This window comes from Chelonoidis abingdonii, chromosome 7, assembly GCF_003597395.2.
Source record: "Chelonoidis abingdonii isolate Lonesome George chromosome 7, CheloAbing_2.0, whole genome shotgun sequence".
In the NCBI taxonomy this organism is placed as follows: Eukaryota; Metazoa; Chordata; order Testudines; family Testudinidae; genus Chelonoidis; species Chelonoidis abingdonii.
In genome coordinates, this window is record NC_133775.1 from 6,240,140 (window position 1) to 6,312,228 (window position 72,089).

The 72,089-nt window shown below is 43.1% G+C and overlaps 2 protein-coding genes across 8 annotated transcripts in view; both read right to left on the reverse strand.

The window, feature by feature from the left end:
* Positions 1–4,566: 4,566 nt before the first annotated feature.
* On the reverse strand, positions 4,567–39,401 carry MKNK1 (MAPK interacting serine/threonine kinase 1). Of its 3 annotated transcripts, XM_032805012.2 has the most exons (14): positions 39,249–39,401; positions 36,485–36,547; positions 29,830–29,935; positions 24,939–25,040; positions 23,959–24,056; positions 21,933–22,012; positions 20,632–20,705; positions 16,906–17,010; positions 12,311–12,366; positions 12,073–12,168; positions 9,432–9,626; positions 8,790–8,954; positions 8,012–8,055; positions 4,567–6,666 (listed from the first exon to the last, which is right to left on the reverse strand). In XM_032805012.2, the coding sequence occupies exons 1-14, from the start codon at positions 39,252–39,254 to the stop codon at positions 6,435–6,437; spliced, it is 1,422 nt and encodes a 473-aa protein (XP_032660903.1). In that variant the 5' UTR covers positions 39,255–39,401; the 3' UTR covers positions 4,567–6,434. The 3 variants fall into 3 exon arrangements, with proteins under 3 accessions (XP_032660903.1, XP_032660906.1, XP_032660905.1); XM_032805015.2 differs by lacking the exon at positions 8,012–8,055; XM_032805014.2 differs by lacking the exons at positions 36,485–36,547; positions 39,249–39,401 and having other exon boundaries at positions 24,939–25,078; positions 29,830–29,901.
* Positions 39,402–69,691: 30,290 nt separating this feature from the next.
* The window catches only part of MOB3C (MOB kinase activator 3C), a 58,408-nt gene continuing 56,010 nt past the window's right edge, over positions 69,692–72,089 (reverse strand). For all 5 annotated transcript variants that reach the window (XM_032805026.2, XM_032805025.2, XM_032805020.2 and 2 more), the window contains one exon: positions 69,692–72,089. This exon is cut by the window's right edge and continues 838 nt beyond it. The gene's annotated coding sequence lies outside the window, so the exon portion shown is untranslated.

Consider the following 72,089-nt stretch of genomic DNA (forward strand, 5'->3'; position numbering starts at 1 on the left):
AGAAGAGAATACAGTAGAGGACACCCCTGGCTTCAAGGGTAATACAAATAAATAATGGAGACATGAGTTGACAAAGGGGAATAGGAAACAAACATTTTCCCCAGCAAGCAGCCTGTAGCTGGGAGTCTGAGACTTCACCATGGACTTTGCTTTTGGTATTTGAACTGGTTGACAAATTTTTGATGAAAGACTTCTGTCAAAACATTTTGCCAGCTCAAAATTTTAGGTCAAAAATGAGAGGGACAAACAGCCACTCACCAGAACAGCCAAAAGCCTGGTGGTGAAGGCACTCACCTGGGCCGTGGAAGACCCAAATCCAGATTCAGAACAGAGTTGGACATTGGGTCTCCCACATCCCAGTTGAGTACTCCAACCACCAGGTTATGCTCGGGTGTGTTTTCATGACAAATTTTCAAAGTCTTGTTTTCATTCCATATAAATAAATAATATATAAATATATGGAAATATACCTCATAAAACTGGAAGGGACCCTGAAAGGTTATTGGAGTCCAGCCCCCTGCCTTCACTAGCAGGACTGAATAATAGATTTTGCCCCAGATCCTTAAGTGGCCCCCTCAAGGGCTGAACTGACAACCCTAGATTTAGCAGGCCAGTGCTCAAACCACTGAGCTATCCCTCCCCCCAGACTTTAATTAAATGCTGTCTATGGGAATGCCTTGCTTGTGACTAAATATCAGAAGGGAGCAAAAATTTTGAAGGCTTAAATGGGTTTTTTTGCTAAATAGAATTTGTTTTCCAGCCCAAACTGCTATTAATCTTATGTGGAAGTTGTTCAGGTATTATGACGATGGTCAGTAGTATAAAATTCAGATACATAAACCAGAAGGGACCAGTCATAGTGCTGGTATTCTGTGCTTCTCTGCTGTGTCTACACTTACAAGTGGTGAGTGAAACACATATACTGCACATATCTCCAGCATGGTATGAAGAGCACTGTAAACGGTGAGGCACTTATTAGCTGAATAGACTAAAAACATGCCAGAACCTTAGGATACATACTTTATATATCCAAGCAGTGACTCCCCCGAGTACACTGCTGTTTTTAGCAGGGGAGCGTCCCACTGCCAGAGCCTTTCACTGCCGCACGTAGCTATGCACTGCATTGTGGACGCAGTCTGCGCCACCACCAGTGTACACAAGCCCTTAGATGACAAACCGGCTCTTACTCTCAGACTTCATTACCACTAATTTACAGCAATTTGCACAAAATCTGATTAATAAAGCAGCCCATTATTACTACTCCCATTAAGCCCACTGGCAAATTGTATAGATGAAGAGTTCATTTTATGAAGTAGTCTCCTCCTATTGTCAGAAGAGAGATGTGCCTACTGAGAACATCTCCCCTCTTAACTTGCAATAGTTTTTCACAAAACCAAAACAGAATACTGCTGCTTTCAAAACTACTTCTTCCAAGGCAAGTGCACTTCTCTACTACACCCATCACTGTAGTTTAAGCAAGTCAACATTTTGTGGCAAATGAAATCAAGCAGCAAGGGAAACAGGAGCCATGAGTATGTCTTGGTACAATTATGCATTTCCTCAGCATTGTCAGGTCTTTTGGTTGCCATGGCAGTGTGTTTCCATGGAAGTCAAACTTGAAGCCTGTTTCTGCCACTGGAACCGTCCAAGGGAAATTATCAGCCTTGGAAATTAACCAAGCTGCTCTTACATTGAAAACCAGCCCTCCCACAGCTCCTGAAAAAATAAACATGTCTTTCCATTTCTGACATAGGAGTAAGAGGGAAAAACATACACCTAGGAACATTAGCACCCTTTTGTGCAACGCACAATATGGAAAGTAAACCCTTCTAAAATGCTTTGCCAAGATTGAGCATGAATATATGTATTAAGGTCACTTGAAGATATATCATGTGTAGACTTGCAAAATGTTCTGTTCTGCAAGATTTAAAAGAATGTAATTCGGTACTTTGAGATTAATGCAGGTTAATTACTGTTCTTTTATCAATAAGGGGTTAATTAAATGCTATCAGGATGCCTTGCTTATGACTAAATACCAGTTTACTAAAGGAAACAGTAGGTTAGTGAGTGTCCCTAGCCTCTGTTTGCCTGAAACCAGGAGTGGATATCACATCACTTGAGGATTGCCTGTTTGCTTCATTCCCTCTGAAGCACCTGGTTTTGGCCACTGTCAGAAGACAGGATCCTGGGATTGATGGACCATGAACCTGACCTGGTGTGGCTGATCTTAGGTTCTAGTTAGATCTTTGATGCTTGCTAACAGCCTCACTGCTTATCCTGACGGTCAGATTTCACCTGCCAAGGCCCACACGTGGGAAACAACATACGACAGAAACCCAAAATGAGGGACTAAGTTAATGCAGGAAAGTTTAAATGATATCCGATTCCTCCTTGTAGAGAAATGACTTTCTATAATCTCACCTTCATAATCATGTGAGGTGAAGGGACACAAAGATCTGTGCAGAATGTGCGACTAAAGTAAGACATTCCTTGAAAGAAGGGACAACTGTGTTACAAGAAAAATGGTTATGCTGCTCACTGGCTCAGCTAAAAGTCATGGGGATGATTCATCAGGTCCTGAAGATGAGTGGGGCCTGTCACTCTTACCAATCTGTAGAAACACAAATCCTCTTTAGATGGCACCTTGATGTGTTGCAACAGGTCAAGGGAGTTCTCTCAATTGCTAACCTGAGTGATTCAGTGGTGATTCAGCCTCTTTTATATTGTCCCACTGGCTCTGATGTGATTGAGCAAAGAAATGGAGACACTTTCCAGTAGGCCACCTTAAAGGCACGGCTTGTGAAGACAAGGACAAAACCACTGATACTCCAAGGACGCAGCTCAGCCAGTACCTAAACTTGTGTTTCATTATTCTTCAGGAAGCAAGAAAACTGAAGAATTTAAGCTGCTGGCAAAGGGGTGAATTTTCCGCTTGTATAGAAAAAGTGGCAAAGACATACCAAATATACCAAACTCCTTAGAAAACACTAGGACCTAACATATTTGAAATCATTAATTCTAATATGAAGACACAGGAGGTAAGAGGGGTAAAAGCATTTAGTGGTAACAGATCTAAAAAGCACTATTACCCCCTTTATGGATATTGTAGTACTCGGAGCATAACTCCTCTTATTTATGAGGACAAAAAAACCTGAATCTCCCTCTCCCTTTTGCTGTATTTACTGCTGGATGCAAAAAACAGATGCATCTAACATACATTTTAATAAAGTATCTGGAACAGGATATGACCAGAGGGCTGACTTTAAAATGAAGGTGATCACCAAGGAGGGACTCAACAAGGTTGATCAATCAGAGATGCTGGCTGTCTGGCTTTGAATTCTGGCCATGTTCAGAGCTCCTTGAGAAGATTTACTGAACACTACAGTATCTTTCATCTGCTTCCTCCAGTTTTAAGATCAAACACTACACCCCTCAGTGTTGCAAGCTGTACTCTGCCTAGTGAATTGCTGTTCATTTAAAGACAAGACAGCAAATTTGTGATCATCTATCCCTGTAGGATCTGAACTAGGTTTGTTCATTCATTTTTAAAACCACATTCAAGATGAAGATTTTGGGACAACATTCAAAACTTTAGAAGTTCTTAATGGAGTAAAGAAGGTTCCTTAAAGGCTGGTCAAGTTCAGGAGGTTCACTTAGCTTCTAACTTTATATGGGGGGGAATCTACAACCAGTTTCACAAGGTAATGTTTTTTCCACTGAACACCTAAAAAAAAGAACCAGCTAAAGTTAGCTCAGATGGCTGCATCCCTCCTCTTAAAATTCATCTCCAAATCTTAATATTTGCCAACTAGAACTTGAGACTACAGGACATCAGGTAATGTTCAGAATCTTTTCATAAGCTTTGATTTGACACCAAATATATATTGTTCACCTGCATTTAAGGGCATGGTCTCAAATTTAAAGGGACGGTTGAGAAATGTCTTCTGGATTCTATGTATCCGAAGGCTAAAATTCTCTTCTATATGCATAGTAGTCTTTACTCATTTACAGTGTACAAATAGCCATAATGGTCTGCATCAATTGTAAGGGTGCAAGCCTTTACATCAAACAATGTGACCACATTTTAAAATCAAAATAACAGTATGACTTACATTACAAGAGCCAGATGCTACCTTAAGAGATACCGAAGCATCTCTCCTCCAGCCCTCCCAGCAGGACCTACGGGCAGCAGCAGCTCTGATTTTCAAATAGGCAATTCCTCATTGTATGTTTGTGTGTAAATATGTGCATGGTATGCTTCATTTCCTAGTGTTCCCTACAGAATGAGCAGGGAGAATGGGCCAGTAAGCCAGCAGATCTTCCAAGATCCATGGAGATGCCATGGCCTCTGCTCAACTGGCCTTCCCTCACCTTGACAATGTGGCTCCTTCTACCTCCACTGGATAGTAGCATCTGCAGAGGTATTGGGCTTGACACAGGAGATCACTAGGTGAAATTTATTACCCGAGTTACTCAGGAGGTCAGACTGGCCATAAAAATCTAGAGATTAGTTTTACCATGAGAGATTATTACAACACCAGAGATGGATAAAGAAATAAGACAATATAGAAGGTAAATTAAGTTTAATTTTCAGTACACAAGTTAACAAGAGTGTCACAGGGAGGGGTAAGCAAATAGTTTCCTGAGTTTTCAGTCTCCAAAATCAGACCAGAAATACATAGTAAATGATGGAATGTATTAAATCTATAACTTAACATATTTTAAAAAAACAAGGCTAAGCACAATTCACAATCTTTACCACTGACAATATATAAAATAGTTTAAATAAAGTATAACATTTTCTTATTAGTCACCAATACAGCATGTTGTATAAAAATATTTTTATATATAAAAATACACACACACACACACACACTTCTCAAAGGCAAATGTGAAACTCTCTGACAGACTGGGTGATGAAATCTGCTATAGTTCAGAATTCTCCATTTCCACTGGTTTGCTGGATTGGTTTCCTGTGTTCATTCTCTAGCTGTTTGGGATGATTAATCCTGAAATTTGAAGGCATATTTTTCACCTGCCACGACACATTAGTGTAAATTTTCAAAAATGACTAGCACTTTTGGGTGCCCAGGCTGAGAAACTTAAAGGGGCCAACTTTTGCAGCGTGGGTGCTGAGCGCTTTCTGAAAACTAAGCGTGGTTAAGGTACCTCAAGTTGAAAACTTGAAATTGCTAGTGACTTTTGAAAATTTGGGCCAATGCACTTCCACGATAGCTCTTGAACTACCTTGGCTCAGTCTGCATAATGTAACGATGCAGTAACAAAATCATTCTGATCTAACCTCACCCACCTGGTTTGACTGCTGCAAGTGCCTGACCATGCCCCCTCCCCCCTCATACACTGTATCTTCCCACTGGCTGGAACAGCTCAGATTTCTCACCAAAATAATACTTGATTGGAACCTGTGCATTCACCCTCGTACATCAACAAATACAGTCAGGATAACACAGGAAAAAGTAATTAGGGACATGCTCCTCATGAGGCAAAGATTCCCTACATCATTATCCTTAGTGTAACATACATTTGTTTAAAGTTTCTCTGCAAAGACTATTGTATCAGATTCAGATTTAAGAATGTAACTGGCAAGAAAATTTAATGTATTAAAACAGAGGTAAGTCTGAGTACATTCTAGTTATGAGAATATAAAGAGGTGTCTGGTATAGAAATAAAACAGTGTTCTGGGTCCACAGGCTTGCCTAAACCACCTCCTCAAAAGATGAAAATCTACTTCCAGGCATTTGGTTCATTTCCAAGGCCCTGAGCCAGTTACATGCTTGAGCATTCTCAGCATCTTGCAGGATGTGCTTAACTCCAACTGAAGCCAATGGGAGTGGAGAGTGCTCATCAAATTGCAGGATCCAGCCTTAAGAATCCTCTGCACTTCCTGAGTCAGTAGGTGTGAAGGACAAGGGGCACTCACGGCCTTTTGGTGGGTTGAAAGAAGTGTACGGAGTAGGTCATTAGCAGCAGCTCCAGTTGATGAAAGGAGCAGCACCAAGAGGCCCCAAAGGAGCAGCACCATGGCTTCCTACACAAGGGTGGTTGAGTTGGGGTTAGAAAGTCTTTGTGCTCTGACATGCAAAGCAAGAGAAGAACTTTTCCAAATGTTCTCAAGTCTACATTTTAAAGTGGGCTCTTTTAAGAGAAAACAAGGAAAGCTTAGTGGTTTATAATCTCTGGTAACAAAGCAGCAACCCTGCTTTCTTTAGTTTAAAAAGAATTTCGATTAAATTGTCCTAATCAACCAAATCCGTCAAGCAAAAACATTCCTACAAAATGTATCCATTTAAAGGTACAAGTCCCTTTATAAATGAGCTTCCTACTAAGTCATTAAACCTTGATGTCTATTAGACTTTAAAATACATGAAGTAAAGCTGACCAATCCCATTAGAACTTACAGCAGGGTCAGCATGTCAAAGGCCTGCATGGGTGACTGGTTGGAAGTCACCATTTTTGGTAGCTTGGGTCATTGCTCTGCGTTTGGCTAAGCGGGATTTGGATGGGGGAGAAAGCTTCATGGAACACATGGCCTGAGCGATGTTCTCTTGCTCTTTGCCCAGCTCATTCTCGTGCTGTGACAGCTGACGGTTAAGGGCAATGGCCTCTGCTGCAAAAAGTGTCAGGTCTTTCGTGCTACTGTTCCTTCTGCAGGAAAAGGAAAATCAGGTTACACAATGTGCGCACAGAAACCACAGGACCCAACTATGCACCTGTCAAGACTTCTTAAGAAAATATTTGTTTAGCAAGCAAGACACTTTCAGGTTTTGTTTTCATACTTGTACTTGTTAGTATGACTAGTGATTCACATTATAATGTGGATCAGGATCCATGGTTTGGGCACAAGTCTGGGACTCCAGAAACCTGGGTTCAAGTCCCTTTTCTCTCACTGACTTTGTGATACCTTGGGCGAGTCACAGTCTCTCTGTACCTCGTATCTCTTCTGTAAAATGTGGATAAGAGTTTCCCCTCTGACAGGGGTATTGTGCAGAGAAATACATTAGAAGATTGTGAAGTGTACTGATACTAAAATAATGGGGGCCATAGAAGTAAGACAGACTTAGAAAGCAATTCAGAAATAAGTTAATCCTGCTGCTATTATGACTCCAGACTCTCTATAACTAGAGACTGTACATAAACCTCAGTGAGGTAAGTACAATGCTCTTGTTACAGAGGGGAATGAGCCCCAAGAAGTTAAGTGACTCACCCAAAGACACACAGTGATTCAGTGGAAGAGCTAGGAATAGGACCTGGGTGTTCAGACTTGCAAAACCCTTGTCACAGGGCCCGTCGCTCAGCATTTTTCATCAAAACTCTGTCTCTGAGGCCTGATCTTACTCCCTCTTGAATTAATGGCATAATTCCCACTGACTTCAATGGGAGAAGGATCAGACCGTGTGTGTGCAGCAATCGTTCACCCATCACTGAAACACAGCTTCCTTAGACAAGGTGCGCCTACACATCTTTCCTCCTGTGCCCCACACGTACCATCTCGCCCTTCAAATCCCTCCAAGCATCTCAACACAGAGGAATGCTCTTTATTGCCTCTCTCACAACTAATCAAGATTAGATTAAAACAATCCCAAGCATTACCACAACAAAAAAATTATAGCAACTATATGTGCAAAATAAGTGTGCTTTCCCTAAAGCAGTGCTCCCAAGTTGTTACCCTAACGCTCTCCCCCATAATCCAGGTGGTGAGATGACTTTAGTCAGTAAGCGTCATCTCAACTAAATGTCTCTTGCTCTCATGCCTTTTTATTCCATGTGGAACACAGGGCCTTCACCACTGCCTTCTATTTTTGGTGGTCTCCTGCTGCACTCTGGGCTTCTTCCCATGGCGTTTGGACAGCTTTCAGTTCTGCTTCTACTGTGCAGGTCCATGTTAGCTTTGTTCTACTTTGTTGCCTCTTGCCCTGAGGGTTCCAGTCCAGTGCCTGTCTTGTTATGTTATTCTCAACTAAAGCAACAGATTCTTAACAAGGACGGTTACCTTTGAAGAACTTGTGGCGTGGGTAATCCCCTTTCAGGAGCCTGCTATAAAATTTTAATTACAAAGTTAGGTAAATTTCCTTACTGTACTTGCATTTGTGCTGCCCAAGATTTTCCAACTGAAATCTAGTCTCTGCCCACCCTCCATTGTTAGAACCAAAACACTTCATATTTAATGATAGATTTTCTGTTTTCCAAAGACATTAACAGGACTCAACACATCTCAACTCCAGTCTTTAAAAGAGATCCCATAGGGAATTCAATAATTGCGCAACTTTAAGGCAGTTTAATAACTGAGAAGCTCTAAATATAGTATGACTACAAGAGCAAAACAAGCTATATTTGTATCGAGTACAAATATGATGTACATGCTCTGAACTGGAAACTAACATACAAGATCATGCAAAATATTAAGGGTCCTCAAAGCCCTCACCTAGAATTTACCAGGATTCTTAATCACTGTATTAGAGATCGTATGTCCCCAAAATAATTTCTCCAGTCCAGTGCCTGGCAGCCACAGGGAAAGCAATTTCAATGCACAGGCCAGTAATGCTGGGGAGCAAAAAGAGTGCCTTACATTAGCACCTAGATAGATTCCTATTAATATCACACATCCATGGTGCATACAGCAGCTGGAGGAATAAAACCATTGGATTTTATTTACCTGATTAAATGAGGCACACACCAATACAGATATGGGCAGTGGCCACGCCTGAAGAAGATGGCTTGCTGTCTGACTCAGGAGAAGCCAATCTGCAATGCTTTAAAAGGATACTTACCCCTTGCAGCCATACATGCTGAAGAACCTGAGCAGCACCAAGTCTTGCTTTGGCATCACGAACTAGCAACTTTGAGATGAGATCTTTGGCATCATTGGATATATGAGACCAGTCCTTGTCTGGAAACTCATACTTGCCTTCCTGGATACTCTCAAAGAGCTTATTCTGCCAAAAGAATATTCATTTACACTAAATATTAACTACAAGAGAAAAGGTTTTGTTCCCGCCCTTTACAATGTTCCAAACCCAAAAAACACTATACCCTTCAAAACCGCAGGTCCCAACTTCTCACTCTTAGCTGGAGGGCTTTGGTAGTTTATGTTAAACCCAGCTAGTGACAACGTAACCAGAGGCCCAAACTCCAAGATACAAGTCTCCTAGCCCATGATAGGAAGAGGGGTTGCCAACTCTCAGACTGCAAATTTAAGAGGGTCACTCAGCATATTAGCATCCATAACTCACATTTCTACCTCACCCTCCCTACTTATGAATTAAAGTTTATTATCTCAGAGGATTACTAGTTGGGTTATAGGAAAAACCCAGAGCAGCTTGCTTTGCAGCCCAATCTCATGTGCCAGCCAGCTCTGTAAAGTTCACATGGTTATACAAATCTTTCCCAAACATCTCAGATTATGCAGTCACCTGACAGACTCTGCAGACTTCTCCCCTGTCCCAGCCACAGTCTGTGCCACAGTTCCCCACAAAAGGGGGATAGCCACTGAGCATGATATACAAAATCACACCCAGACTCCACAGATCACAGCGCTTGTCGTAGAATGTGGCCTCCTCTGTGAAGACTTCAACCACCTCTGGTGCCATGTATTCCGCGGAACCACACTAGTAAACAGAATTCAAATTCATTTTCAATGGGAGTGGTGATGAACGATCAATGCAACCAATACAACATGCAAAAAGGGGGACCATGAAACTGGATAAGATTGTCATCTTTGATGAACTACTTAAGAGTAATGCCAGGTGATTGTAAGAAGTGGTCTAAAGATGGGACTGGGAGTCAAGGAGTACTGAATTTTAATCATGGCTCCGACAGGGGCAATGTAGCTTTGTTAAGTCAGAACTATTTGGCTTTTGCATCCCTCAAGAATGAAATGGGGCTGCGGAGAGGCTTAATGTTTAGAAAGTTCTCTGACCATGCAAAATGCTAAGCGAGATATCCAGCTCTAGGTTTTTCTAGATGTGCAGGGGTAAGAGGAACACAGAGCACTTGAAAATTTTTGAAAAAAGCTTGTTTAGTGTTTATGGTTTTTCAAAATGTAATGCATATCTAACTAATTGCCTTTGTGACAAAAAAAATCTAGCAATACAAGGGGACTGTCTTCTATAAAAAATTTAAAAAATTAACTCCTGCTCCACTGTTAAATTATCCTTTCATTGGACTCCCAAAAATAAATTGTCTGGGTTTATGTAGCAATTTGTGTTTCAACTACGCAGACAGCGGAAAAGCAGTAATGTAGCTTGAAATTCAGTCTTCTGCACACAATTTAATTGCTCAGTCCTCCGCGGCTCAGCTACGAATTCCAAATATTGGGAAACATACTGAATAATATTGTATAAATATGTACTGAAAATCCATTCTAAAGCCAATCTATACCCATAAAAATAAAAGCTACTCAAAAGCCTCCTTATTCAAAAAACAAATGAGGAAGGGGAATTTTAGTAATGACAGATTTCACACCACTTAGTGACCAGCAAAAAAGCAGACAAATAGCTAAATAATCAGCTACTATACCAGTTGCCGGGCAACAGTCAGAACTACCAGAGAAATAAATACACAAAACTGTAAAAGTTCTGAGATTGATCTCTGTCAAGCTAGAGTGTTTAATACACACAACAAATATTTTAGAATATACAATGCAAAAGAAGCTGGTTGGCTTAAGAGGATCACTAGCTTTTAGTCAGATGTTTTGGAGAATCCTCAAAATTATGATTCAAGTTGTCTTCCTGGCTGTGAATCACAAAGTCTCATAGACTGCACACAAGCACCAACTTATGCACACAGTATGTTACTGCTATCATTGGCTAACGACACTGCTAGCTTTTGGATGGCGCAGCAAGATTCGTGATGGCATCTGAGAAGGATAAATCATGTGAAAACGCTGCTTGCAGAAACATGTGCAATCAAACAGAATCAAAAGCTGAAACAATTCCTTCACAATCAGTAGCAGACGGACCACCAGGGCACTTTTCCCATCCTTTTATTTTTGTATTGCATCCCCTCAGGACTGAGGAAACAAACCTTTTGTGGACCGAAAACCACCTAAACTGTTTTTGCAGCTGCCCAAGAAATATCCTTTGCATATGCTAACTATATTTCATCTGTTAAACAATGAAAGACACAGAATGTTCATAGCATGTTCATCCAGGCTGGGTAAGGAATGGTGTCCCCAGCCTCTGTTTGTTAGAGAGTAGAGATGGATGGCAGGAGAGAGATCACTTGATCATTACCTGTTAGGTTCACTCCCTCTGGGGCACCTGGCATTGGCCACTGTCGGTAGACAAGCTCTTGGACTGGATGGACCTTTGGTCTGACCCAGTATAGCCGTTCTTATGTAATGGGTGTGACTATTGTCCTTTCCCTCCTCAGATGGAAAATCCGAGGTAGTGTATAAGAGATGGACAGTCCTAGCTATTAGACCTGTGCTCAAAGGGTGCATCTTCTACTGTGATGTGTTTCTTTATTCCTTTCCTATTTAAAGAAGGATTATTTTTTTAAAAAGAGAAGCAACAGAGCTAAGTTATGGTGATTTGATTTTCTCCCCAAACACAGCTTCTCTCCAGTTGGAAGTTCATTATAATTGGAATTGCAATGGGCACATTTTAGTGTTTTGAACACTGATTTTTGTTCTATTTACTATTTATTATTTGTATGGGGACAGTGCCCAGAGACTTCAGTCAAAAATCAGACATCCGTCATGCAAACTGCCGTACAAACACAAACATGGCTCCTCACCCCCAAACGTTTACAATTTAATTTCAGACAAGAGACAACTTGCAAATGTAACAAATATCTCTTGTTTGCAAAAGGCTAGTAGCTGTGCACATAACTGGATGGTTCTCAATCATTTACATGGAGTTCCCTCCCCTACCCCTTAAATAGAGAAAACCTGCAATCCACAGTCTCTGCGCCACTAGACAAGGAATTCGTTTAGTATGATCTCTCCATATTTAGAGTAGTTCCAGTAAGCCCTTTATAACCTTTCCTTTAGTGGTCTCAGTGATTGCTTTACAGTATAAGTAATGGAGCAGAAAATAGTGGTTTACATACTGGAGTAGTTAATTCAGGAGTAGTTATTGGAGTACATGCACTGTTGAGTTTCACTCCACTACCAAGGTCAAAGTCACATATTTTCACTGGTGACACCTGAAAATGGGAAGAAGGGGGAAGAAAAAAAAAAGTTAAGAGGTTATGGAACCCAGAAACTAACAAAATAATTACACAGGTGTCAGTCCCCATGGCATGAAAATTTTAACTTTAAAAAGGTATTAAGAAAATAAAAGAGCACCTTTTCTGGAGATTCACACAATATGTTTTCAGGCTTCAGATCCCTATGTGCAATGCCTAAAACATATGAGAAGACACTGATAAAATGTGCGTTAGATTCCCTCAATTTTTTCATCTCATTCTACCTTTCTTCACTGCAAGGCGGCCTCTTCCGGCTATTCTGAGTCTAGGTCTGATAAAAAAAAAGCTACCTAGCCTAAGGTTCTTTAATGACAGTAAATAGATGATGAACAGCGTATATTTGGATGGCACTGTACATGTCCCGCTGTGAAACACTTTGGAATTACTCAGTGCACACCAAAATAACGCACTAAGTGGCTTACTAAAAGCAATGAGCTCCAAAAAATATTTACACATACGTGCATGCATGATAGTTTAGCAGCCAATCAGAGGGGCTGAGGGAATGACCAACTGGGGGACGAGAAGGGCCCTGTATAAGACTAGAAGCAGAGCAGAGAAGTTCAGTTGCTGAGTGGAGCTCAAGAAGTGAAGACTGGCACCCCGTCTAGACTACGCGCCGTATCGGCGCGTTAAAATCGATTGCTTGGGGATCGATATATCGCGTCTGATCTGGACGGGATATATCGATCCCAGAGCGCGCTTAGATCGATTCTGGAACTCCACCAAAACAAACGGAGTTCCGGAATCGACATGGCGAGCCGCGCACATCGATCCCGTGTGGTGAAGACGAGTAAGTAAATCGATTTTAGATATTCGATTTCAGCTACGCTATTCTCGTAGCTGAAATTGCGTATCTAAAAATCGATTTTCGCGCGTAGTGTACACGTGGCCTGGGTGACTGGTTGGCTGAAAGGGCAGCAGCAGTACCATGGACAGCTCAGTGAAGAAGGACTGAAGCCAAGGGAAGCTTGCTGAAGCCCAGGGTGCCTGGCTGGCATGAGGAGCAGCAGGATCAGTGGAAAGTAAGTGAGGGTGGGCTGAAGCCCAGGGGGACTGAGCACAGAACCTGGCCAGGCTGAGGTACCCAGATGGGCCCTGCTGGTCTGGTTGAAGACTGAGCCCAGGGAGGCCTGCTGAAACACCACCAGCTGCAGATACCGACTGGGTGGCTGAAGAAGGCAGTGCCTCTGGGAAGAAGCCTAAGAGCTACGGCCCCATACCAGGGCCGAAACAAGAACTTGGGACTGTATACCCTGGAAGGGGGGACAGCATATGCAGCTCGGCCGGAGGGCTAAGTTGCTGAAGACCTGCCAAGAGAAACATCAGCCGGGGGAGTGCTTGTGAGAGGCAGGTACTGCCCTGATGTAAGACCAAAAAAGAAAACCAGGCTCATACCTAACTGAGAGGAAAAAGGGGCCATCCACCAGAGGTGGGTGCCTACCCACTGTCACCGTGAAAAGAACTGTGTTTGCAGGCCAGAGAAAAGGGGGCATCCACAAGAGGTAGGTCCTGACCCCGTTATACCAAAACCCAGCTATTGGAGACATCCAGAAACCCAGAAAAGGGAATAATTTGGAAGTTTATTTGATTGTTAACTGATTTCTTGAGGGCACCACAGAACAACTGAGTCTTAAGGCGGCACCTGAAACACCCATCCATACAAAAAACATATGAAGGTGGTTTTACAGCACTGAAGCACTTCATGCACCTGATCAGCCAGTTACCAAAAATTAAATCCAACATTAAACTTAAGAAGGGTAGTTATAGCAAATGAACTGCCAGAAGTACATCACTGAACTGCACAACTAACCTGTCTGCAGTTTAATGACCGTCTCAGCAATATAATTTTTCAAAAGTTGCTAAGCTTTGACACACATGCTATTTACTATTTTGGAGTATGAGAAAGTAAGGGCGCTTTATAAATAACCACGTAGGAGAAGAGTCAAAGCCTATTAGTTTAGGACATTAAGCCATTTCCTGCAGTTTACCAACAAAAATAGTTACATTTCTAACCAAAAGGATTCTTCAAAGTGTTCATAATGGTGCAACCCGCCTTTCTGAGTGGAACAGTGTTGTGATCAAGATTGTCTTAAGATAACATGTCTGGGATTTCTAGCTAGTCTCCCAATATTTGTCCCTCTATTTGTCCCCACCTCCTACAACGTATTTCCCTGCTGTGTATTAAGGTTTTGTGGGTTGCAGATTCTCATTTGCATATTTGGGTGTATTATGTAACAAATTCACTTTGTAATTACTCCACAGTGCCTTGGAAGGAAAGCAGCCGCCTTTTAAATATTTATACAATGGTTTGTTAGCTAGCCATGGGGTTTCTTCCCAAGTGTGCCATGTGAGTGTTCCGGGAAACTATCATTCCCTTAAGTTTTAGAATATCACTAACTGGAAGATTAGTTGTCTTGTTGATAAGGAACATTTGAGTTAAGAAGTCACTAGCAGCATTAGCACCATGACAAAACGATGTGTGATAACACTGCTTTAATTTCCTGTTTACTTTAATATTGTGTGAGCCACTTACTAATTATTTTAATGCCACACAGTAGAACCATAAACTAAATGGGAAATCAAAGGAGATATTACTGCAGTTGATTCTGCAACAATGCTCATGCTGTACTGTTCTTCACCAAATGACAAAATCCAAACCAGGACAAACAAGAAGTTGAGTCACTGTTTATGAAGCCATTTTGCAAAAGCTTCCCTTGTCTCCCCTTTCCAAAGGAAAGCTAATGATTGACAGTAATTACCAGAGCAAGAAATGAGCTGAGTGGGGAACTAAGCCATCCTGGATTTTACTAGTGACATTTCCCAACACTAAGTGCCTCAATATTAAATGCAAACCATTTTTTTTTTAAATAAATTCATCTACTTTTTCTAGACACGCTCACCTCTCCACGTCTGGGCAAATGTGAGGAAAGCTCAACATGCTGACATCTGTGGTATGTCTTGAACAGTCACTACCATGGACAAGACCGTAACCCATATATAGGTTAACATATGCTTTTACTATAACCTTAACAATTTCTGTACTTTCCCTAGATACTCTGCCTGAACTTCCTGTGGCTCAATTTACCCATCACTCTAAGCCATAACTCTCAAAGCACGCAACACAAGGGGCAGATCTTCAGCTGCTGTAAACTGTCATCACTTCATTAGAATCTCTCCCGCAGCATTTACACTTGTAGATCGTTGCCTCACCTTAGTCATCATATAGCCAAGCTATTAAGATTAGCAAAACATCTTTCTCCATAAATCAGTTCCATCAGCTGGTTACCTAGCTAAAGATCTTCTCTGTATTCCACCCCCCAATTTGACTTCTGTATTAAAGTGCATAGAGCTATACAATATTCTGTATACCTTAAGTCTGCCATTTTATTTGTTCCTCAATTGCTTAACATTACATTAGTAGCCGAAAGCCCATGCTGTTGTCCAAGTACAATTTCTAAAGTCATGTGTATAGACAGCTAAAAATGGCTAAGAACTTATTAACTGGACATCACACCACAAATTTCACTGACGATTGAACATGATGAAATTCTGAACAAAAACTTTCAACCATGCGTGTAGCTGCTTCAAACCCTTCATGCGGACTCAGATGTGTATTTTAGGCTTCAGAGTAACAATCTTGGAATTTCATTATATAGATTCTTTACCTTTTATGGGCTTAATCCAGCAAGGTGCTGAGCACTATGGCCCCACTCCAACAAAAGACTTAAGCACATGAATACCTCTGGGACTTAAAGATAAGCACATGCTTAAGTGCTTTGCTGAACTGGGACCAGACTGCTCAATATCTTGACGGACAGAATCCTAAACCTATAGAACATTTGCAATCCTGATTTGTTGGGTGGAACAAGGGCAAGGAGTAAATACCTTTATACTGTCCATTGCAGACAGAGATTTAATGTCTGGTTACATGCAATCTAATTCAGACACTCTGACAGTGCAGTGATGAGACCAGGTGTCAATAAACTAAGTAACTTAATTCAGATAAGACCACCAAACAGCCAAATGGTAACTGTTTTAATTGTGCCCATGGAGTTCTGCGTCAATATATTAAAGCTGTGCAAAACACATACAACATATTTAGACTTAGAGCTTAAGAATCCACCCACAATTGTAAAAAGGACAGGGAACAAATTCTGCAGTGAGATTATTTTCCACAAAAAGACGTGCACATATTTTTGCTCTTGCACAAAGTTCTATTGAAATCAGTTCATCTTCAGCCAGGCATGAGGATTCGCTTGCCTGCAGCTACTAGCATGGTTGGAGCCTTTAGGCTGGAGAAAAGATCTTAAAGTAGAATAAGCTGCTGTAACTGAACAGAGCTATTCTCAATAAATACTGTGAAAAGAATCCAGGTAAGACTGAAAGGAGACTGCAAAAAGTAAAAATAGTTCTGTTCCAATAGCCATCACATGCTGGTTTAAGCACCAAACAAAAACAGACCTAACTTTCAATATTAACTCTCCCTGCCTGGTGATTTAAATCTTGCAACAGGAGATATCCACTTAAACACAACTCTTACTAGAAAATATTTGGGAAGATAAAGGAAATTTGACACGACTGGAAGGTTAGCAAAATTAATGCTTAGTTCTGAATATTTATGGATTAAATTTTGTAATTTGTCTGGCATGTAGAACCTCAATTAGGAGCACATAGAAGGATTCTGGGTTTTTTTACCTTTTGTATGCAGAAAATCCAGAGCAGACGCAATGTCTCTTACCACCCTGCTGGCTTCCCGTTCATTAAAGTGCTTTCGCTTTTGTATGTGGGCTAGGATCGAACCTGTGAAAGTGACAGACCAACAGAAGAAGAGAAGACTATTTGAAGCAGAACTACTGAATGCAAATACTGCCAGTATCAAACACCAAAGGCCCTGCATATATTGGGATTGGAGTTGTGTTAGCTGCAACCTCTTTGTAACTAGCACAGGTCTGATCCCAGTGTGAACAATGCTAAAATTTAGAAGACTATTCATAATTAGAATAGGATTTCACGCTTGCTCAATTAACATGTTACATGGGTTTTGTTTCATTCGGTATTAGTTTATATTTTTATGGAAAACATGTCAATGTAACCAGGAATAGAAACTTTAGAATCCTTTATGTCTTTTTATTCTTCGGATTAGCTTGCTGGTAACTTGCACATTTGGACAAAAACACAGAATGACAGAAAAAGGATACAAGAAGGCATACCTGATACACAGTCAGGGCTGGCTCCAGCGTTTTTCCTGCCGCAAGTGGCAAAAAACAAACACACAAACAAACAAACAAACAAAAACACCGCGATCGACTGCAGCTCTACAGCCACCACTTCATTCTTTGGCAGCAATTCGGCAGCACATCCTTCCCTCCAAGAGGGACTGAGGGACCTGCTGCTGAATTGCCACCAAAGAGTCAGACATGCAGCCCCTTTCCTTTGGCTGCCCCAAGCACCTGCTTGCTGTGCTGGTGCCTGGAGCCAGCCCTGTACAGTTTTGCAAGAGTGAAAATCTAGCATGTTATAATGAACTGAAAGTGCACAAAAGACCCTGATTTGGTAGAAGGTGGGTATTACTGCAGATATGCAAATATTCTGTGTGTGTAAAATAGCACTGGCCTGGTAGGGAATTTCAAAAATGGAGCTAACCACGGCCTAGCATCTGGGTTGCTGCTGAATGTTTGCTACAGCACAGTGGGACTATATCTGCTGTGGCACAGAATGACCTGGATGTCATCTAATTTTGTGTAACCTTTGCTTGACTGATGAATAAATTGCTGTAGAATCTAAAGACACTTTTGTCCCTCCGTGCCAAAAACAAAACCCCAACCTCTTCTTTTAGATGTGCTTTAAAACTTCCACTAAAGTCAAGGCGAGATGCTGACATATTTGGGCAGAATGTCCCGCTCTGTGCTAGGTCTTGTTCAGGATTCCATTCAGACACAACACTAGTGAACGTAGATCAACTTTCAGACATATCAGTGTCCCTTTAATACAGGATAAAGACTTTTCTGCAAATAGGTGCAGATTTTCCTCCAACATAAAATCTTTCAAAGCTTACAGTTAATGTTGCCCACTAGACTCCTACCACTCTAAATGGCACTAAACTCCTTTTCTTTTCCCCCCCCACGCACTCAGCACGATTGTTATATTTACCAGAAAGGTCAGGTAGTGAAGACCAAGGACGAATTGCTGCCTGTTGATATGAAATCCTTAAGGTAGTGGATGTTTATACACTGAGCTACTTCAGTCCTATTATTTTAAATTGGTAGATGCCCAGGAAGGAAATCTCACATGCTGTACTACGTGGAGGGTGATGTTCCCCCATATGTATCCATTAGGCAGCTGTTGCCACTTTTGCATAGTATTAGTTTATACTAAAACCCACACTAGTGCCAAAAACAGACATAAAAATAACCTTTCTACTCCTTTGCGAGATTCCCATTTAGTCTTCCTAGGATTGCATTAGCTGTTTTGGCCACTGAGTCACACTAGGAGTTCATGCGCAGCTGATTAGTGACCCTGAAAAAGATTTGGGGGTTGTGGTGGATAGAGTCCCCCACCCGTAAGTATGGCCTCCATATTTTGTTCTTACATGTATACATTTACACTTAGACATACTAAAACGCATATCTGTTTGCTTGCGCGCAGTTTACCAAGAGATCTAGGTTATTCCGTATCAGTGACCTGTCCTCTTCATTTTTACAATTTCCCCATTTTTGTGTCATCAGTATCATCACTGATAAAATTTGTTATGTATACTGTATCATTTGTTCAAAAGGGACTTTGGGGAATGGAGAGAGAAGACCTTTAGGATGCTCTGGAATGAACGAAAGAATGAATATATGCTCTAAATTCAATCTTGTTCCACATTCAAGTGGGTTTATTATGTAAATTAGGCAAAAACACACCTAGATTTAAACATAAGCAATTTAGACATTTTGTTTAAAAGCTCTCGGGCAAAGAGCTTAGTGATAGTTGAGGGTCTGTTTAACCAACTACCCGGTCATAGTAAGGCATGACTGCAATGGGAAAGTGCAAGTTATGCAACCCTCTAGCTAACTGCACAGACACATAGCTCAGGCAATGGAGTCCCATACAAATATATTTGCAAAGTGATGCGAGAGCTGAATACAACCTTGCACGTAAACCAGATTATAGTCAGAAGTGCCAGACACACTGCTGAGGACAAAACCAGTATCTGATGGAGTATATGTAGTGTTGCATGTCAGGCATAGGGAATTAGAGCTTCACCCCTAATTCACCCTATTTCAGGTGTGTTTCAATGGTACTAGTTTCAATACACAGAGATAAAACTTACACATAGACACCGACATCAGCTGGGGAGGTGGGCTGAAGGAGAGAGACCCTCTTATAACTTGTAAGTACACCCCCATAAACCCAACTGATACAGACCTATACACATAGCCTCTTTATTACACTCTGATAAAATGGGTTACAAGTTATTTGGGAAAAGCATGGAAGGAGGGAGGCAGACAGAAAGGGGACTCATACTTTCAAACCATGAACTTAATGTAAGACTGTTCCCAGCTTCTATTTGAGATAAGCCTTATTTAACTAAACTCATATGGGAAGACTGCAATTCCTGCAAAAGACACAATTCAACATCAAAGAGTTTGGGGATGGTTAACAGCCAGCATTTTAAAAAGACAAGAGAAGCAAGTTACTTTTTGAAATATGCCGTTACTACTGATGTTTCAAAAGAAAATTTGTACCTAGTGTTTTGCTAAAGAAAAACCATGGATGAACACCGATACTCCTAGCACTGTCTCCTGTCAAGCACCACTTTTGCCTGACTAGCAATGGCAAAAAGCCCACTCCCTTGCGAGGTGGTTAGGACACCTTCCTTACTAACCCATCAGTTTCCATGTTGCTGAAAACCAGTGGCCAAGCACGCTTAATGGACGAGCCCTCAAAAGACTCATAAGGAAGCTGTTACAACTGAGTATCATAAGCCAGAAGCAAGGTATTATTTGCAACAGCTCCCCATAGCTTTCCAGAAATAAGTGATTGAACATCTACATCATATAATTAGGAGGTAAAATGCTGCCACAGAGAGTGCTGTGATAATGTGACAGCGTGACAATGTGACATCCGGAGGTGTCTGTATCTGCTAAGATCATGCAAAACATTTCTGAAGTTTCATCCCATTTTCCCCCTTTCTCTATTGATACTATTTGACTTGATAATTATACTCCAAATCTTCCAGCCTAACAAAGTTGAACATTTCATTATTTAACTATAAAGAAGATTTGTAAATGTATGATCAGCTACATCAATATGCACCTTATCATGCATTTAAAATAAATCCTTCATCCTGTTTTAAAAAGAGATCTCTTTAAACACTGAAACAATGACAGATAAAGCTAACTCTTAATAAAAATTCACAAATATGATGTACAGTACCTCCTCGCAATTTCTCAAAGACAAGGTAATACCTTGTGTCATCTTCAAAAAATTCTATTAACTCCAAAATGTTCCTTAAAGAGAAAATAAAACAAGCAAACAATTGAAAAAGTGTGTTAAATATTTCTTTATATGCTAAAAGTATGAAGTGCTAGAAGTAACCAAAAAATGACAATACTAACTGGGAAATCGGTTATTTTTGTAGTCTGTGGGATTAAAAAAAATTGTAGGTTCGCCTTACACAGGTCAGATTCCACTACTTAAATTTCACATAACTGAAAAAATAAAGCAGTCTACTAGGCAGGGTTCTAAAAAGAGAACAGCTGAATGGTAACAGAGAAAAATGAGCTGTTATAGTTGGCAGTTAACAATTTGGAATAGCATGTCTGTCCTGAAGGCAAGAACAAAAATAATTACTCGCCATTCTTCTTCCCTATAAGTCAGAGCGGAACTTAACACTGTTTGAAGGAGACAGCAACATCTGTCCGGTAGACTTTGGGCTCAGTGTGATAACCAACAGGTCACAACTAAGCGTTGCTTAGCTAGGCTGTGTTCATTGCGGCAGAAAGTATAAACATCGCTTGTTGCCTTAAGAATTACAACATACAAGGTCAATCTGCATTTAAGTAAATATGAAATTCATACTTTGCACGTTGTCATTAAAGTTTCATTTTTTAATCACTTACATACTGGATGCCCATGAATTGTTAGGTGCGTACCAGAAATGGAGATAAAACGATACATCCCTCAAAGAATCTAGTAAGTTCTACCAGTTGTTTTAGAAATGGCCTTACAAAAGCAGTTGTAACACCAGGCAGTATGAAAATGAAGCGTAATGAGGTGGTCATTCTTTCAATTGCCTTTGATAACTCAACATTATTTCCATCCCTACAGTATTTCCATGGTTAAATGTGTTTGTACAAAGCCTGCCACAGTGGAGCTGTAATCCTGCTGCAGAACAAATAAATAATAAGGAACGCTGCAATACTGAGATAATGGTATCTAAGGTCTTTTCAGACAAATATGGGACTTTTAAAAAAAATTATTGAAATGAAATCCATTTAACATTCAAGCATATTACCTCCATGCTGATCTGGCTGCCAATAAGTTTTAAAATTTCATTTTTTTCCCCCAATATTTTCTTAAACTTTCAAATAAAATATAGTAGGTATGTGAGTTACACACCCAAAACATTAAGGCTAAATTAAAATTGATTTGAAGGAGAAAAATGCACTTCTGTCTCTTCCTGCACCACCAGTTCTGAGAGACACCTTCTAAAGACGAAAATAAGCAATACTTACTTGTTACCCTGACACTGATACAATGTTTCTACTTCTCGAAAAACACGACTTCGACTGTGTCCGGTGTTTTTCTCAATTATCTGTTAAAAGAATTGGAATTTATATTTAAAAATGGCTCTGTGGCCCACATGTACAGTTGTGGCTTTGGGTTCAGAGGTCCTGGGTTCAAATTCCAGTCATGCCTTGTCCCAGAGAAACATCCACGGCTTGTCTAGTTTCACATGTGAAGGCGTTAGTCACAGCACTTAATGCAGCACTGGAAGGCATGCAGATACTATAGTAATGATGGCAATCTAAGAACTGGAAAAGAGGAGAAAAAGGGACATTCAAAACCCAATTACCACATTTTAAATTTACGTGGCCACAAAAGGAAATCCTTTAGAGTTTTTACAAGAAAAATTTTATGGCATGACTCAAATCTAGCAATCAAAAAAGAAGGACTGGTTATTACAGGCATCTAATGACACAGTTTTGACTGCACTGCAAGATGAGAGTTGGTTAGTTAATTCAATAACTTCGCCAACTGTGATGCGTTCACAGGTTGAGCAAATCTTTGTCAATACCAGGAAGCTGCAATACAATTCTGCACTTCAGGCACTGCTCAGGGGAAAAAACAAAAGGGTGAGGACTGGAAACGCAAGGGTGTTACAAAAAAGTTGCAATTAAATGATAGATGTGTGGGCTGGAAGCCTGTGAAGCAGCTACAGGTTCTATCACGGGCTATATATCCAATATTATAGTTTCTCACTTTCACAAGCACAAAATTCACCCATAACAAAGGAAAGCTCAGAAGCCAATATTACCGGAGAGGTATGTACCTTAATGTAGTTTATTTATAAAATTGTTAATGCTCTAGTCTCAGTTTTTAACCTCAACAAATCAAATGATAAAAGGCTTTCAGTATCTATAGGGCCAGATTTTTAAAGAGGCTTCAAAACAGCTTCCATTTTTGTCTCTCCAGTATTGTGTCACAAGTGATATAGTGTTTAGACAATCAGGTAGTGAGATAGATGTCTAGATATTATTATTTACACTTGCAATTAATCGTTGCCTCAAAACTACAGGCACAAAATGTTTCTTTTTAAAAGCTGGTCACAAATACTCTATAATTCCAAAATTGGTGCCATTAAAGAGTTTGCTGCATCACTGTGTTTACCTTTACCAAGGTACTTCCTACACTTTGAATGGGAAACAGCAGTAAACGTAACTATAATGCAAGGGTAGGCAACCTATGGCACGAGTGCCGAAGGCAGCACGCAAGCTGATTTTCAGTTGCACTCACACTGCCTGGGTCCTGGCCACCGGTCCGGGGAGCTCTGCATTTTAATTTAATTTTAAATGAAGCATTTTCAAAACCTTATTTACTTTCCATACAACAATAGTTTAGTTCTATATTATAGACTTATAGAAAGAGACCACCTAAAAATGTTAAAATGTATTACTGGCAAATGAAACCTTAAATTAGAGTGAATAAATGAAGACTTGGCACAGCACTTCTGAAAGGCTGCCGACCCCTGCTATAGTGGTTAGTGGGTGCAACTACCTGAGCTGCTCTGTCAAAAGCTCATAGCTATTTAATAGGCCACCTTGGACTACTCGCCAATCAGAAAGATAGGAGCAACGTGGCAGAAGGCAAGCTATTCAAACAAGTTGAAGAAAAATGCTTCTGATGGACTTTTTGCCTCCGCTTTTATAAATTAAAACACCAGCTGTTAGAATTCCATTGAAAATAGGATAGAAAAGTAAAGACAGGGAAGTCTAACCATTATATGGTATATTATTTTGTGTGAACTCTGTCCACTGCTAAAATATTTCAGTTCATTCCAGAGGGCATGGTACAGAATGTCTCTCAATGCTACTTATCACCAAAAAGGACCGTTTTGGGTTTTGTTTTGTTTTTTTTCAAAATAAGGAGCCCTCCATATTCCTTACTCAATTATTGCAGGTACTCTAACACTGAGTCAGTATGAGGAATAAGACATGCAGACACAAATGAAAACACTCCTTCCTTGGATCCTATACTTACTTTTACTGCATATTCTTGCCCATTTTGCAGACTAACAGCACCTTGAACCTTGGCATATGCTCCCTCACCAAGGAGCTCAGCAGTCAGCTTGTACAAGTCTGCCAGAAAAATCAGCACAAAGCAAACATTAGCAGAAGTATTTTGGTGAATTGTAAAGACACGCTACTGTTCTGATGAACAGCCTTAATACGACGGCAACTATGAGAACTCCCTTGGTAATAAACTGGGGAAGTTGCATTTATGCAGCATTTTCACTGAGATGCATCAGCTTTACTTACACTTCAATTTTTATCTGTTCTGATCGCCAAACAATACAGGAATGGATTTCCTTGTAGGAGTGAAACTGCAATCCTATTAATATTAGAAAGTGTTTCTAACTCAATGAATGCTGGAATCTCAATTAATTACTTTTCCTGTTCTCAATATCTTACCTAATTAGGGATTCAAAGATTAGAAAATCATCCCTCAGTTTTCAAAGAGGAAAATGTTTCATCATTTTTTAATCAGAAAATGCTCTAGGTTTAGAAATCTATAGAATAAATACCTCCTGAAGTTTAAATATTAAAGCTAAAGTGATATTTAGAGTAACTACCTCGAGTTTTTGGTTTTCACTCAGTGCTATTTTCCGCAGGGTTATTTTTTTTTTTTATTGATCAGTTCAGTTACATTGAGCTGTTCTAAAATGGTTTACGTTTGCAGGTACATGCAGTTTGTATGCAAATATTCTAAAAAACCAAACATTTGTTTAGATGTTCTGCACCTTGCCTATTCTAAAAACAAATTTACAATGGAAATACAAAGACAAAGAGCTCACTATAAGGAATAAAGGCACTGAAGAAAACAAGTGTTGAAGAAATAAAAGATGAAGCAGTGTTAATTTTCACTGCACTGCTGAACAGCAATTATTTTGCTTCAAAAATTGAAAGGGGCCAAGAAGACACAGACATTATAGATCAGAGATACTGCAAATTGACACCAACCTTCAAACTTCCCTGGGAGATGGTCTGTGGCTCTGGTCCTCCTTTTTTTCTTTTTCTTTTTGCCGTTATCTACTATGGTGAGAGGCTGACTGCTCACCATCTCTGTGTGGCAGAACAAAGGCAGCTTAAACAAACCTACCCTATGTTAGGAGGAAATCAACATGGATTACATGTGTGCTCTTAAACTATCCTAAATGTTCACTGCTTTTCTTCATCATTATAGGCGGAACTCTCTCCACCAAAATCAGAAGAAAGCAAAAAAGAATTTGGATGCTAATTAAACACACACACAAAGTAGTGCTAGTTTGATAAGCAGGAGAGAAATACAAGGCAGAAATACAAGCAATTATCATGCATCTACTGTGAAAGTAGCTCCTATTCCTGCTACCACGGTGTATACAAAGTCAGCCCTGCGAGCAGCACTGCTCAGACTGCTACAAGAGCCACCTGCATGCTACCATCACCTAACAAAGATCCTGGGGATTAGCAGGATTCAGTGCAAGTACACAGGTGATCGCAGAGAGCTACAACATTTTTTATACTTTTTCCAAGTCCTTCTATTCAAAAATAAAAGGGGTTCCCATAGCAGCAATTGGGAGAGTCAAGGAACAGGAAGGCACAGATTCTCAGATTGCTGGGGAAAATGGAGGAACGTAGACTAAATGTGTAAACAAGACAATTAGCATACCAAATCAGCCTACTGTTCCATTTCAGCTCATTCACCAGCTCTGAGAGTGGACATGCTTCCCAGAAATGGCAAGCCATAACCAACCATTACACAATAACCTGTCCATAGGAGATGTTTCTTTCTAAACACAGATCAATGGTTTGCTTATGCCCTGAAACACACGTGTTCATACCCTTTATATATTTTGTTCTCATGTTACGTAACTGTGGATTTTATCCCTATCAGTGTCTAGTCCTCGTTACCTTCTTATTGTGCCCTTGTTTGGATTCAATAACCTCACTCACTCTCTGTCATGAATTTGCATTGTGTACAAAACAAAACATCATCTTGTTCTTGTACTATGAGAATGGGTAACTAGGAGCATGAGATTTCCCTTTTGTATCATGTCCCCTTTTATTAGTCTCCTCTCTAAACAGGCCTAATCTTCTCAATATCTCTGCATGTGTAAGCTTTTCCATGCCTCTAATGACGACTATGCATGCTGACAGATACCATGCTAGCTAAAATCAGGGTTCAAACGGATAAGCACTGTTTTGCCATAAACTTGTCAACTATTTTCCAGAATTCTTGTAGACAGGATTCCTAAAGAATGAAATGCAAGTAATTCACTGTTTTACTTTTTTTTTTTTTTTTTTTAATAAACATAACATACTGCTGTGTTGTGCCACAGAAAACAGAAATCCCTGTAGAAGATAACATTCAGAGCATACTGGCAAAATGAAGCAAACTAAATGTTAAGGGGATATTGTCAACTTAAATCTTTTTTTCTTAATTAACCAATTTTTAAAAAAAGACTCCAGTTTCTAATGAAGCACCCACTAAATAACATATCTTTTGAATTATTACTGATTTTTAAATAAAGGTTTTTCTGCTCTCCAGTGATGTTTGTAAAGGTCTTTTCAGAATAAGAAGCTATGCAAGTTAAGAGTAAGACAGACTACACAAAGTGCTGTCAAAGGCACAAAATAAGATGAACTACAGAGAAAAGCATTTTTCCTGCCAACACCTTTCAGTGATAGCAATTATGGGAGTCACTTATAACTGCCATATGTTGTGTACAAAATTTTCAGACTAGAGTGATTTGGAAATTGGTGAAAAATCTGTGTCCCTTTAATGCCACTCATTGAAATACCTAATGCATCACTCAAAGCCACAATCATCTTTCAGTCTCCCATCTTCTGATCAATGTTACTTTAGATACACCGCAATGCGACTAAAACGTAAGCTTCAAAGAGACGGTTCCTCACACCAGAAAGTAAACTAGTCATTTAAATATAAGTTGAATTAGAAAGTTGACATTTCCAACTTGCGTTCTGTACTAAATTTGTGCACAAACAGGGACGCAAGATGTGTTAATTAGCTTTTTGTTCTGCCTGTGATCTGATAAGGTTACCTCTCTATGACGACACCTAGTTTTCTTTTCTGTTGAAACTTTAAGAAAGGAGGAAGCTCAGTGCAGTTTTGTTCTCATTAGTCACCCTGTTTCAATTAACCAAGTCTATGCTTAGGCCTCAGAAGCAACTTGAATGACATGAGAAAACTCCTTTGTCCCAGCAACTTGTTTTGGGGCCTCATCTCCTTAATGGAGTGTTCTTTGGAGTAAGTGTTAACAAGAACAAGCCTTTACACTTGAAATCTGGACAGTTTAATGGGAACAGTCAACTCTGTCACCCAATTAATGGTAATTTTATATTATGGTTTCAGAGCTTTAACCTTCTCCCACAGACCTGACTCCCCCATCTCCCAGCAGTTGATCCTGGGCCTGGTACTGGAGGGTCTAGAACAGTGGTTCTCAAACAGTGGGTTGCAACCCCATTTTAATGGGGTCACCAAGGCTGGTGTTGGCTCTGGGCCCTAGCAAGTCTGAAGCCCAAGCCCCACTGCCCAGGGCTAAGGTTACATGCCCCCTATCCAGTGCAGAAGCCCTGGGACTTCAGCTTTGGCCCCTCTCCCGCCCAGGGTGGTGGGGATCAGTCTTCGGTCCCCCCCTCTTGGGGGGGGGTGTAGTAATTTTTGTTGTCAGAAGGGGGTCGTGGTGCAAGGAAGTTTGAGAACCGCTGGTGTAGAACACGAATGCTAAGTTAATACACTGAGTGTATTCATTCACTCGTTTTTTTTAACTGTCATTTTTAGCAGAATATTTGACCTCTTGATAGAGTAATGGGAGAGTAAAAATAACCAGCCATTTTCCAGTCAGGTACATAAAGAATTGTCTATTGGGAATTTGAATGAGTTTCCCTAGATTATTTATATACTATTTAAGAAATGAAAAACAGATGAAATTAGTTTTCATCGCAGCAAGAAGTAAACCTCAGGGTGCCAAAAAAAAGTTCTATGCTAGGCCTGTTGTTCACTATATAGCTTACTAATGATTTGGCAACTGTGAATTTTGTCACTTCAGTGCTTCACCACTAACAAAACCCAGACTAGTCAACATCAGATGAATGAGGAACTTCAGAGGGACCTAACCAAGCCAGATGAGAGGACAACATAATGGGAGATGCAATTCACTGTTGATAAATGCAAAGTTATATGCCTTAGAGGGAATAATTTACACTGAGTTAGTAGTTAATAATTCCTGAGTTGTCAGTTAATTTAGAAAGAACTCTCGGAATCACTGCAGATAGCTCAATAAAGACCTCTGCTCAATGTGCAGCAGTAGTCAAAAAACAAATAAACCCAAAAAGTTAGGACGCAAATTGAATGGGATAGAAAATAATAGGCCGAAGGTATGCCCTCCTCCATATTACGGTGTTCTCTTCTTGCAGACTCATCTCAAAAAGGATACAGCAGAACTAGAGAGGGTTCACAGATTGTTGACGAGAATGATAAGGAACATGGACAAATGTATACGAAGAGAGATTGAAAAGAGTGGGATTGTTTACCTTAGAAAGTAGACAAATAATAATATACAAAAAATAGCAGAATAGATAGGGTGAACACAAGTTCCGGATTTACTTTCTCTCATAATATGAGGCGACTTTCAGACACATGCTTCAGAGTATATGTCAGCCTCTATCAAGGTTAAAAGGAAACTTCTGGGGACAGGATATCCCACAGCTGCCTACTGGAGGGTCCAATGAAGTAGCTGATATTGGCCACAGTCAATGACAGGATGCTGAAATAGCTGGACCACTGGTATGACATACTGGGCCACTCCTACATACAGGCTAGACTTGAAATACCTACACAACTCTTAGTCACAAAGACTAGAATTTATTTAGTTTCAGCAGAAGCTAACAACATTAAACCACAAAAATTTCTTACTCATCAGTAAGAGGACTTTTTAAAACCCCGTCTACAGTATAGACTAGCTCCTGCTTCCACTGAAATCAATGGGAATTCTTCCACTGACTTCAGCTGGAGCACTCTCAGGCCTTCTGTCAACAGTGAAAACAAAGACATACTATGCCCACTGACAAGAGATGAGAGAATCTGAGAGAAATTGTGGTTCAAATTCTCATTTTCCCTTCTGTTGGGTCTAGGCATTGCAGCTCTCATTGGAGCCAAAGAGGTGAAGCTCTCCTCCTTGTATTACCAAGGGACAATGGAGCAAGCTAAGGGCAGAATACATTTTGTAGCAGCAATTCTGCCTGAGCCTCAAGTACTGCTGCTCTAGTAAGTGCTAGGGATGGCAGGCCGGCTAGCAGGCCCGGGGTTAACGGTTAAGGTGTGTTAACTAATAAGACGGATGCTTACCGGTTAACCTTTTACATCCCAGGTAAACTTAACTTAGTATTAGAGCCAATGTTAAATACATACAATATTTAAAGTTCTCCATGGGATAGGTCCTGGATACATGAGAAGAGCCTTCTCCTTCCACAACTATGGCCTCCTACAACACCTCCATTCCACTGGATCAATGAATCCGTTGACAAGAAAAATGGCACTCATGGGTGCCGAAGGCAGAATTTCAGAGAGGCGGGAACAAGAACACAGAATACACTACCAGAAAAGATTAAAATGACCATAGTTGTGCATTAAGTTCTGGATGCAGTGAAACCTAACTGTTGACATAGCTTCCCCACAAGTAAGTAGACTCCTCTCTCACACATGCAAAAAACCCAAACAAAAAAAAGCCTTAATTCTAATTAGCTGGGTTGGAAAGACAGGGATATATAATTATCTCTGACTCCTGGGGGGAAGTTGGGTACTACAGCGATGGACACCAGTATAAGAACTTGAGAGATAAAAAGTGGATACCTGGTCTGTGCTGGACTGACTTCACTGGAAGAAGGGAGTTTGGGTAGACAGGCTGATTACCATTTGCTTCAAAAACAGGACTTGCTGCAGTAGGATTATTTTGTAACTAAAAAGAAACGAAAGCATATTCAGAGTCACAAATCATTTACCTTTGTTATTTATATTACAGTAGCGCCTAAAAGCTCCAGAGATCGGGGTTCTGTTGCTCTAGATTCTGTACAGACACACGGCAGGCAGAAACCTTGCAATCCAAAAATAAGCAAGGCAGAAAGAGGCTGTATTCCCAGTTTACAGATGGGGAGCTAATGCACAGTGAGCTTAAATGAATTGTACACAGATCTCCCAAGTCTTGGGCCAGTCCTCAAGCACAAAGCCAAATTCCCCCAAGGAAATTTACTATCCTGTTTAGATTAGGAGTACAACTTCTCACTTTCCATAGACATGTACAAATTAGAAAGTAGCAGAGGGGTAGCCATGTTAGCCTGGATCTGTAAAAGCAGCAAAGAATCCTGTGGCACCTTATAGACTAAGAGACGTTTTGGAGCATGAGCTTTCGTGGGTGCATACCCACTTCGTCAGATGCATGTCATTCACCCACGAAAGCTCATGCTCCAAAACGTCTCTTAGTCTATAAGGTGCCACAGGATTCTTTGCTGCTTTTACAAATTAGAAAAAGAGTCAGAAAGACAACCTTTGCATACTCTGGGGCAGAGCCTCAGCTGAAACAAAACTTCCATAGCTCTACTATCTTCACTGGAGCTACAACAATTTACACCAGTTGAGGATCAGTCCTGCACTCTCAGCATATTCCTTACATTACTGATAAAACAATTAAGTGGAGTCCTAAAATTATATTCCAATTGCCACAGCATCAAGGGATATTTATTAAGGAGAATCACACACTCCACCTTCCCATTTGAAAATGCCCCGGTAACAGGCACAAGAGCCTCCAAAATGACTATGTAAAGACAAACCTTGCAACCAATCTTGAAGGCTCTGACAGACCATGACAGTGAGCAAGCAATTTCCACAGCGAGGGATCTTCTATTGAAAAGTAGGGCCACCAATGCGCAACAATTTTATCCCTAGCAACCAACAGTAAAATAGCCCCAGATAACAACTGTCACAGCAAGGCATTGAGAGAAATAGAGGAACATGAATAGTAATCTGGAGCCAGACTCTTTGGAGTTTCATAGATTATAACCAATGTTCTGAATTTCACCTGGAAATAAATCAAAAGCTAATGCAGAGAACAAATACCTGGCACAACACGCCTTAGCCTACTGAGGTAACTAGTTAAATAAGCACAACAATACATTGGACAATAGAATTTCACTATAGTCACAAGTAACTGGTGGAAACAAGCAAGAAGATTCTCTTCCAGAACTGCAACTCACTAAGATCCTTCTCAAGACTTTTTCTAGCCAGGGCTTAAAAATTCATATCCTGTTTCTGCTGGCTAATAAGCACCAAGCAGGTGGCCCTCTCTAGTAGAGTAGTCCAGGCATTCTAAATACAATAAAAACTTCTCTTCTTGGGATTTTGGTTTGTTTACAGAGGCCAAACATTTTCAAGCCAGCCCGCATACAGCTAAACTAAAATCCAAAACTAGGCACCTGAAGAGAAGTGGCCTGATTTTCAACAAGATGCTGAACAACTTGCAATTCTCACAGAATTCCACTGCTGTTGTTTGGGCTCAGCACTTCTGTAAGTCAAGCCATATGTTGACATTGAGGAGCCTAACTTTGGACATCCAGAATTAAATCTCTCAGAAATTTTCAGCCAAGACCCTCACTTCCCAGAAAGTTACCCACATAAGCCACAATTGCAAGTGTCAGCCAAATAGGACTCGCTTAGCAGGTGTTGATCTTGCTGGAACACGCTAACTAGGTGAAGTCACAGAAGAACAATGCTACTTTATTACAAACACTTATGAAAACGCTTAAGCACAGTGCATTACAGGCTGCCAAATGTAGAGAGGTGAACTGGTTCAGAGTGAAAGAAATCTTTTAGAAATCACATTATTCATTACAGTACTGTGTTAAATCATGTCTCTTGCTCCAATTCAAAGACACACAGAAGGAGGGAAGATACATGTTTCAAATTCTGTCAAAGAAAATGCATTTCTACTGCTCGCTTATCTATATTAATAATTTGGTAAATCACTCTAGTAATTAAAATTGCCCGTGAGTGGTATAGGGAATGCCTCCACTATCATAGCTACTGTTGGACTTTGGTGATCCAAACAGCACGATGAAAAACGAGCCAGAAAAATATCCCATACCACATACATTCCTGACTAAATGTAAGACTAATATATTTTGGGATGAAATTCTGAAAATCTACATGAAGTCTAAGCAATCTGGCTCTGTGAAAAGTCTACCATGGCCAGCTGCAATCCAGCCCAGCCATAGCCATTAATGAAGTCTAGTGACCCTGACTGCAGGGGCTTTTGAACTACAGCAAATCCTCACTTAAAGTAGTCCTGGTTAACCTCATTCCTTGTTATGTTGCTGATCAATTAGGGAACATGTTCATTTAAAGTTATGCAATGCTCCCTGATAATATTGTTTGGCAGCTGCCTCCTTTGTCCAGTGCTTGAAGGAAGAGCAGCCCGTTGCAGCTAGCTGGTGGGGGCTTGTACCAGGGTGGACCGGCAACCCCCCACCCCCATCAGCTCCCCGCTCCCCTAAGTTCTCTGTGCATCAGCTGCCCAGTAGGCGATCAATTGCTGGCAGTTCAGCTGTCCCTCCCCGCACTGCCGTGTGCTGCTCCTGCCTTGGAGCTGCTCGGGGGAGCCTCCTACTTGCTGTGCAGGGGAGGAGAAAAGAAGATGGCTAATGTCAGGGTGTCCCCCACCCCCCACCCACACACTTATCCCTTCTCCATATAGAGCAGGGGGGAGACACAACAGGACAGGAGAGAGCTGGACACAGCTGCTGTCTCAACTTCCTGAACTTTTTAAAGGCAATTTACTTAGAGTGTGGTGTTAGCATACTTAAAGGGACAATGCACATCTCTCTCTCCCTCTACACAAACAGGGTGAGTCTCTCTGTCTGCCATGCTGTCTCCCCTCCCTCCCTCCATTCCTGCTGTCTTGTAGAGTGTGAGGCTACATTAACAACAGTGTGTTAACCCTTGAGGGCTCAGCTGAGTGCTAGTTCATCATTTATCAAAAAGGCATTCCCTGGGAAATATCCCACCCTCTTCCACCCTATGACTTCACCATCTCAACCAAGCTTCACAATCATCACTGCTGTGTACAGTATTTTTGTTTAAAACTTATATTGTGTATACATATATAATATAGTTTTTTGCCTGGTGAAAAAAATTTCCATGGAACCTACCCTCCCCCCCCCCGACCACCACTCCATTTACATTAATTCTTACAGGGAAACTGGATTCACTTAACATCGATTCTCTTAAAGTCGCATTTTTCAGGAACATAACTACAACATTAAGCGAGGAGTTACTGTACTTAATTAGCATAAGAACGAGTCCAGTGGCCTGCCTTCTGCACTTCCTCTGCAATGGCCTCCACACTGCCTTTGATCGCCCATCTTCCAAGTGTACACTGAATGGAGAGGCCAACCCTATCGCTGCTCAGCTACTCACCTCTCTTGCAAGGTAACGATGGGGTTTCTGTGACATGGAGAGTCAAGTCTCTCACAATGGGTCAATCTCACACTTTTCAGGCTAACACAGATTGATTTTTAAAATGGATTTCTCCCATCTCAAATCTATTATTACTTCTCCATGATAACTATTGGAACGCTATTAGAGAACACAGTGGAATATAGGACAAAATATTTGTTGCTTTTAAAGTTTAAATTTCCTCTTGGGAGAAGGTCATATACTTTTACAACAAAATTTATTGTCACTGATTTTTCTGTAATGGAAATATATCTATTTTGACATAGGCATTTATACAGCTTTTTAAAAAAGTGTTCTCAGAATATCAGTCAGGTAGGCAAGTGTAATTATTCCTATTGGCCAGGTGAAGAGGCAAACAAAGTAAGATTAAGTGACTTGCACAAGATAATACAGTAAGTCAGTCAGCAAGGGCAAGAAGCAAGACTTGAGGCAACTTAAAAATAAGACTGAAAACTATTAAGTTTATTTATTTGGGGGAGGGGGAGGAATGGGAAAACCAGTAACCTGGCTGTACTCAACTGCAAATCAATATTAGGGATGAGAAGGCATAACAGCAACCAGTGTTTCATTCAGCAGAAAATGAATATGAGAGGGTCAGTCTCATGCAAGGGTTCCCTGGCATATCAATTGCTCAATACATTGAGGATCATCTCCTTTCCAGTTTCCTTCAGAGAAGTAAATACATTGGACTAACAGGAAAGGCTACTTAATGCTATTGATCAAGGGAAATAAGTACTCTTCATCATGTTTCTGCACGAATTAAGTTGCAAAGTTATGCTGGAACTCAAGAGGAGTTATTTCAAAAAGACAAGATAACAGTAATAGTACTTAATTTGACTTAAGCAAGTCAATTTCTCTGATTCTCAAATCAGAAAGTTGTTGAACTATTTTAAATTACAGAAAAAAATATACAGGATAAGTCAGTTTTGATAGCCACTTATGAAAGACTAGAATTATGATTTTTTTCTCCATTTGATTGCTTAGGGAACGCTCTTCATGATCTCAGAATGAATCATCAAACTCCTATTTCGTCAGCTAATTTCCTGTTACTCAAATATAACCAGAGATGGAAGCTTTCTAGGAAGCGGACTTTGGATTTTTGGTTGCTTTTTAAAATTTCATGCACCTATTAGTAGTTTATTTCCTGCTCTTAAGAGACTCCCTCAAATCAGATATGATATTTCTTACTAGAAGTTAAGCTATACAACATATCTCCTTCCTTAGGCCATGTCTATACTAGCAATCTTACAGCGGCACAGCTGTGAGATCGCACGTGTAGCTTATCTATGCCAACAGGAGAGAGCTCTCCCATTGACATAATAAGACCACCTCCACTATGGGAGAAGCTCTCCTGCCTACATGGCATTGTCCACGCTGGCGGCGTTTGTCGGTGTAACTCGTGATGCACAGAGGGGTGTTTTTTTCACAACACAGAGTGACATAAATTACATCGACAAAAGTGGTAATGTAGGCAGCCCTACCTACAGTTAGTAATTTACAACCAATAAATCTTTTAAGTGCTAGAAAGTGATTTTTTCTTGTATTACCTTCCTGTACTTTTAATTCTGATTATTTAGAAAGAATGAACCATGTTAAACTCCATCTTGAATGCTTTAGGGTATGCTGCCTCGATCAAGCAGTAATGATCTTTTCTATGGCGTAAAGGAATTCTCCCTTACCATAATTAGACCCCTCTTCTAAAAATAAATGCTATCATCTGTATATTCCAATACTTTCACATTAGGAAAGTTCAGTATTCTTTACAAAAACAAAGAGGTTTAGTTTAGCAGTAAGTAGTGACTAAAATATTCACTGACAGAGTTTAGACTTGCTGTAGATGGAACAATTTCAGTTTAGCATAGTGACAAGAAATTACACAGGTTCCTGAAAGTAACACAATAATAGAATTACCATTATTTTCAGCAGAGTAATTCTGAAACAATATGTAATGTCCCTCTCTGACAATCTTGGATTTTAAAATAGTGTAGTTTTCAAAATACAGTACTGGATATTTTAGGTAAAAACCACTACTAGCTTTGTTTTGCTTGTATATAATCTAGTAAAGATAGATCGTAATACTTGTATTGAAATGAAATGCCAATACCAAATAGCCATTTACATCTGACAATTTGTAACCAAGCTAACACCACTTTACCTTTGTCATAACTAATTTTCGGCTATGGAGTCATAACGACTAATCAATAATCTAGTTAATATTTAAAACTGAGTATTAATTTAGTATCTGAGCTGAAAATTTTCAGTTTAAGGCCAACCAGCAAGATTTCATAAATTTTGTTCCAATCATTTGCAGTTTAGTCACCATTTTTTTTTAAAAAAAGGTCCCCAAGGGATCTGGAACTGGGAGAAAGTCAAAATGGTACTGAAATGTAATTTTTAAAAATTAAGTCTAAATTTACTAGCGAGCCAACTCAAACTTTGCAATACTGATACTAATGATGCCTTTTCTGTAATTTGTATTTTTCCAAGTCTTTACTCAGTTAAAATTAGAGTTAATTTGAGCTGTAGCCCACATCACGTATACAAAACACACTTGCTACCTTTGAGACAGTTCTCATATTACAACTTGTTTTCATTTACAAAATTGTTTCCACAGACAATCAGAATCACAGCAATGCTCAAAATATTTTTCCAGTAAGGCACAGGCTCTGGCTAGGTCTACATTTAAATCATTACAGTGGCACTGCTGTAGCATTTTGGAATAGCCACTCACTACATTGACAAGACGGCCTCACCGTAGCTAATCCATCTCCCCCAGAGGCGGTAGCCAGATTGACAGAAGAATTCTTAAGACTGCTTTTAAAGTTAGCTAAAATATTGCTTTTAAAATTAAGAGTTCTTAAACTGCCTGCATACTGGAACAAGTTTTTCCCCAAAACTAAGAATATAAAACTTCAGAATGCGTGCAAGTGTGAAGACGCACGGATCAAACATAATGGGAAACTTAGCAGTAAGAGTGATGTTAATATTCTATATGCTTTACCTTAGAAGAACAGAGGAAGTTCTTCAGTTCCGCAATTTTATTTTGCCTCACAATATCCGGCATCTAGAAGGGATAAAGAAGAACTTATTTTTGAAGAATGTCAAAGTGCACTCTTTACTTCCTCAGTCATCAGAACATACACTGAAAAACTCAGATGAGTTTCTACATGTAGTTTCTTTATTTGAAAAAAAGCTTTTAAGGCCATTTAATTGAGCAGAAATATAAAAATATTTTAATCACTATTGTTTTAAATTACATGTACAAAAGCTCCTAGCATCAGAGTGGATAGAGCTAAGTTTTGGCTACTGAACAGCCTTTTGAGATAGTAGCATACTTCCATGCAGGAGTTGTTAACAGTATACTGTTTCTGTCATGCATTTGCTGTGAATCGTCTTATAGTGCTTTAAAAGAACAAATTATCTGGTAAAAATTCTAAGAGATACCTGCATTGAAACTAAACAGCCTTTCAACATGTTTCAGAGGGTTTGCAATTCTTAATTTTAAGATAGAAGAAAAATATAGTAAATACTGAATTCCAAGTACCAAAGATTAAAATTAGGGCTCTTGATTAATCGCAGTTAACTTGTACAATTAACTCAAAAAAATGAATTGAAATTAATTGCAGTTTTAATCACATTGTTAAACAATAACAGAATACCAACTGAAATTTATTATATATATTTTGGATGTTTTTCTATGTTTTCAAATATATTAATTTCAATCATAGCATACATATATACACACACACACACACACCCCTAAATAAAACAATTATAACAATATAAAGCATACAGGGTTCACTTTATATTATTTTTTATTACAAATATTTGCACTGTAAAAACAACAAAACAGTATTTTTCAATTCACCTCATACAAGTACTGTAGTGCAATCTCTATTGTGAAAGCGCAATTCACAAATGTAATTTTTTTGTTACGTAACTGCACTCAAAAACAAAACAATGTAAAACTTTAGCACCCGCAAGTCCACTCAGTCCTCCTCCTTGTTCAGCCAATCGCTAAGACAAAATAGTTTGCTTGCATATATGGGAGACAAGGATGCCCACTTCTTATTTAGAATATCATCTTAAAGCGAGAACAGGCATTCACTTTTGTAACCGGCGTTGCAAGGTAATTATCGGCCAGATGTCCTCTGGAATGGTGGCTGATGCATAAGCGGACATATGAATCTTTAGACTATCTGGCACATAAATATCTTGTGCCACCAGCTATAACAATGCTATGTGAATGCCTGTTCCCACTTTCAGGTTACATTCTAAACAAGAAAACGGGCAGCATTAGCTCCTACAAATGGAAACAAACTTGTTTGTCTAAGGGACTGGCTGAACAAGAAGTAGGACTGAGTGGACTTGTAGACTCTAAAGTTTTACATTGTTTTGTTTTGAATGCGGTTATTTTTTGTACATAATTCTACATTTGTATGCTCAACTTTCATGATAAACAGATTGCACTACAGTACTGTATTGGGTGAACTGAAAAAATACTGTTTCTTAGCGTGCAAATATTTATAATAAAAATATATATAAAGTGAGCACTGTATACTTTGTAATCTGTGTTGTAATTGAATTCAACATATCTGAAAATGTAGAAAACATCCAAAAATATTTAAATAAATGGTATTCTACTATTGTTTAATGGAACAATTAATCATGCAATTAATCATGATTAATATTTTTAATGGCTAGACAGCCCCAATTAAAATATCTAAAAAACACAGTAAATATTTATTTTAAGAGTGAAACATAGGGACAGGTATATTTCCCCATCTCCCTCCACCTCCCCCAAATATATTCTTAATAGGAAATATCAATTTGATCACAGCATGTCTCTCGCTATATAAAGTACAGAATTCCCTGAGTTTGATGCTCTTATGGAGTAATTATATACACTAAGCAATATGAATCTTCCATGTTGTTCTATCTTGCAAAGGTGAGGCTCCAAGACTTTAAGCTCTTTCGCATAGTACTCAGCTCCCAAACGTTCAGTTATATTGCTGAACAGCATAACTACCATTTTATTGTATTGTTTCTGAAGCGATAATACTGGGATGTAGGTTTATAACAGTGGATGCAAAACACGCCTTCAAAAGTTGCTATAGTTCTGAATACGCTTGAGGGGGGAAAAAAGGGAGTGCACAATGTACTTTAAGTGAAGCCCTGGATGTTTATCTTAGAACAAAAGCTGAAATTCTCCAAGATGAGAAGAAAAGCCCAAACCTTAACTTGGCTAGAAGAACCCAATATCCCCAAGAAGAGTTGTTAGCTCTGTTCCTCACCCAGGACACTACTGGCCAAGCCCAACAGCCAGTGGTCAGGCTGTTGTAACCTCTGCTGCGGCAGTGAAAGCCAAACCCAGTCCCTCCTTACTCCCATTCCAGTTCCATGTATTGTCCCAGCCCCCAAACTGGGGCGCCCCGGTTCGGGGGGGATAAGGGGGGGAGGGGACCCCAGGGGCCATGAGGGATAAGGGGTGGGGGAGAGCACCCCAGCTCCCACACTAGGGCACCCCAGTCTAGGGGGGATAAGGGATGGAGGGGGGGCCCATGGGGGACAAGGGGTGCGGGAGGGGACCCCAGCCCCCACACTAAGGTGCCCCAGGGATAAGGGGTGGGGGAGAGGACCCAGTCCCGAACACTAGGGCGCCCCAGTTTGGGGGACAAAGGGTGGGGGAGGGGACCCCAGCCCCCACACTAGGGCGCCCCGGGGCCCATGGGGGACAAGGGGTGGGGGACGCCCCCCCCCCTTACCTCCATCGCTGCCGGAGCACGTCCCTCTCAGTCACCTCACCGGGGGGAGGGGCGCGCTGGCGACTTGCCCTGAAGTCAGGACACCGCCGCAGAGGAAAGGGGGGAGGAGCGTAGCGCAGGCGCACGGCGGACCGGAGACCGCTGGCGGAAGTCACGGGGGGGGGGAGGTGTGCGCAAGCGCACCGCAGACAGGCAGGGAATCGTGCGCAGGCGCAATCGCTGGCGGCGGCGCGGGGGAGAGAATTGCCCAAGTCAAGGCGCTCTGAGGGCGAGGAGGCTGCGCGCAAGCGCAGTGCTTCCGGGAGGGAAAAGAGGCTGGGGGAGGAGCCAATCGAAGCCACAGGCCACGCCTTCCCCCAGGCTGTGAGGCCTAGTGGGCAGTGAGTTGGCAGAGCTCTGGGCACAGTTCGGGCCCCACCGCCCTGCCCTGGCTGGCCAATGAGGAACAGTGGGGGCCTGTCCCAGCACAGAGCCATGGGGGCCCCAAGGCTGCACGACGGCTCTGCCCTGTGTGGGTCGTGTCCCTTGACCCATCACTGGGCAGCTTCGCAGGGGCTTGTCGCCTCACCCGAAGCCACTGGCGAGCGCGCCCTGCCCTGCGTGGCCGTGGGCTCAGGCGGTGGTTGTGGCTGGAGGTGGGGGCTCAGGGGTAGCTGGGTGAGGCTGGGGATAGTTGCAGGGAGGCAGTTCTGCTAGGGAGTACGTAGCAGTCACATGGGGTCAGGCCAACGGCCCATCCGGCCCTGCATCCTGTCTGCCAACAGGGGCCAATGCCAGGTGCCCCAGAGGGAATGAACAGAACCGGGCCGTTATCGAGTGATCCATCCTCTGTCGTTCAGTCCCAGGTTCTGGCACTCAGAGGTTTAGAGACACCTACAGCATGGACTTGCAGCCAGGGCCGCCCCTAGGTATTCTGGCCCCTACGCAGTCCACCTAGGGGGTGGGACATGCCTCCGTGGGGGAGGGTGTAGCCCCAGGCCTCCGGGGGTGGGGGGACCACCCCCCTAGCACTCACCAGTAGTGCAGCTGCGGCCAGGTCCTGGAAGAGGCAGGGCTGGGGCAGGAAGAGGCGGAGCAGGGCAGGGGCTTTGGGGAAGGGGTGGAGTGGAGTGGAGGAAGGGCTGGGGCAGAGCAGGGGTGGGAAGGGGCAGGGGCAGGGAGCCTGGGGAAGAGGTGGGGCAGGGGCTGCAGCAGTACCAAGCTGTGCAGGGCACCAGGAAATTTGGTGCCCCAAGTTTCCTGGTGCGCTGCATGGCTGTATACTTTGTGTATGGGTAGGGACAACCCTGCTTGCAGCTCTGACCATCTTGACTAATAGCCATTGAGGGGCCTATTCTCCATGACCTCATCTAGTTCTTTTTTGAATCCAGTTAAACTTTTGGCCTTCACAGCATCCCCTGGCACCAATAGGCAGGAAGTGCTGAAGCTCTCTTTTGTGGGCAGGGAAGAATTTCTGGGGCATCTAGCAACAGGTAGCTCCTGGAGGAGTCTGTAGTGGATGCTGGGGGCAAGGGGCTCTTATCCTATCATTTTGATTATGTCCCCACCCCTCTTTGCGCCCCACCATTGGCTCCCTTTTCTGTATCACATCAAACATAAGCTACTTGTCTTCACTCCCCACCTTACGTATGCTTTCCTACTTAGTATCCAGAGGTCAGTTTGGCCAATGATGCAAGCCTCCATGGCCCGCTTGTTACATTTTGAAAGAAGCACCTTTGTGCTTTCTCCCGTACTGCCCTTCATGCTTGTCAAGAGTGCCTGGTAAGCATCCACAAAACCAACTCCTTCAAAACCCTACTTAAAACTCTTCTTTGTTGTGAAGCCTACAAAAAATGGTGAGGCTGCTGCCATGCAGAGATCCCTGCCTGTCATCTAGACCATATAGTTTCTTTGTATTCCCTTGTCAGTGTTTGTATCCACCCATTGTCTCTTGTCTTAGACTTAGATTGTAAAATCCTAAGGGCAGGAATTGTCTTTTGGTTCTATGTTTGTACAGAACCTAGCACAATGGGATGCTGGACTGTGACTGGGGCTTCCAGGTGCTAGGACAGTACAAATAAATAATGAGACAGCCTGTTGCAGGTCAGAAGTGAGGAAACCTGAGACCAGTATTGAACCTGATACCTTGACCCAGATCCTCAAAGGTATTTAGGCTCCTAAATTCCAGCAGTGGTGCTACTATCCCCAGATCCTTCTCCAGCCACCTTCACTGACTCCAGGGCTCTAGTTCCAGCTCTGGGGAGGGAGATGAGGGCTCTAGTCATTTGCGTGGCAGGCACTAGTGTGGCTTCTAGTGGCCAAAAGGCTCATCTGCAGACAAATGCCTGCAACCTTCAAGAAACAAGAAAACAAAATTCAGGATATGCTGCCTAAAGTGTCAGAAAATGTCCAGTCAGGTTGTGAAAATGCAAGCATCAATTTAACTTTTCATACTATAGTGAGTGTTTATTCTCGTTACACAATAGAGCATAACAAGGACATTTATCTCATGGAAATTTTTTATTCAAGAACATCTATTTGGCTCAAGTACCTTCACAGAAAGTACTGTGTTATATTTATGCCTGTGGCATCCCCTAGACATCACACAGCTGATATTTTGAAATGTATCTCCTTTATCTGTTTTCTCTCATTTCACATACTCCCAGCTGGTGTGCTACGTAAACCACAGTTTTTTTAGCAATTTCCATTTTAGCTTCAGGATCCAGGAAGGTGCTTGCCTATGTCAGCAGTCTGTCCGATAACACAAAGCACAAGTCTTCCACATCTTTGCCTTTGCAGCTGTAAGGCTAAAGTCAGTGGGAGTTGTGTTATGTCTCCAGAAATCATGTAGACCAAATATCCCTCCAAGTAAATCAGATTAAGAACAAGAAAAAAAATAAAGTAACATTAAAAATAAAATTAGCACAGTGTATCCTCATTTGAAAGCTACATCTGTCCTTGTGTTCAGTCTAAAACTCAGGCCAGCTGCAATTGTGTCCAACTGACAAATCTTTTGTGTTTTGTCACAAACTCTCCATCTTTTGTGTTCTGCATCTAATCACTACCATTGTTAAATCTCCATATGCTACAAGGTGCATATATGAGTCTGAAGGCAGAGTAACTTCTCTGAAGAGAACAAGACCACTCTAGTCTCCCAGTTTCTTGGTGCAATGCCATCTCCACCAATGGTGATGAGAATGCTTTTGTTCTAGATTTACTGCTAGTGGAGCAAATTCAATCCCTTCCTTTGCCTCCTGTCCCTTCCTATGGCATGTAGGACCTTGACTGCAATGCAACCAGAGCAGCAATGCTGCATGGGAATGGGGGCAAGATGTCAACATCTGCACCCCTTGCATACCATAGAGGTGCACTTTTCTAGGCCTCTCATCTCAGCATGAAGAGGGGGATTGAGCAGGGGTAGATCAAGGGGAACCGAGACACACAGTGATGAGTGAAATCTCATTCTGGGCCAGAATCTCAGAAGAACACCATGACATTTCAGTGCTGTAGGTTACAAATTGAAAACCTGCACCTTCAGCTGCCTCATGGGCAGGAATGGTGTCCCTGGCCTCTGTTTGCCAGAAGCTGGGAATGGGCAACAGGAGATGATTCTCTGTTCTGTTCATTCCCTCTGGGGCACCTGGCACCTGGCCACTGTCGGAAGACAGGATACTGGGCTAGATGGACCCTTGGTCTGACCCAGTAGGGCCATTCTTATGTTCTCAACCCTGAACAGTAGCCAGTGACTAATCAGCGACCAAACCTCACTTCCTTAACCCGTTGCTAATATAATCACAGACATTTTATTAGACAAAGTTTTCCTATTTTACACTCTTTGCCAAACTTCTTAATTTCCCGAAGATCCCTCCTCATCTCCCCAGAATGGCTTCGGTCCCCACGCCTGGGGTCCTTTTTGCCATTCACAGATCAAGATGAACTCTATGCTTCTGATCATTGCAGCCACAGGACATAAGAATCACAACAGCAGTGAGCCAAGGCAGAAGAAATTAAGCAAACTGCTTTTGAATTTATTGTATAAATACTGTGGGATAAGGACTTTGTTGTGATGACGTTACATTTTAAAATAATAAAACAAGGATCAAGGCCATATTGTGTTAGCTGATCTACAAATGAATATAGTTTACATTTCTCCTTCTACCTGCCTGATGGGGATCTTCTGCATTACAGGGTGAGTTCCATTGAACAACAGGGAATTCCTGACAAATGAAAAAGATCTTCTTTTCCTGCAGAACAGATGGAATATGAAGGCTCCAGATCTGCACACAGGAGCATCATTAAATGATAAAAACCAGTATCAAATATCGGGTGGTAGCCGTGTTAGTCTGTATCCACAAAAACAACAAGGAGTCCGGTGGCACCTTAAAGACTAACAGATATAAGTATCAAATATATATCACAAAAATCAGAAGAGGACATACTGTGTTTATGCAGCCAGTAAGCAAGTCCTGTTTCAATGCAGTTGAGCTCTGCAGTGACCCAGTTCTAAATTAAGAAGCTCCAGTCCACCTCTCTGCAGTTAAAAAGGCCTGAGGGAAGACGGTTATCCATGGTGAGTAGTTCCCGATATAGGAATGATCAGGGGAGTTGGATGACTTGTAGACAAATAGCACTGGAGCTAAAGAGCTCTGCTACTGTTCACTCAGGTTGACATTTACAAAGGTCATCTGTTTCAGCGACATTACAAAATCTGTCGTTTGGAGGGGTTAAAGCAACTAAACGCAAACTTTGTAGAGCTAACGTCCATATGAAATGAAAAGAAACATAAAAGTAGATTAAAGTAAGGGGCAGAAAGAAGCAACTGCCAAGTACCACGGCTGCCTTAAAACACCCACCATCCAATGATCTCAGGAACATTAATACATTAAGCTCTCAACACTCTTGTAAATAGGCGCCAACTTCCCCGCTTTCCCCTGGGTGCTCAACCCCCACGCTGCTCCTGGCCCCGCCCCCACTCCACCCCTTCCATGCGGCGCTGCCCCAAAGACCCTGCTCCTATTCCAACTCCTTCCCCAAATCCCCACCCTGGCCCTGCCTCTTCCCCACATCCTCCCCTGAGCACGTCACGTTCCTGCTTCTCCCCTCCGGAATATGCAAAGAGCTGTTTGGCGGTGGCCAGGGGAAGCGCTGGGAGGTAGGCGGAGGAGTGGGTACATGGCGCACTCAGGGGTGGGGAGGAGGCGGGCTGGAGGGGTGAGGGGAGCTTGGTTGCCAGTTGGTGCAAAGCACCCACTAATTTCTCCCTGTGGGTGCTCCAGCTTATGCTCTTGTAAGGAGGAAAACATTCCCATTTAACAGAGGTTAAGTGACTTTCTCACAGTCACACAGGAAAACTGTGGTTAAGCGTTCCACATAGCATTCCACAGACATTACACAGGTTTCAGAGTGGTAGCCATGGTAGTCTGTATCAGCAAAAGGAACAAGGAGTACATGTGTCACCTTAGAGACTAACACATTTATTTGAGCATAAGCTTTCGTGGGCCAAAACCCACTTCATCGGATGCATGGAGTGGAAAATACAGTAGGAAAATATATATACACAGAGGACATGAAAAAAATGAGTGTTGCCATACCAACTGTAACTAGGGTAATTAATTAAGGTGAACTATTATCAGCAGAATTAAAAAAAACTCTTTTAGTGATAATCAGGATGGCCCATTTCCAACCATTGACAAGAAGGTGTGAGTAACAGTATGGGGGAAAAATAGCATGATAACTCTCATGTTAGTATGGCAACACCCATTTTTTCATGTCCTCTGTGTATATACCTATCTTCCTACTGTATTTTCCACTCCATGCATCTACGAAAGCTTATGCTCAAATAAATGTGTTAGTCTCTAAGGTGACACAAGTACTCTCGTTCTTTTTGCAGACATTATACAGTCACCACTCCAGATATCCTGTCACCTGAACGGGAATCAGAATGAAATTCACCCCTGTGCTACAGGTTCAACCGTTGAAGCTTAAACAATGCATAGACTTTTTGGTGCCCTTTGCACAGGAATCAGTTAGGACTTAAATGGCTCTTTAGGGGTGCATAGGGTTTGTGCTGGTCCCTCTTTTTGGGTGGATTGTGCCCCATTATTTTGAAGGATTAGAAGGAGACAATAGTACATTGCTTCCAGGTATATACAGTAAATTTCTTGCTTATTTACCCCGCTCCTTTAAATACTTTGTGCCAGGTTGTTACAAAACCTAATGGGGCCATACAAGAGAGCAAGACCCCATACCACTGTCCTGCATAGCTACCCTGGCACTTACCCCATTGCAGCTCAGACACAAAGGAGAGGGTGTGAGCAGGGGCTGCACACCAGTTATTCCTCTGGCTCCCCTAGGTATGTGGATGGGGGAGTGGGCAGAGACATTTAATCCCCCCCATGCCCAATGAGCATCATGGAGCTGGCACAAGGGGGAAGTAAGCTACACCCTGGTCATAGAGATAAAGGGCAGAAGGGACCATTAGATCATCTAATCTGAGCTGCTGTGTAGATAGCCCAGGCCAGAGAATTTCAGCTGGTTACTATGGCACTGAGCCCCAAAATGTGGCTCAAGCATAGTGTTAAATAGCAGTGCCTTATTTCTCTTTGAATTTGTCTGGCTTTAACTCCCAGCCATGGGTTCTAGTTCTGCCTTTCTCCATTAGATTAAAGAGCCTGTTAGCGGCCAGTATTTTCTCCCTGTGAAGGTACTTATACACTGCAATCAATATAAAGGGACCCCAGTAAGTTACTTCAGCCCAGATCTTCAATGGTAGTTTGGCTCCTAGCTTCAACTGAAGTCAGTAGGACTTAGGAACCAAAATCCATTTGAGGAGGTGAGCCTTTCTTTTCCAGAAGCAAGGAGGGAATTGTCACTCAGGCACAATTCCTTCCCAGAGCGCCTTCTGGCATGACCCAGCTGCACATCTGCCCCTTACACAAGGCAAAACTAGTCTCAGGCCTGGTCTACACTTAAAATTTAGATCGACCTAGCCATGTTGCTCAGGGGTGTAAGAAATTCAGTGTAGAGGCAGATAGGTCAATGGTAGAATTTGGACCTAGCTACCGCCATTCGTGGAGGTGAATTACCTGCATCAAAAGGGAAAATCCCATCCATCGCTGTAGGACGTGTCTACCCTCCGGCACTTCAGCAGCATAGCTACAACGCTGCAGCACCTGCGGTGTAGACATGGCATCAGTCTAACCCAGCAGTTCTCAAACTGTGGGTCGGGACCCCAAAGTGGGCTGGACTCTGTTTTAATGGGATCGCCAGGGCTGGCTTAGACTTGTTGGGGCCCAGGGCCAAAGCCCAAGCCCAAGCCCGAGGGCTGCAGCCCTGGGCGTCAGAGCTCAGGTTACAGGGGAAAGTGGGGCGTTGGCTTTCATCTTCCACACCCGGGATGGCAGGGCATGGGCAGGCTCAGACCCTCATGGGGTCCTGCAGTAATTTTTGTTGTCAGAAGTTGGTCATGGTGCTATGAAGTTTGAAAACCCATGGTCTAACCCTTTCTAACAACTAAAAGAAAGGAACTATTCTTTGGTGTCTTCTTTGGGCTTTATTTTTTGCTTTCAGTAGCTTTTCAAAGCACACTCCCTCCTAAAAAGGGGATTCTGCTTCCAGGAAATCACTATGCTAATATTCCAGGAATTAATCTTATAAAATGGCCGCAGAACGAACAATTATGGTCATTTGCAAAGGTGCCATCTACCAAGCACACTAAAATAACTAATTTTTCACAGAGCCATTTCTTTTTATTTACTCTGTTAATAGCTTTGCAGGTAGCTGTTGGCTTTTAAACCATGCCGTGGGCAGCAGCAAGAAGAAACAGACTCTCCATGTGAGGAACCATTGGCTTCTAAACAAAGAGGAAAACATTAGTAAACTTAGATTTGGATTTTACTAGCATTTCAGCAGTCTGATTGGATCACAGCACATTGGCCAATCTATTATGATTAGAATGAATACAAAAAAAATTATGGCTAGAATTTTCAAAACTCTGATGCCTAAAACCAGGCACTTACATCCACAATAAGGCACCCAGACAGGTTTGGCCTGGTTTTCAAGAACAGTGACTCTATGGAGCTCAAAAAATTAGGCCATTTGTTTAGAAGACTAAATATGGATTTAAGTGTAAACAGTTTGAGTTCTTTAGTTCTGGAGGCAATGAGGACCATGCTCATTCTTCTCTCATGGGAGAGTTTCACCATCTAGATACATCTGTGAAAGTTTGGTTTCCTGCTTTCTAAAGCCTTACGCTATGGGTCTACAGTTTCATTTTCCCAGTGGGCTACAATTGGACTACAGGCTCTGTATGCACCCACTTGTGAAGCTGGTATTGAAGCCTGCACAGTGGCATCCTCACTTATATTTTTAACAAGCTAGCTAGAGTACAGCTCTCAGAGGTATGTCTATATGAGTTGCCATTCACAAACCAGGCTACAGTATAATCATCTCCTCAGCTAGTCAAAGCCCTCCATGGGAAGGGCCTGTCATAAACAGATAGCTAAGGGTTAATGTTTCTTTTACCTGTAAAGGGTTAACAAAGGGAACCAAACACCTGACCAGAGGACCAATCAGGAAACCGGATTTTTCAAAGCTCAGGGAGGGAATTTTGGGGTGTGTGTCTTTTGTCTGTGTCTCTGTTCTGTGCTCTCTCGGCTATGAGAGTGATTTCTATCTCCAGGCTTTTCTAATCTTCTGTTTCCAAGTGTAAGTACAAAAGGTAGAAGACAATAGGTTTTTATATTGTTTTTGTATTTACATGTGTGTAGTTTGCTGGAATGTTTTAAATTGTATATCTTTTTGGATAAGGCTGTTTATTCATTTTTCTTTTAAGCAATTGACCCTGTATATTGTCAACCTTGATACAGAGACCAGTTTTATGTCTTTTTCTTTCTTTTTATATAAAGCTTTCTTTTTAAAACTTGTTGGATTTTCTTTTCTAGTTGAGGCTCAGGGGGATAGGAATCTCTGTGCCAGGGTTACGGTCTCTCTCAGGGAAAGACTGGGAGGGGGAAATCTCTTTGTGTCAGAGTTGCAAAGCTTACCTTTGCAGGGACTCTGACTGAGGGTGAAAGAAACTGGATCTCTCTGTTTTGCATTTCAAGGAATTGAAATAGGGTGATCGTCCAGGGCCATCCAGGGAGGGGAAGCCGGGGAGGAAATAAAGAGGAGACAAGGGGAGGGGGTTATTTCCCTTTGTTGTAGACTCAGGGCATCTGAGTCTTGGGGTCCCCCAGGGAAGGTTTTGGGGAGACCAGAGTGAGGCAGGCACTGTACTTCCTGTCTGGTGGCAGCACTATAAGATGCAAGCTGGTAATTAAGCTTGGAGGTTCATGCAGGCACCCACTTTTGGACGCTAAGGTTCAGAATTGGGAATTATGCTTTATGACAGGGCCATCGGCACAGAGACCTTGAATTGGGCTCTATGTTCAATGGAGAGATGGTGCAGAGTGTGGTGGAGAACTGGGCAATGTACTCTCAGGGACCTGTGCTATTATGGAGGTTACCATCATCAAGGCTGCTGTGAAAAGTTGAGTTTCTGTGGCCCATTCAACTTGGCCTTTCTGCTAAGACTCTCAAAAGAAGTATTAATTAGTGCTAACCATGCTGGTTACCGTGATGGGAATTCCTATCTAGTACAGCCTGGACTGAGATCATGAACTCATTTCACATTGTCCTACGGTGGCTTAAGAGCCTGAGCACCAACCTCAGGTCAGACTGTTAAGAAGCAGGGCACAAACCCCAAACTGGTTGTGCATTTCACACTCAGAGTTCCCCCAACCGATCATCAGGTGTGAACTCCTCAAGTTCTGTAACAGACTTAACATGGAGTCCCAGGCAGCCCCCTTTGGTACTCCAGTCTACCTTGCCACCTAAATCACAACAATGTTCAGGTTGCTCCCAATCCCCAAAGACCAATCATTTACCCCAGATCAATTGCACTTCAGATCTTACACCAAAAAAAAACAAAAAAACAAAAAAAAACAACCACTTGTAGCCAATCCTAAATTAATAAACCTTTAGGTAATTTATTAAAGGAAAAGAAATAAGAGTTATTTACAAGATTATAGCAAAAAAACCCACACACACAAATGAGTTACAGTCCTAAGTTTCAAAATGTAGTAGAGACTTCTATAATAAGTGTAACCCTTCTGCCCCTCTGAGTTGGCAGCAACAAGGACCGGGTTCAGTATCCAGGGGTTCCGTTTCAATAACACAAGGCATAACCGGCTCGAGCCCCCACCCAGTGACCTGGGACACTTACATACCAACCTCCTGGGCGCCTCTAGGAGGCAATACTTCCCTCTCGCAAACACGGAGTCTGAGTGTAGCGAAATCTTTTTAATAAAGGAAGGAATCAATGTGGCATCTCCATTGGAGAAACACCACAACAGAGTTATAACACAAACCATAACCACCACCCCCAAGTACATTTGGCAATGCCTTCCCCCCTTAGGTCTTAAGTCCAATCACTCCAAAGTCCAACAACCCAAAAGTCTCTGGTCAATGCACCCAGAATTCAAGAGTCTATCTGTAGAGGTCCTCCCCCAGCCTGGGTGAAAGGGGCACCTTACGTGGTCCAGGGCCAACTGCCCTGCCTCTCCGTGGGTTCTGCTTCGCCTTCTCCACGAACTGCTCCGCCTTACCAGCCGCTCCTCATTGGCTCCTCCGGCCGTCCTCACAAACTGCTCCACTCCACAGCTGCCTTGTGAGCTGCTCCAGTTGTCCCAGCAAACTGCTCAGCTCCGCTCGCTCTGTGGGCTGCTCCACACGCCCCACAGCTACTCCGCTCTGCCAGCCGCTCCACTCACACAGCTGTCCTGTGGTCTGCTCCAGCCATCCCCATAAACTGCTCCACTCCACCAGCTGCTCTGTTCCACAGTATAGCTTCAGGCCCCCCACTAGTTAGCACAGTGCTCAGTGCTCCCCTCAGTAATTTCAGCTCTTTTGTGATTTGCAGCACTAGTAGGGGAGCCCAGTGCTAGTGACCACATTAGCCCAAAGTGAGTTCAGCTCGAGGTAACCTGTATCTAGAGTCTTAAGGGAATAAAAAATCAACTCTGACATTCCACAGTGGAGAGAGGAGGGGGTGCAACTGGTGCTTCTAGCTCCACAAAGGAGCCTGCAACCACCAGGCACAAATACCTGTCCCCAACCTCTTCTCTATTCACAGGGTTTTGGAACCCATGTCCCTTGTCTAGCAAGTACCACCCACTGGAGGTTGAGTCATTTCTGTCACAAAGCAGTCCCACAGCTCGGCAGTCTGGATGGGGTAGGCGTGCTATGCAAATATTTGAGATTTCGCATTCCAGACATTCTTTCCACACTTCCATACTTCACCACCAGATGTCAGGTAGAGCTCATCCTGACTCTGCTTACATAAGCAAGCTCTATAGTCCGACAGGGCGAGCCAGGCAAGAACTGAGGATCATTACTTATGGTTAGTAATTTTGCCCCTCAGGCCAGGTCTACACTACAGACCTATGATCAGTATAACAATGTCATTCGGGGTGTGGACATAGAGCATCTTCACGTTAGCACACAGGGCACAGCTGCGCTGATGCAGCATTTTAAGTGTAGATCTGCCCTCAGACTCCAAGCAGCATAAAAGATAGAGTTGCTTCTTGTTCGGATTTTTATTCCTTCCCCAGTGTTCATGGGGTAAATCCATGTGAAAAATCTTCTCTTCATGGATCTTGAGGGGCAGCAATCAAGTTTTTTTGTCTTCTGATGTTCCACCATGGTTTGTCTGGTGCCTTCTTCTGTTGTCAGGCGATAACACCTCCTGTGGCACAACTATATTTTCCCACTTCTTAATGCTTCTTCCCGACTGGTAACGTATAGTACAGAGGGGTAGCCATGTTAGTGCTGATCGTAAAGCAGCAAAGAATCCTGTGGCACCTTATAGACTAACAGACGTTTTGGAACATGAGCTTTTGTGGGTGAATACCCACTTCGTCGGATGCATGTAGTGGAAATTTCCAGGGGCAGGTAATGTACAGTTACAGAGCAAACTTTTCAATATTACCTTGTAACATGGGATACCAATATAAGAGAGTGATGCATGGAGCAATCAACAAGCATTTCATAAAGTCTAAATACATTTTTATAAATCTAGTACCTGTTTTAGCATTATGAACACACTGAGCCAGACTGGTTTCCAGCTATGTGTTGGTCCATGTTCAGTTAAGACCTGGAAGCCTTGGCCTGAGCTGGCACCTGATCTGTCAGCATCAGACACATAAGCCACCAAACAACTACTAGATGGTGGAAACTTGTAATCATCACTGACCTGAATTTGAATGGGCAAATTACAGACAAACAATTCATTCCAGATTCTTGAGCCGTTCAGCCCTTCATTGCACCCACATTTTAACAATCCTTTAGCCGGAAGAAAGCCCCAATGTATTAAGATGACATGCAATATTCAGAGTGTAGGACATTCGACTTGTCTTTCTAAAGGGAAGGACAAAAAATTCTTACCAATTCACCATCTCTCCTGCTTCATGGGGTAGGCAGCTTCTTCAGAGCTAAATTTATGATTGATTGCCTAGCATGTGTCAGCTCCGTACTGCTAGACTTGACAGGAGCTTGTTCTGTGCTAATCATGTGTAATTTTTCTTTGCTTTCTCCCTATTTATGGAGCTTTATCTTACATTCCAAATACAACTCACGTAAATACCATTATTATGCTCCACAGCAAAGTTTGATCTTAGATTTGCTGGGAAGCATTCAGCAACTTGAGACTCTGGCTGTGTAATGGGTTTCAATCCTTTTGGGCCTGAAATTTCTTTGCAGGCTTACTTCTCCTTACACATGCTCATAATAAAATAAAAAAATCAAACATGTCTCCCGTGGTTTGTAACCATTTTTTTTAAATATGGCTTGAATGTTGGAATTCACTATATTCTTAAGAGGAACCACAGTGGTTTTTCCAGAAACTCTTTGAAGGTGAAGTAAAGTTACCTGTTCAGCTGCAAAACAGAAATCTCTCATTCAGCAATGAGGACAATCTCCCCAGAGTGCAATCCAGGTCTGTTGCTAGAGGATGTTGTACTTTCAACATTATACAGCTTCCAACCTTGTACTTGCCAGCTACCTGTTCTTATAGGCTTTCTTGTATTTCCACTGAACTAGCCCTCAGTCCCCATCACCATTCCACTCTATAAACCTCCTCTGCAGGTGCTAATAAAAGTTAACTCTTTGCATACTGAGAAAAAAGGAAGGCCTCTGGCTTTCATCACAACCCAGATACAGTTCAAGTCTAGTATACCCCAGTGCACACCTTTCCATCAAAGAAGAGTCTAGTGATCAAATAATGAGAGAAGTGTTCTTAATTTACAGCATTGTCAACTGAAGCAAGCATTCTGGAAAGGAAAAAGAAAATCTCAAGGGGAAAAGCCCTCAGAAGGTGAGCTGTTTCCCTTAGAAGCAAGCTTCCTTATTGGTTATCAGTGAGCAACTTTGATCTGGCAATCGAGTGACTCATTATAACCGACTAGAGCTGGGTGAATAGTACATTTGCCAAAAAATGCATATTCCAGGGCACTGGAACTATTTGCAAATTTGGGTTGAATTCGGTGAATGGTTCCATTTTGACAGTTCCAAAGCAAATGTTTGGGCATTTCATTTTGAAATGGTGTTTCATTTTGGAATTTAGCTAATTAAAAAAACAACAACAACAACAACCAACACACACACACACACAGAAAAACACCCCCCCAAAATCTGAAACTGAAAAAAACAAAAATAAATTTTGGTTTTGGCAAGAAAAACTGGGGGAGGGGGAAACAGTTTCTGTTCAAACTGAATCAAATACATTTTCATATTTTTCAGTACATCTCTATCAGCTCTATCACTGCTCATGACTGAAGGGTATAAGGACACCAAGAAGGGAGAACAATTGCATATGGTTATGGAACGTGGTGCAGTGAGGAGTAATGAGATGATACGGAAGAACAGAAGTTTTAGGTTGAATCTCAAGAGAACCAAGTTTCCTGATGGTGAGTTTTATTAAATTATGTAATATTGTCCCCCATGAGAACTGGTGGAAGACCTTGTGCTTTGGATATTTAAAACTAGACTGGGCACTAGAAAAAATATTGCAGGAAGCAATCCTGCAATAGCAGTGAGATGGTTTAGATGGTTCAAAAGATCTTTAGAGAGACAAGGTGGATGAGGTGATATCATCTCACCCACCTGGTGTCTCGAATGTCCTGGGACTGACACAGCTATACCACCACTGCATACAAGAGGCCTTTATTAATCTAATCATTCCTATGATTTCTAAGATGGGGGAGAGTCAGTTATTCATGGATAACAGAAGGGGCTGAGAGCTTAAACATACCTCTGATTACATTAAAAATAGCCACAAATTCAGAGAAATTCACACTCCCTCCCAGAGTAAGAGCTTTGACAGATGGAATGGGAGGGTACACAGCCAATCTGTAAGGAAATGATAAATGCACAATGACTTATTCCTCACTCCACAATGGCATTGCTAGGAGAAGCTAGACACGCAGAAAACAAATTGGTTTTCCTTGGTGGCTTCTCCAAGCTTAGCAGTGCTGCCTTGAACATTTTAATTCCAAGGGCCCAAGCTGGGGTCTGATGAAGTCAATGAAAAAATCGACATTGACTTCAGCAGGGCCAGGATTTCACTCCCACTGCATAACAGGATTGTGTCCCCAGGGGCTGCCACCGCCCCCCAGCTCCACACACATGCTGTCACGCCCAGCTTCAGTCAAGGAGGTTTATTCCTTTACAATGGTTAATGAACAGAACACAGTCTTAACTCAATACCTGGTCCCCAGGCTTCAGGGCCACCCAGCTCCTCACCTCTGCTCCCCTCCTGGAGCTGCAGCCAGGGGCTTGCTTCCTGGAGCCCCTGCCCCCGTTACCCACCACAGGAGTCAGCTCCACTGCATCATGACTGTGCTCCCTAGGGCTCAGTTATCTCAGTCCTTCCTCTCAGTTACCTACGAGCAGCCCTTTATAGGCCCAGGTGTACTGCAGCCCTCTTTAATTAGCTGGATTCGGCTCACCTGCTCCAGGCCAGTCTCCACAGAAACCCGCTACCCTGGGTCGGACTGGCCATGCTTAGGGTCTAATCCTGCTAACCTCACTCCAATGACCAAACCTCCTTCATATGAATGCTGCCTTGGCCGGAATGGCATTACACCTCTACCCTGATATAACGTGACCCAATATAACACGAATTCGGATATAACATGGTAAAGCAGTGCTCTGGGGGGGTAGGGCTGGGCACTCCGGCAGATCAAAGCAAGTTTGATATAGTGCGGTTTCATCAATAATGCAGTAAGATTTTTTGGCTCCCGAGGACAGCGTTATATCGGAGTAGAGGTGTATTTGCAAAAATAGAGAGTACTCATATAGAGCTATAGGATTAAACAATGGATTGGACCTTGTTATGTCCAAGAATATAGGATTCATAAAGTCATCTCTACAGTTCAGGGCGAGGACAGACCATAAAATCTTCTAGTCTGATGTTCTGCACATCACAGGTCATCACATTTCACCCAGTTGCCCCTGTATGGAGCCTAGTAACTTATGTTTGGCTAAAGCATCTCCTCCAGAAAGGTACCAGAAGACATCAAAAGATAGAGAGTCCCCGACTTCTCTTGGCTCCAGTGGTCAATCACCCTCACTGATAAGAGATAATATCAGGGGTTTTAATAGCACATATTTAACAAAATAAACAAGAGTTTTGGAAGGACTATTAACCTTTCTGCTCCAGGACATGAGTCGACCTCAAATGGGCGTCAGGAGGAACCATCCTCACAGCTGTTTATCTCCTAACTGCCTACTAAATGATTGTTGCATCTTTCTCTGAAGCAGCCTGTACTCATCAGCTGGTGACATGATACTGGGCTAGAGGGACCACAGCAATTCCGGTGTTTGCAGTAAAGATTTTGGGTTTGGAACCCGAGACACTGAAGGCAGTTTCTGGGCTTGTCTGCATGTCATGGTACTATGTGGTACAGCAGGGTATGAATCTACAGTGCAGCAGGGCACAGTAACGTTCTGTTGGTCTCTGCTTCAGTGCAGTGAAAGTTATGGAGTTACCAGCGTAATAAACCAAGCTACACTCTGGGACTTTCAGTGTGTTCTAGCAGGGTCCACACAAGATCTTACTGCACAGCAAGCTGACGTGCTGTAGATTCACACCCTGGCTTGCTATGTGGTAACTTGCCGTGTAGACAAGAACCTAGAAACATACTAACTCACATGTCCCATTATTTTTTCCTCCTTCCCATTCCTCTGCTATTTCCTTAGACATTCCCCCATGAGCTGATGTACAGTTAACACATACCTCCATGATTCCCTTCACTCCCCACTGTCCATCTCCATGCACTGCATCCTAGGTATTCCACCTAAACAACTATAGTCCTGACCCTGATCCTACAATTCTATATTCCCAGGAATAGTCCATGACCACTGGCTTCAAAGGGTCTGCTCTACTCCAACAAGTCCAGGCTATATGAGCAAGGATATACTTATGGCTACTCATTGTCCCCCTGGTGGATCCTTTTAAATAGGTAATAGAAATATTTTGTTTTTCTTCACAGGAGGAGTCTCTAGGTCATTGCCTTTTTGTTGCTTGCTAAATATTGAGAGGAAGAGAATGAGACATAAAATGCTGAGACCTTATCTCCTTGGCATGAATAGTAGAGCTGAGATTGTCAAAGCTGTATAAGGGATTTGGACATTCCATCCCCACTAAAATGAATTGGGAAGAGAGTGTCCAACTACCTTAGGTTCCCTGTGGCATTTTCCGTAAGAGCAGCGGTTTGCCCTAGTATCCTTGGCCAACATTTTTCCACTCCCTCACTTTGTGCATTGTATGTTCCTCCCCAGTGAGCTACTGCCTCCATCCCAGAGGTGGCTGCATTTCAGTGGTGCTGGATATATATATTAGTTTGAAATTCAGGCCCTCTTGACTTGGCAAAACCGTTCTTTAGTTCGATAGAGACTGAAATTCATTGGTAGTTTGTGAAATGGATCCTTTGACATGAGAGGTGCTATATACATGTAATATATCATTATTCCTGAGGATATGCAACAAGCATGCTTCATTGCATGGTTGGAGTGAAGTGGATTGCTTGTAATGCTCTACAGATTCCCTTTTGGGTGTTGGAAAGAGACAGCGTTACGCTGAGGGTGATGGTTTTAATGAATTTGGGAGCTCAAGGGACAGAAGCCATGTCAAAGAAAGATGTTTACAATAATTGCTTAGAACAGAAGTGGGAGGCTAATTTTTAAGTGGTGACATCTTTGAATGCAGAGCCTGATGACGCTAAGTTCCTTTTTTTATTTACTGTATTATTTGTTAAATCTAACACAGTTATAGAGCACATAAATTGAGGAGGTCAGGCAAGAGCTACCCCAGAGAGAAGCTGGAACTGCTGCTACTTCTACAGAACAGTGATCACCACATGTCCCAGCAAGGGCATTTGACATTACTTACAGGTCACGGGAAGAATACTGTAAAAAGCAACAAAGTCCTATGGCACCTTATAGACTAACAGATGTACTGGAGCATGAGCTTTCGTGGGTAAATACCCACTTCATCAGATGCATGTGGTGGAAATTTCCAGAGGCACTTTGTCAGATGCATGTGGTAGAAATTTCCAGCCTCTGGAAATTTCCACCACAAGCATCTGATGAAGTGGGTATTCACCCACAAAAGCTTATGCTCCAATACATCTGTTAGTCTATAAGGTGCCACAGGACTCTTTGTTGCTTTCTACAGATCCAGACTAACATGGCTACCCCTCTGACACTTGAGAAGAATACTGGGACTGCACTGAAAGTGACCTTTAAGAAATAAGTACACAACCATTAAGAGGCAAAATGAAAAGTCACAACATCAGGAACCCAGAAACTTCTCCACAAAAGCCTCTCCGTTCTTACCCAGCCATCCTGAATAGCCATACAACAGGGAAGGTGGTTCTGCACTAGGTCTGCCCAATAACCAAGAGAAAAGTAAGTAGGGAACCTATATGTCTAGATCGTTGGGATATAGTCCCAAACAGTGTATGTAGGGCCAAATTTGTCTGGTGGACAGAGGATACTGGAGAAGATGGACCATGGATCTGATCCAGTATGGAAGTTTTGTGTCCTTATATAAGCCGGTAGAAGTTCATTGAAGCTAATGGCCCGAGGTGAATTTGATCCATTTTGTATCATTGTAGCCCCCTCCTCTAATGAGGAGTAGGGAGTGGATACATGAAAAAAACCTCAAACTATTAGATCCATCCCTCTGCAAGGGTGGGTATATAGTCCCCTGAGAGAGAAAATATCAGGTAATTCAATTGATATAACAAATAGGCGTAGATGGGCACGTAGGAATTGCCATACTGGACCAGATGAGTGGGCATCCAGTGACTAGGACCAAGTGCTTCAGAGGAAGGTGAAAGAACCCCCATAGTGGAAAATGATGGAAAAACCTTCCCATAGGGGAAATTTCTTCCCAATCCCCATGCGGTGGAAACCCAAATTTCACATCCCTTCCCAACTGTGGAATTGTGTGGGTTGGGTACTTTTCCCCTTTCTCCTAAATCCCATCTTAAATAACCACAGATGTTCCCATTGGCTTAACTCTGTGAGAAGCTAAGTCCTCACTGAAGGTAATGGGAATTAAGGTCTTTCACAGCTTCATAGACTGGAAGGCCACAAGGGACAATTTTGATCAGCTAATCTGACTTCCTGTACAACACGGGCCCGAGAACTTCCTAGAGCAGATCTTTTAGAAAAACATCCGATCTTGATTGAAAAAAATTGTCAGGTGATGGCGAATCCACCCTGACCCTTGGTAAATTGTTCCAATGGTTAATTACTCTCACTGTTAAAAATGTACATGCAATTTCCAGTCTGAATTTGTCTAGCTTCAACTTCCAGCCACTGGATCATGTTATATTTCTCTGCTAGAAGGAAGAGCCAGAAATGGGCATGAGATTCCTGCAGCTGTTGCACTCATGCCAAATACAGAGGTAAAATAACCTCTCTGCTCCTACTCAAGACGCCTCTGTTCATGCATCCCAGGATCTCATTAGCTTTTTTGGCCACAGTGTCATACTGGGAGCTTATGTTCAGCTGGAGCAGGGACTGTCTTTTTCTGTGTTTATACAGCTCTTAACACAATGGGGTCGTGGTCCATGACTGGGGCTCCTAGGAGCTACAGCAATACCAATAATGAAATCATCATAAATAATAAGTATTCTGCGCTTTGCAGACTCAGGCTCAGAAAAGTCATCTATCAGCTTGAAATGGAGAGAATAATTAACGCACACTCTAATGTAGCCTTTAAATATAAACTTTGATAAGAGTTGGAGGAAGGAAACAAAGGAATAAAAAAGATGGGGCTAAATTACTGTCATTTAAACAAAAAAAAAGATCGTTTTCTTCAGCGGTTATAAAAAAACATCAGAACTTTTCACTTTCTCTAAGAGAAGCTCATGTCTCACATTAACCTGTCTCCTTTTTCAGCGAACATGCTACCAAAAGAGCAGCATACCGAACCATTCTGTGATAGATGTCGCAAGTGGAAAATAAGCACAGATCTCTCCATCAGTGAAATTAGCTTGTCAGCTGCAAAAGTTTCAGTTTCAGGGGAAAGTAGCTTTGGGATTGAAAATTAAAAGGTCAGCATTGAATAGATGATAATTTTTTTAATAGTCCTTGTAACACAGGGACTTTTCTGCAAAAAGAGGGTGTATTTGCCCCAAGCCTTTGTTTAGCAAGGTTTTTTTAACCTGTCCTTACACCGGTTAGATTTAGTTATATTTATGGTTCTATTCTGTAGTGGAACATCACCAGGTCTGGTTCTCCTCTCATTCCCCTGGATCAGAACTACCTCCACTGAAACCAGCCAGCGTCACTGTAATGCTCGCGTTCTCAACCTGGAGGCGGCAACTTCTTCTGCATATTTCTAAATGGGAGGAAAGTCCCAGAATGGAAGAGTTTGGGAAGCCCCTACCTTAGTGCAACCATCTCTTATCTATTCGCTGTCAGGGAATTTTATATGACTGGGTAGTCTGGCCAAGCAGTACATGTCAAGCACATCACCGGTCAATGATAATGCAAGGAAAGCTCATTAGTACTAGAGTCCGGGGGCAGACGCAGGTAGCCCTTATGAGAATGAATGTTAGCTCATTCAGCCCACCATGCTTCAGCCTCTCCTTCTGTAATGTGTTGGAAATAGTTTTGTCTGTCTTCACTAGCAGTTAAATTGGTTTCCTTGCCAGATAAGGGGGAACCTTTGCTACCACCCAGCAGCAGCAACAGGCCACTTTGCTAGTATGGATGGACCCCAGATCTTTCTCTGCTGTCATAGAATCATAGAAGATTAGGGTTGGAAGAGACCTCAGGAGGTCATTTAGTCCAACCCTCTGACTGAGGCAGGAGTAACTCCAACTAAATCATCCCAGTCAGGGCTCTGTCAAGCCGGGCCTTAAAAACCTCTAAAGATGGAGATTCCACTACCCCCCTAGATAACCCATTCCAGTGCTTCACCACCCTCCTAGTGAAACAGAGTTTCCTAATATCCAACCTAGATCTCCCCCACTGATCTCCCCAGGGGCGACAGCATTCAGAGCCCCGTGCCCTTTTAAATTGCTGGCCCCAGGCCAGCTGTTCCCTTCCCCGCCCCCATCAGCAGGCGGGGGGCGCAAAAGGGGCAGGGACGTTAAAGCACTGCAGGGTCCTTTGCCGCAGTAGCACTTTAACATTGCTGTGCTCCCCCCGTCAGCGGCCCTGCCAGCGGGGGAGGCACAGCAATGTTAAAGTGCTGCCATGGCAAAGGACCTTTAACGTCCCTGTCCCTTTTGCCTCCCCTGTCGGCGGCTCTGCCAGCACAGACCCTACTCGCAGGGCCACCGACGGGGTGGAGCGGCAGCGCTTTTAGGACCGTCCTTTACTGGCTCACTTTCACCCCTGGGCATGTGTCACTTGCTGGTTTAAACTAGTGTAAATGGTGAATTCTCCGTAACCTGAAGTCTTTAAACCATGATTGGAGGACTTCAGGACCTCAGCCAGAGGTTAGGGGTCTATTACAGGAATGGTGGGCGAGGTTCTGTGGCCTGCAATGTGCAGAAGGTCAGACTAGATGATCATGATGGCCCCTTCTGGCCTGAAAGCCTAGGAGTCAGGTAGCTTAGAAGGCTATGCTGGTTTTTGCAACAATGAGTTAGGCGCCTGCCTCCCACTGCACAAAATGGTGGCAGAAGCAGGTGCCCATGTGCAGCTTTTAGCCCTATGGCTAGAGCACTCAGCTGGGCTATGGGAGACCAGATTTAATTCCCCACTCCCTGATGGGGAGAAAGGATTTGAACAGAGGTCTCCCACCGCTCAGGTGTATTCTCTCATGACTGAGCTGTGGGATATTCTGATGGTGGGGGGGGGCCTCGGTCTTTCTGGTTGAAGCTGTCCCACTCTGGATAAATAATTAAATAGCCATGGAAGCAGCTGGATTCCCGCTCATAGGTGGGAGCTCTAACCACTAGGCTACAGCAACATTCTCGGTGTCTCTGTCTGGCCTAATGACTCATGAGTTACCCACAGCGGAACAAGAGAGGCACAGAGCCCCACACTTAGGCACCGAGTGCATTTAGGCACCTCCAGGGTTCAACGGGAGTTTTTCAGATCACAGTTTAGCCAAAACTGGGATGGAGGCACCTAAACTCCAGCCTTTGGTGCCTAAATCTGGGGTTCAGGTGCCTAAGTACTTTGGTGAATGCCGCTGTAAGTCACACGCCCGCGGTGACACAGGCAACCTGTGACAGAGCCATAACTCAAACCCAGGTCTCCTGAGTCTCCAGTGGCTGTTCAAGCCACTAGACCATCCTTCCCCTCTTTTCACAGGGTCGCCATCTTGCATTAGCAGCTGGCCTTCTGCAAAGATCTGTACAGCCATGTACCTGTCGCCCCCCATGCATCTCCTCACATTAGGAAAGCCAGCTTCCTTTCCAGTTTGCTCTGACTACACAATGGAGTGCTCTTTGTGGTTGTGTCTATGGCCCTGCCTGACCCAAACATGTCCGTTCAGTCATGGTGACCTTCCTGGAACACGGTGACATTACTGATTAAGTCAATCCTATCAGAGCTTCTGCAAACACACACTAATTAGGCATTTGACATCAGGCCAAATCCCCAGTTTGACATCAAGAACACTGATGAGTCACCACATCACCGGATCAGCCCTTCCAAAAGCTTCTTTATTGTTTTTAGATTGGGACTGGGCATCAAATGATCTTATTTCCCTTATGCAAAATGACATGCATCCGTCACGCCTGAATGTTCGGGGTGGAAGGGAGTAAACCATGTAATGGTTTTGAACCATCTTGGCAAGCGTTCTGCTTGCTGTGCTCTCTGTCTCAGCATACGAGCTGGAAAAGCACGAGCAGCAGTTTGCCTAGGGTTTCAGATTTCACACTTTTCCTTCTCGCATGCAGCACTAAGAAGTTTGTTTGGAGACGCTGAGCAGTCTGTTTACAGGGGAGGAAATATTGTCTCCTAATCAGAGCAGAGGAACGAGGTGTCAGGGACAACTAGGTTTTTTTTATTCCCTGCTCTGCTACTGACTTGCTGTTGGAGCTAAGGAAGTCTTATAACCTCTCTGCAGCCCATCTGTAAAATGGGAATAACAATATTCAGCTCCTTAGGACAGGGGTCCTCTTTTAGTATAATACCTGGGCTGCACTGGCAATGGACCTTCACGCTGCTTGGGCCTCTAGGGGCTATCACAAAAGAAGCAGGTCATTCAGCTCTAGTGGGTTCTGCGAAGCTTAATTCACTGAGGTTTGTAAAGCGCTTTGTGATCCTCTGGGGGAAGGGGCATGAAAATGAAAAGCAGTTTTCTCAAGTCTTGCAAGAACAGCTTTTCACGTGTGGCCTTCAACAGCTAAATCTCCCACTCCTGGGAACACAGCCCCAGCTTCGGAAGACTGAACAAAGCTCATTTTTAGTGCCCAAGCCCTCCAGAACGACTCTTAAATGGGAAACAGGCTGCAACGAAGGTGTGGGCAGGCTCCATTCTTGCCATTTCACCCTCAGCAGCTGTCAGCTGCTTCTGTGCAGAGGGAATCAAAACCTGCCACCGAGTCTGAAACTCACTCAGCCTGAGCCTGAGCGAGCCAGGAATCTTCAAGATGCTCGAGTCAGTGGAAACATGCCAGTGCCATACAGATGAACACTTTTCATCCAGCCATCGCACAGCACTCTACCAAGGTGGGTAAATAGTATAATCGCTGTTTTACAGAGGGGAAAAATTGAGGCCCAGAGGTCACATGATTTACATAGACCCTAGTCATACAGGGAGTCATCATATGAGTTAAGAAGAGAGCCCAGGTGTCCTGGCTCCAAGTGTTGTGCCCTGTTCATTGAATCGTGCTTCCGCCTTTACTTGCATTTTTCCATGAGCACAGCACCCACCCACTCAGGTCTAGCCCCCTTTTCCCTAGCAACAGAGGATCTTTGTATGGGTGTGCCTGCTATCTGAGCATTACACCGGCAGCTGTCATCAATGTATCTCCTAGCTCAGAGGGAAATGAAAGGGGTCCTTTAGAACTGAATTGTGACCAGACACTGGGGGGAAATAGCCCCCGAGGCAGACAAGTCTCCTGGGTCTGCCTCGGGGGCTATTTCCCCCCAGTGTCCGGTCACAATTCAGTTCTAAAGGACAAATCGCTGGAGAAAGCAATGGAAATAATTACAATTCTGTGTTTCGGAGAGGGCCTGCAATGTGCTAGATGGTGTACAAACAGAAAGTCAATCCGAGGTATTATAAGCCTCCGCCCCTCATTCCCTCACATGTGACCGGACACTGGGGGGAAATAGCCCCCGAGGCAGACAAGTCTCCTGGGTTGTTTCGCTGGAGAAAGCAATGGAAATAATTACAATTCTGAGTTTCGGAGAGGGCCTGCAATGTGCTAGATGGTGTACAAACAGAAAGTCAATCCGAGGTATTATAAGCCCCCGCTCCTCATTCCCTCACATGGCTCTTATCTAAAGCTGCAGCAGACTCATCAATCTGTAACTGAGCTAAAGGCCACTAGAGGGGGACAGAGCACCACACCAAGCAGGCAGGGCTTACATAGCACTAATTAAAGCACACTAGGGAACTTTTAGAGCACACCAGCAGGATCTACCAATTCATGCATAACACGTTAGTGAATTTTAGAAAGCATACCCTTGTAAACTGCATTATTGCTCCATGTAAACAAGTGATACAAGCAAGGGAGCAGTGGCATCACTTATATAAACAAACTGCACTGCAAAAGGGGTGAAGTTAACATGAATTTAGTAACCATTTCTACTGTTATTTTTATTGGGGATATTTTATCTGGGTTTTTTGGTTAAAACTTAAAATCAGAAACCTTCTTCATCTACCATAAAAGCAAGAATTAAGCATAATTTCATATACTGCAATAAGAAAAATCCAAGACAATCATGCAAGTGAAATAACACACCAATAAACACCTTAAAAATTACAGGCAGGAATTTGCACCACACTATCCCCCAAGAACACACAGGCTCTTTATCTTGTAACAGTTTCTCTCTTTCTTTATTGTTAATTTAATTAGCCCTTCATTTCCCCGGTAACCCTTTCTGAATTCCCACTGACTTCTGGTTTGCTCATCAGTAGAAGTAAAGGTAATCAAACACCAGAAATCCCCACCCTTCCCCTACCCCCAGCTGCAGAGCTGAGCAGAAAGCCTGTAATGACTGCAGCAGATATTATTGCTTCATAAGCCTGTATTTTTCCATTCTGCCCTGAAGGGAGTGAACACCAGAAACTTCAGGGCTGGAATTTTAACTCTTGGTAACCACAGGTTAAACAAATAAATGGTCACCAAGACTATTTTAATAATGCACCTCTATAATTATCTTAAATCCTGGTCCTAGCAGGGTAGCTTGTAGCCAGGCACTGACCTTTTAAGGCCAGAGGAGGCAATCTGGGAGGCCAGTTACCCTGTTCCAGGTGGCCCAGGGAAGGCAAATGAAGGCCAAAGGATAAATGAACCAGACAATGAGTAAAAGGAAGATGGTCACAGGGAGCATCTGAGAGGGGGAGGAACAGTAAAATCCAGGTCATGGTGCAGTAAAGGACCAGGATTGGGACCGGATCAGGAAGTGGAGGGCAGGCTACTTTCACTCCCAGATAGGGTTTGGAGTAATTAGACCCATCTGGGGAGGGTAAAGGTGTGGTCAGGTGACTGGGAGGGTGAATCAAAGAGGAGGCTCCAAGCCCAATCAAGGAGAGTAAGAGGGAGGACTTAGCCAGGTCAGTTCCCAGAAGGAGGCCAGTAAAAACTTTGAACTTAAGAGGAGAGAGTTTTGGGCTGGGGAGGCCAGGGAAAACCCCGAGAAGGACAACTGTGGAGCCCCCAGTGTAAATGGGGGACAAAAGGGGGCTCTTTTGAGAGCTGGGGATACTTAATAAGCTAGATCCCAGGAAAGAGGCAGTATTGTTCTAAAGTCTCTGGATGTGAGAGGAGTACTCCTGAAACTCAGACGGGAAACTGAGGCTGGGGACGGCAGTGGCATGCCAAGCCACATGGGGGGCATGCTCAAAGACTGCCTCTCTCCTAGAGTAACATATTGTGGTCTTTTCTAGGATAGTAGTTAGTGAACACAATGCAGCTGAATCCAGATAGCAGCCCAACAGATGAATAAATGTCTGACCACTTGAACAACTGCTCTCCCAGTGTCAGTGGGGTGTGGGCAGCAAGGCCTAGTGGTTGGAGTAGTCAGGAACCAGGCAGGTTGCCAAGGGTCAGAGCCAGCCTCAGGAGCAAGGCTGGGAGGCAAGGCAGGCCCAGGAGCAATCACAAGTGTGGCCATAAGCATGAAGCAGCTAGCCACCTGCTGTGGAGCTTACAAGCTGGCTGAAGGGAGCCAGCCAGCCAGTCAGGCAGTCTGGGCAGTTCTGGTATAGCTCAGCTGTGTTCATTAGTCTGCCTGGAGACCGAGCCAACTAGTCCCAGGCTCAGCCGCAGACTCTCATTCCTGACCCGTGGGCCTAATGCTGACCACTAAGAGTAACGTTCATGCCCCACCAAAACAAAACCCGAGTCAATGAGGTTGAAGGATTGGGAGTTCTGCAGTGGTTGGGGGGAGCGGTGGAGGGTGGACTCCAGTCCCTAAGCTGCAGGCAGGGCACATGGTAACTTTCCAATCCTCCCACAGCTGCTCCTGACTTCTGTGCACGCCCAACATGAGGGGCCAGCATAACTGAAGACCTAGTGGCCACGTCCTCGCCCACCCTTAACAGCCCTTCCATGCTACGTGACTTCCTTGGACAGCACCCAGCTAATGAGGAGTCCCGCCCCACAGTCGCTCCACAGCGCACAACTGCTTTCAGATTCCACTATCAACCCCCAGCCTTGGGACAGGTTCAGAGAGAGGTTGGCCAAGATTCACAAACCCTTATGTCAAGCCTGGGCTGCATTCCAAGCTCACTGAGGCCAATTTTTAGCTTTGGGTGGAAGCCATGGAGAACTCAGCCTTTTCACCGGCTTTCCACTCGCACTGCATTTCGGGATTCCCGGCTCCATGCGAAGTTCAAGGAAGGGCTGCAAAGGTAGCAAAACCATAATACCTGAACCAAACAGGTCCCAGGCTTCACCTGACACCCTTCCACGGAATCCCGCTTCCCCAGGAGCCAAAACCGAACCAGTTTTATACAAACCTGTTGTGAATTCATCCACCAGGAAAATGTCAGATTCCCACAGGAGTGGATGAGAGGCTGAACGCCATCATTGTGAGGAGCAGGAGGGTGCAAAAATAAGCAGAACTTGCCCCACACATCATGGTGGCTGCCGTTAGCACACCAGTATTCACCAAGCATTGCAGCATTCAGGTTTCTGAGATCCACTAGCCAAGCAGGGCAGTGTGGACCTGATGATAAGCCACAGACCTAAGAGGTAAAGGAGCTAAGTTCTAGTCATAACCAGTTGTATGACCCTCTCTGCCTCCCTTCCCCCTTTAGGTAAGGTGGGGATATTTATTCTTTCTAAAGTTGCTTTATAAGGGAATTTGCACCTTTTTCCAGGCCTTCGGCGAACAAGTTAGGTCTATTCACCAATGTGTAACTCACCTCACTTCCATATCACCTGTGAATTTGCCCCAAACAGCCAACTGACGGGAGCAGCGGCTGAGGCCTTAGGATAATACTAAAGAATATAACAGGGCACAAACCAAATGACACGGTTTCTCCTTTCCAGCAGAAGAACATGCTAAACTCTTGACGGAAAGGTCTCCCTGTGGGCAGGCCCCAGAGGTCGAATAACAAAGGAAACCAAACTGATGAATCATTCAGAGGGTCAAGACTCACACTCGGAGCCTAGAGGGATGTGGGTCTCTTCAAACCACGTTGCAAATGAAATTGTAGCGATGGGGACCTGCTCTGAGACTCTCACCACTATTGTGCTGGGATGGGGATATGCTCTTGGGGCATGTGTGGCCTGTTTACTGTCATGCAAAGGGTAAAAGAAGATACAAATATCATCCACACTTTCTGCTCCATAAACCATTCCTCTGTCAGAGGAAGCATTTTTATGACTAAATGCCTCAAAGATGGTGAGATGCTCAGATACTCTGGGAATGGGGGATATATAAGTACAGTGCCTCAGATAGAAGATATTTATATACAGCAGAGGTACTTCCAGGAAGCGTTGCTGCTTTGTCCCAGTGGCGCTAAAAAGCTGGACAATTCTGTGCTGCAGCCTGTGAATTCCATGCTGAAGTCACACTCAAATCTGGGAGCCTCAGTGGCAAAATCGTAGGTCTCTAGCCTCAGGGCTAGAGAAAGCCACCATGTGACAGCGGTAGACTACATATAGTCGCTGGGAGCTGCCACTGGAGCGAGACAATCACACGCAATCACAGTATATTACACAACACTCATGAGAGTGAGTGTGAAGGGGGTCACTCACCACAGGTGGTACCCAGTGGTCAGGCAGGGCATAACAGGCCCTCTTCTTACCTAGCACCCCAGTTGATGGCCACTCTGTTCCTGCCACGGTCTTCCCCTTCCACGACTCAGCTCTCCAGCCAGGTCACCTGTTTTATGTCTGGCCCTTTCCAGGTACATAAAGAGTCCAGCAATGGGGTAACTCTGTGGGTTAGGTGGGTATCTCCAGTCTCCCACTAGATTGAGGTCTCAGGGTCTTGCCTTTCAGTCCTCAGGGCCTTTTCTCCCCTAGACTCCCCATATCAAGTGTCTGTGCCTGCTTTCAGCACCCCCAGGAGTTGGCAGGGGAACCCAGGCCCACCCTCTCACCGGCTTCCAAACCAGGGCCAAGAGTAAGCAGCTAAGACCTGCCCCTCCAAAATGCCATACTCCTGCCTGCCTGGATCGCTTCCTACATCCCCCTCTCCCCACAGGTAAAGTAAAGCCCATACCTGGAAATACCTGGAAATCAAAGACAAAGTCTCAGACCTTCTGAGAATCCCAAGTCTCTTTCCTTTGGTTTTGGCCCTCGCTATAGCCAGGCAGGCAGGGGGAGTGCCTGCAACGCTCCTTTCCAGGCACTCAGCAAACAAGACAGTTCACCTCCACTGTCTGCTGGCCTGTTCTCCTTTTGAATTCCTCCTCCAAGCCAGGCTTGCTTTGCAGGTGTGGGGCTGCCTGGGCCCACCTGGTTAACCCTCTCCTTACTGGTGCAGGGTTGGGTATACCCCATCAGAGGGAGGTACATCGAATCCCCGTTGGGGATGGGAAAAATGAAAAGGGAGGTTACGACTGGCCCAGTGCCTTTGCGGGAATCCAGATGTTAGGAGGGATTAGAACTCCAGAATGACGGGTAGATAGCTATACGCCTAGAATACCAGATCTCCCTCGCCTGTGTGTATTTACAGAGTACATAGCTCTTCACTGGGAGCCAACAATGCAGCTTCTCTTGTATTACTCCAGGGTAAACCGTGCTCTCTTGATGTCAGTGCCGATACTCCAGATTTACACCAGCGTCACTGAGAGGAGAATTTGTCTAACGGGTTTTGGTGGCTAAATAAAATAATAATGAACTATTCTCCACACCTAGAAAAATTGTTCCCCAAGATTTGCGTAGGGCCCGATTTCCAGAAATTCTGAGCATCTTCGAAATCCGCTGAAGTCAACAGGTGCTGCAGACGCTCAGTGCACCTTTGCAAGTCAGGCTAATGCAGCGTTTGCCCCTGATCCTGCAAAGCTTTACGCACTGGCTGAGTGTTACAAATGGATGGCGTCTCATAGAACTCCATGGCGCTATGCACAGGCAGCAAAGCTAAGCCCAATCAGGGCCTAAATTTTGTGCATTAGAAAAAGTAGCACCAATTTTTCCCAGCTTTTTCTTGTAAAAGGACATTTTCCCCAGTGTTCTGATGCATGCATGAGCTCACTGAGACAAGGGGTGCATCCATTGAGGGGCACCTAACACATTCTCCTGCCACGTAGAGCAATGATCAGTAATACAGCTGACAAGAAATGTAAAAAAATTCACCACTGGGCATAATCCAAGAGCTAACTTCCGATGGCATGTTAGCTTGACGGGCTCAATATCAAAATTTGCCCCTATGTCCAATTCATGTAAGAGAAGTCGAACACAGTAAACTTTAAGCCCTGGGTACGCTATATTGATTTTAGAAACAACACAGAGGGCTTCATCTTGGTCATGCGACCCAGTTACCACGCGGCTGTCTCCTAACCTAGTTCCAACACTGTTAACGTGCCGTCTGACTGGAACCTAGCCGTGCTGTAACTGGGTCATGCCAAGGGGCTAAGTTAGTGGAATTAAATGATACTTAGCTCCTTTATAGCCCTTTTCATCCACAGATCTCAAAGTACTTTACAAGAGATAGGTAAGTAAAAGTGTGGATAATTCCAAGAGACACAAAATAGGCTCGATTCTGGTCTGCTGCCCCTGTATAAATGCCATTGAGTTGCTCTGGATTTACACTAAGGTAACAGAAATCCGGATCCAGCCCTGTCTCTTACATTCATTTTAAATAATACACAGGGCCAGAAACGCTTACCTTGTTAAACTCACATCAAGATCAAAACAGGTGAGGCTCTCAATCCACAATCCTGTAAAAGTTTATGTGAGTAACTAAGCACATGAGTAGTTTCACTGAGGATAACGAGATTACTCACATGCTTAAAACTGAGCGTGTACCTAAGCATTTGCAGGACTGGAGCCTTTGTCTTCCCTTTCTCGGCTGATCCCTCCTGTGATTTGTTCACATCACGCACTAATTTTCCATCAGTGGAGGTAATACTTTAAGCTGATTATCAGCAGTGGTTTGGGAGTCTTTTTTACCATCCAGCCTTTCTGACCCGGAGAGTTGCCAGGCTCACTGCAATCAGTTGGAGTCAGGACCTCTGGATCAGGTCCAATGTTAGAATTATCCCAATTTCTGATAACCCTACTACTACAAGTTAACCAGTGAAAATTGAAAAACACCAGTTTGTTCATGTTTATTTAATCAGTAACAAAATGAAAACATTTGGAATTTTATCAGTTATTTGATGCATAAAATATTGGAGTGGCACTTTCCCTCCTTTTTGCTCCTTTTTTTTTTTTCCTCGTTTCTCTGTAAAAAATTACACATCTGGTATACAAGATTTAAAAAATAAAATAAGAACTTTGAGCACACAAATCTGCCGGTACATTTGAATACTGGCTTTAACATTTCAGTTTCATAAGCAAAAAAACAGTACAGCACATGATATAAATATTGACGCCACGTAACGTACAAACCTCTACAGAGAAAGGCCAGAAGACACAAACTTAACTATACTGTGGCTCAGATCATTTGATATATAACAAACAAAAAAAACAAGAAATCGCTTCACCTCTTGCCCGAAGGCCAGTGTAACACACCACTAGTTAGTAGGTGTTACAAGCATAATATGGGGAATTTCTAACATGTGATCTTAACAGTCCATCAGAGTTTAAACGGTAAGATCCTCCAAGGTGCAAGATTTGATTCTGATAAGGAGAAAACATCCAGTAGCAGTGTCTGAGGCTTTCAAAGCCGAGAGAGCTTGTCCGAAGATATTGATGGTTTCTCCCACTATGATTTCCTGCCTTTATATCGGGACATGCGGTGCTTGTCATGCAAAGTGCGTCTCCGAAGCGAAGAACATCCCTCTGATGGAACATTCCCAGAGAGTGAGAAACAACACAGAACCCATATTTCTCTGGTGAACTATTCCCCCAACCCTGCAACATGGGGAAGCCTATGTGCTGCTTGCTGTTGGCCTACCAGAAGCAGTAACGGGAAGATGAATCATCATTTGGTGCCACACCGCTTGGTTCCTTTCTGTCCTTCATTTTTGCCCTAAGTCCTCCATAGAGCATTTCAAAGGAAGGAAGAAACCATGACAATACCTGCAAAAATGACACTGGCCTGATTGGAATACATCTGTCACCAAGGCCACCTGTACCTGATGCTCCAAGACCCATGTAGAATAGCCCAGACTGATGAAGTTATCTTCACTGAGGGACAAGAGGGGAAATATTGTTCCTTGAAAAAATGGTCCCTGTAGGGAGGCAGCAGCTGGTGGGGAAGAAGGAATATGCATGACTGTAATGACTATGTTTAAAAGTGCTGCATGGGGTTTTAGCCACAGGAAGTCCATGGGAATTGTATGGCACTGGAAATGTAGAGATGGGGACGGTGGTATAATATTTTATTGTAACAGTAACCACATTAACGATCCTTTACCCACAAAGGGCCACATTCAGCGAGTTCAGTGGAGTTGCCCCTGCAGTGGATTTGGCCCTGAAACCAGAAGCTAGTAGATTGTAAACTCCTAGATAAGAGTGGTCTGAAGCTTCATGCACATCTTGCCATCACCTGCAGCTGCGTGGTTGCTGGAGTTTTGATAAAGACTTGGAGTCTGAACATGAGGTGGGTCAGCTCTCAGTGCTCACAGATTGGCCTGGGGATGCTCATCTCATGGCATCAGGCCCTTGAAATGCCTTCCTTGAAAAGCTTTTCAGGGAAACCAGGCCTGGTTTTGAGGGGGCTGGGGCTCACTTTAGGTGCTGTTACAGGAGGACTTGCAGCTTTACATAGTGTCAAAATCAGACAAAAAAATCTGCAGTTTTGAGTGAGTTTTCATTTCAGTTTTGGGCTCTGCTCAACCCCCAGACTCACTGATTCTGAACCCCCAACACAGAGCCAGAACTAGTGGGGGACAGTTTTTGTTCCCATGAAAAATCCTGTTTTCATCTCCATTTTCCTTTAAAAGTTTTTTTGGGGGGGGTTGTAAAAAACCCCCCAACAAACAACCCCCCAAATAGAGTGGCAGATTCCAAGGCCAGAAGGGACCACCGTCATCAGCTAGTCTGACCTCCTGTGGGACACAGGTCAGAGAACGTCCTTGAAATAATTCCTGTCTGAACCAGGGCAGATCTTGTAGGAAGACATCTGATCTTGATTTAGAATTGCCAGTGATGTAGAACAAACCACGACCCTTAGGAAGCCGGTCCAATGGCTAATGATGCTCACCGTTAAACATATACACTTTCTTTGCAGTCTGAACATGTCCTGCATCAACTTCCAGTCGCTGGATCTTGTTACACCTCTGCTAGATTACAGAGACAACAAACTGAAAAATCCTCAGTTGAAAACTGAAGATATGGGGGAATTTGGCCAAAGTGTTTCAGTTTTTGGATACTGGTGTAGGGAGGGGGGGAATCATTCCCATGGAAATTTTCATTTTGAGGAAGAAGCCATTGTTCGGTGAAAAATTGTGTCAACTGTCAGTTTTGACCAGCTCTAGTCGATTGACTCTGGTTCCCACAATCCCCCTCATCTTCCCTACTGCAAACCACATCAGCTGAACTTCACCCA

What these genes read in the sequence shown, in the direction of transcription:
- MKNK1 (XM_032805012.2), bottom strand. An exon ending in TATCAGTGTCAGGGTAACAA is followed by an intron (nt 20,706 to 21,932) that starts GTAAGTATTGCT and finishes TTTCTCTTTAAG; the next exon opens with GAACATTTTGGAGTTAATAG. An exon ending in CTCCTGAATTAACTACTCCA is followed by an intron (nt 9,627 to 12,072) that starts GTATGTAAACCA and finishes TCTGTTTACTAG; the next exon opens with TGTGGTTCCGCGGAATACAT.